The sequence below is a fragment of the Corvus moneduloides genome, chromosome 2 (genome assembly GCF_009650955.1).
Source record: "Corvus moneduloides isolate bCorMon1 chromosome 2, bCorMon1.pri, whole genome shotgun sequence".
In the NCBI taxonomy this organism is placed as follows: Eukaryota; Metazoa; Chordata; class Aves; order Passeriformes; family Corvidae; genus Corvus; species Corvus moneduloides.
The window spans coordinates 77154761-77226849 of NC_045477.1; positions in this window are offsets into that span (position 1 = coordinate 77154761).

Here is a 72089-nt window from a genome sequence, read left to right on the forward strand (position 1 = left end):
TACTGCCACTCTGTGTCTCAGCTTGTTTACCAGTATGGAAATCAATTATTATGTGACCACATCAGAGAACAGGCTCAAGGCACTTTTAATTTAATGGAGCAGGAATAACTCATGCAACTCTCTTCCTCTTCAGGCTCCTCCAGGCAGAATCTTCACACTCATTTCATTTTAAAAATGATGCTGTAGCACACAGGAAATAGATGCAATATTTCATAGAATCATATGAAGCCAAAAGTTATCTTTACCTCCACCATTTCTAATACAATTGATAATAAAATTTCCTTCCACAACAACAGATGCTTAGTGAGAATTATGTATCAATTCATGTTCTTTTCCACTGAAATAAGTCAAATTTAATGGGATTTACCTCATCTACCTTAAATTTTTATAATGCAGACATATACATCTCAGATTGTCAGACAGAGGTTTTATTCCTTGAATAAAAGAGGCAGTTCTATAATGTGTTTTATCTCATTGTAGTATAGATACCTAAAAGGGTTAGAAGAACTTTGTTTTGGAAGTAATATATATCCCCTTGAATTATATAGTGAATCTGGTTGCTGAATCAAGATGAAGATACGTACATAGATGAAGCTGGGAAGGCCTCAGAAACAACTTAATGCTACATAAAAACTTTCTGACAGAATCCTTACCTCAGGTCTCTTATTTGAGTCTTCACATTTAATTGATCTCATTTTAATTTTGCTTTTTCAAAAATAAATAGGAAGCCCCAGCATAGCATACAGTCTTTAGCAGAGGCATATTAGGACTAAATGCAGCAACTTTCCAATTATGTGATCAATTTATAAGAACTTCTTTTGATTCAGAATGCTGAATCAGCAGAATAATAACTAATGGAAAATAAAGTTAATATTTATATTGTATGTGTCTTGAATATAAAAGATTCTTCTACGAATCAAAATTTAAATGTACTTAATGTAATTTTTTTTCCCCAGTAATTTTCTTTATTGCATCATGCATATGTCAATTTGAAAAAGCTTCTTTTTTTAATTGATAAGGGTTCTTTTAATCCATACACCTTACAGTGTCTTCTCATACCTGGATGACACAAATTTTTGAAAAACTGTCTGGAAAGAAAGGACCAGATAGATGCTCATGCATACATGTAAATCACTGTTATGTCTGCCAAAAAAAAAATAAAAAAAGGCCCATTATTGTTTCTCCATATTCTTGCATCATCTTGACCTGATTTGCCTTTCTGCTAGTGCTCATCAGAATCCTCTGCTTTGTGTTAAACAGGATTTCAATTGCATAGGAAAAGAGAGTTGGCATTTAAAATGAGAGTCAGGCCCTTTCTATCCATGCCATTGTGACAAATTTTTATAGGAACATTATAGATACACAACCAGTGATTAGCTCCATTGCTATGCGCTCCTGTATCTCTGCAACAGAGAGCGATCATCAAATTCACATTATCTGGGAACTTGGGAGTTAGCAGAAGCTGACCATGCCAGCTGGAAGAGGCTTAAAACATGTGTTATGCTATTAAGTGGTATTACAATGTACCAATAATGGATTACAAAAATCTCTTACAGACCTTGTTACTCGAAGTATAGATGTACTGTGCACATTGCACAGCCATGGCAATGCAGCTTGCTGAAAGAAAAATGATGAATTGGTTTAGCATACAATTATGCAGAGGTGAAACTGGATGGAATCAATTTACTCAACAAAAATAAATGCATAAAAATTATAATAAGGACAAGACTGTTAACACTATAGTTTTAGAATGTGTTTTGGAGGGGTTTTCTCATGTTTTATCTAAAATGTATTTTCACTTCTGGCATTGATATGGGTCCCACAAATCACTGTTGCATTGTGGCTGCACTTAACACAATTTATTTAAGGACACCTCGGTGTGTAATGGGCAATATGAAAGAAATCATCATCAAAAACCATAATAAAGTACTCCAACTTAACTTAGGAAACAGGGATGAAAATTATTGACCCTAGAAATTTTGAGATCTTTCATCCCCCAATTGTTTTAAACTGGTTTTTGTTGGCATTCTAGTTTCATACCACTATGGATAACTACATTTCTAAATAGACAGAAAAATTCTCAGGTTAGCATCCATCCAACACTGTTATACTGGTAGAAATAACAAGGCTCATTGCAGTGTAGTTAAATAAATTATAGTTTATAAATGTCATATTTATCTGTCCGTCTACAGCCCTGATACACCTGTCATTTTAGTTTTCAATTTTCACAGGTAGCTAATGGCAATAATGAATTTTTCTTCAAGAAAAGCAAGTATCTGTGCTGTAATTTGTGCCATTCTACATATTCATAAATGAACTAGATGCTAGCAGCCAGTGCAAAAAAAAAATTGCTGACATGGAGTCATTCTAGATAATGAGGACATACAGCCAGACCATGCAGAACTGCAGAAAGACCAAAAATAGAGTTTATGATATAAAGAAAGTTGCAGCAGCATGAAGAATTAATTTTAATGGAGACAAGTATGAAGTGGTTGGGAAAAAAGCAAACATATAACATATGCACCCTGCACTGGCCATTATCTTCAAGGTAAAACCTTGTAGTAAAGAAAAACTGGCACCTGTTCAGTTGTGGTCAAAAAATAAAGGCAAATGTGTAAACTCCTGTTTCAAACACATCTTGAAAATGGTTATGAAGAAAGATGTCTGAAGTTACAAAACAATTCTCACTTGAGGTATGAGTGCTAAAAGTTCCCTGATTGGAAAGAGACAAGTGAGGAGAATAACAAATCTACAATTATAAGTCTGATGAAAAGACAATGCAGATAAGTCAACAGTTCATTCTAATATATTAAATAAGGAACATCAAATTAAGCTGATAGCATCTAAGTGGAGAAATGAAAACTGAATCTTCCCAGAAAACAGGACTCAGTGCCAAAGACTCACTGTAAAATGCTTAAAGCTTGTATCCACTCAAGGTTTAACAACAAGAAATGGAATCCAGGTGGGATAACTGGATTCATAAATAAATCCTTTGAAGGCAACAAAGGTGAAAATAACTCTGACCTAGAAGAGTAATTAAGAAAATCATTGTGTTTGTATGTCATGTTATTGGTTCTTTGTGTGGGTCCTTTCACAACAAGCTTACACAAAGCTGGATTGCAAGTCTAATACAATATAGGTGCCCTCATACTTATCTGCATTCAGTTCTTGAATAAATTCATAGAGGAAAAAATATTCTACCAATATGAAATCACCACCTCTGAATCACTGAATGTCTGAAGCATGATCTACAACACCTTGAGAGAATGCTGTTCAGTACTGTTCCTCATCTGCTCTGTCCTGGTGATCTTTCCAGCACTTTGTGCTGCTCACCCTCCTAGACAGAATTCTGGTCATTGTGGATCTTTCATCTGAAAGTTCAATATATATTTTTTCTAATGTTTGTAAAAAATGAAAGAGATGTGAGATAATGGAATAAAAAATGGAAGAATAAATCACATTTTATATAGGTACACAAATTCAAGAGTTTAGAAGACTGATCACTGCTCCTGGAAGAGAGGAAGTTATTGCAGCCAATGAGAAATTTTATGTCCTCTGTGTTTTGAACAGTTTGCATTTTGGACAATCTTATGTAATGAGTAGTCATTGTGATAATCTTGCACTTCCAGACAGTCAATGCAAATCTTCCCCAAAAAATTCTATTTAAAAACAGGAAGGATTCTAAAGACTTCTTTATTAATTTCATTTTGTCTTCCAAAATTGCTGCAGGAGATACAAATATCAGTTTATTGAAGCCCTGCAATTTTGAGGACTAAAAATGCAGAGAACAGTTATAATTTTAAGATGGGAAAAGTGTTGTCATTGGTTACATTGCCACATTTATCCTGTGGCAATGACAATTTAAAATTGCACACACACACACATATTTATAAAAGAAAAATGGAAATAAGAAATAAAGGAAGTAAATAGAATGTGTCATTAATGACTACATTTTTTATAGAATCACAGAATGATAAGGTTGAAAAGGACCTTAAAGATCATCTAGATCCAATCCCCTTGCTATGGGCTGGGAACCTTCCAGCAGATCCAGTTACTAAGAGGCCCATCCAGCCTGGTCTCAAATATTTCCAGAAGTGGGGGATCCACAAACTCTCTGGGCAACAGTGCCTCATGACTGTCACAGTGAAAAAATTTTTCATAATATATAAGTTAAGCCTACCCTGCTTTAGGTTGCAGCTGTTCCTCCTTGTCTTATCACTAACTGCCCTTGTAAAAAGTCCATCTCTCTTATAAGTTCCCTTTAGGTACTGGAAGGCTGCTATAAGATCTCCCCAAAGCCTTCTCTTTTCCAATCTGATTTTTGTTCATGATAAGTATCTGAGAAGTTTCTATTGGCAGATTTTCAAACTTATCTTTTAGAGACATTTATTCCTTAGTAATATCTGACTTTATGCAGTTTAATGTAAAAAAAATATTTAGGCAACAATACTATATACATGTTCTCATTTTAATCAGTAAGACAGGTTCCTTCAGAAAGTGGGTCTGAGATGAGGCACGTGAAGTAAGTGTCAAAATAATTTTGAATGGTCTCTACTGGCAATGAAGAAAGTTCTGGTAACTACTGTGTGGAAGAGATGCTCAGTGTGTAGACAGATAAAGTTAAGTACACTTAAAAATCTTTGGGGAAGGCCAGACAAAAAGTTCTTTCTCCATTAGTGCTACTTTAAAATCAGAATCATATGAATCTTTGTGACATAAACTATTAGCTTTCTATTCAATTATGAATATGCTTCATTTTCCAAACATCAGCCTGAGAATAGTTCCCTTTATTGTTTAGTCCTGTCTCTTTCTATTGCAGACAATAACCTCATGAAATAGCTTTCATAAAACCATTATGTTTTTTCTAAAAACTGTTAGTATTCTCTTAAGCCCACTGTTTCCTTTGGGTTGCTGCTCCAGAATTTCACTTGTGTCATTGTTAAATAATTGCTTTTAAGTTGCAGTGTATTTGAGACGATGCATAGTTTGTGCCCACTGTGTTCTAGAATTAAATGTATCTTTTCATTTTCATAATGCTTGTTACCTGGTGCATTTCTAGACAGCAAATATATTAACTCTGACTCTGTCTGTATTGTTAAATACATCCATTTCAGGGCATCAACTTGTTACTTGTGGCCAGAAAGAATACAAACAGGTATGTCCACCAACTTTACAGCAAGAGTACTGTACAGCATTAGGTTTGATGTTCTGCTGCTGCGACTCTAGAAAACTATGTAGTTTTGCTACATAGGCTGTTTCAGGGGATTTTTATTTAAAATTTATTCAGAGAGTTTTAGACCATAGTACAGCCTTAATAAAAAAGGCTACACTATAAAAACTTGATGCATAAAACTGAGTATAAATATTGTTAGTGTTGTGTTGCAAAGCCTTCAGATAGATTTTCTGACAAAAAGTGAGGAAGGTCAAATGGTACCTGATTCCGTGGCAACCATACTGACGTTTAAAAGTAGTTAAAGGAATGAACTATCTCCAGAAAAATGGCAAGGCTTTGTTGGAAAAAATTAGTTGGAGAATTCCAAATTAGAGTCAAGGAGCTAAGCTGGTCCAGGATCAGCTGCTGGAGTTTTCCCCTAGTGAGTTGTACTTGAGAGAATCAAAGAGTATTCTGAGTTGGAAGGGAACCACTAGGATCACCAAAGTCCAACTCCTGGCCCTGGACAGCCATGTGCCTGAGACCATTGTCCAAAAGCTTCTTGAAACCTCCCCGACACAACTTCAGGGTATTCCCTCAGGTCCTGTCACTGGTCATGAGAGTGTAGAGATCAGTGTTTGCCCGTCCTCTTTGCCTCATGAGGAGGTTGTAGACTGCAATGAGGTCTCCCCTCAGTCTTCTCCCCTCTTCTCCACATTGAAGAAGCCAACTGACTTCAACTGCTCTTCATATGGCTTCTCCTCAAGGTTCTTCACCATCTTACATGCTCTTGTTTGGATACTCTCTAATAGCTTTATAACTTTTTTATATTGTGGCATCCAAACCAACACACAGGGCTCAAAGTGAGGCTGCCCCAGTGCAGAGGAGAGCGGGACAATCCTTGCCCAGCTGGTGATGCCGTGGTTGATGCACCCTAGAACACAGCTGGCTCTTCTGGCTGCCAGGGAACTGCTGACTCATATTCAATTTGCCATCAACCAGTACCCCCAGGTCCCTTTTCTTAGTGCTGCTCTCCAGCATGTCATTTCCCAGTGTGTACATACATCCAGGGTTGCCCCATCCCAGGTGTAGAATCCAGCACTTGCCCTTGTTAAACTTGATATGGTTGGTGATTGCCCATCTCTCTGATTTATTGAGGTCTATCTGCAGGGCCTCCCTACCCTCAAGGGAGTCAGCAGCTCCTCCCAGTTTTTATTGTCTGTGAACTTTCTCAGTATCCCTTCCAGTCCTGTGTCCAAGACATTTATGAAGATGTTGAGGAGCACAGGGCTGAGGATGGAGCCCTGAGGAACCCCACTAATGACAGTCTGATGTCACCCCATTCACTGTAACCCTTTGTACCCAACCCAAGAGCCAGTTGCTCACCCAGCATATGATGTGTTTATTTGGCCGCTTGCTGGATATTTTGTCCAGAAGGATCCTGTGACAGATAGCATTGAAAGCTTTACTGAAATTTGAAAAGATTACGTCAACTGACTTCCCTTGATCAACTAGGTGGGTTCCTTTGTCATAAAAGGAAATCAGGTTCAAGAAGCAGGACTTCTGAATGAAGCCATGCTGGCTGTGATCTATGATTACAGTGTCCTCCAGGTGTTTTTCAATGGCTCCCAGAATAATTTTCTCCATAATTTTACCATCACTGAAGTGAGACTGGCAGACCTGTATCCAACGCTATCCTTCCTGCCTCTCTTGACAATTGGGGCAACAATTACCTACCTTCCAGTCAACCAGGACCTCTCCAGATTTCATTCAAAAATCACTGAGAAATGCCTCATTAGGACATTAGCCAGCTCTATGTATTTTCAGGTGAATCCTATCAGGACTCAGATTTATAGGGATCCATCTGGAGCAGCAGATCCACACAAGCTCAAGGTCAACTGGGAGTTTATCATTCTCACCAGTCATGGTCCTCCAGTTCAGGGCACTGAGACCCCCTTAGTCTGTCATGTGTGGTGAAGATGGAGATGAAGAATACGCTGAATATCTCCACCTTGTCCCTGCCCTGTTTGTGAGGTGACCATCCTCATTCTATAACAGGCCAATGTAATTTCGGCTAGGTTGCTAAGCCACTATGCATCATCTTTGGAAAATCATGGCAGTCAGAAAAGAAGTCTGAGTGAATCTTCATTTGACAAGTACATTGCGATAAGCTAGTTTCTTGTTCAAATTAAAATTTATATTTATTTAATTAATTGCTTAATTCTACATAGTAGCCCATGATTCTTTCTCACTTTGGGTAATTATATCTGTCCACTGACTCTAATTGAGGTCTCACTGATGCCTTGCACAAAGGTACTACTATTTCTACCTAGCTGGAATTATTTTGGTTACTGATTTGGAGGACCATAGTTGCTGGTTTTACAGTTTTATTCCATTATTGATTTACTATCATCCTTATAAACAGATATATACCTGGGCTTTTTAAAATTAATTTCTTGTTTCCAGCTGAGAAAACTCCAGCTTGTTTGCAGGCCCAAGACTGTCCTACAGATTCTTTTTCTGAGTGTCTAAATGAATGGATTTTCACTTTGTTCTCATAAATTTCCCCACGCCCTATTACTTCACTCTCTAAGGCTATTCATTTATTTATGTGTTATATTTCACTGCTCCCCTCTATTCAAAATGACTGCCAACTTTGTGATATCATCCAATTTCATTACCTCACTTTAACCTTTGAGTCAAGGTCAGAATCCAAGATTGAGATAAATTGACTGTTCCCAATCCTCAATAAATTCCAAATATGACTTCTCCACAGTCTAGTATTTTCTCTTTAATACAACAAAACCTCTATTGTCATGTGATACTGTATGCTCTATGTAAGCTCACATTATGTGTATTTGATTCCTCAAGGCTTTAATAATTCTTCCTTAAATATTTGTTCTAAAAACTTATATGATTTAAGGACAAGCAAATTCAGGGGGATAAATATATATATATATATTTCAATTTTTGTTCTCTTTATACATATCAATGTTTATCAAATCACTTTTCAGATTTATTCATACAGTGTGATGCATTGGTTCTCCAGAGTTCTCTAAGGAAGATTATCGTGCTATTCTGTCATAGATGCGGGTTTTTTTAGATTCATTGTTTTCAATTTGCATATCATTGCTGTATATCACCAGTCCAGGTCACAATCCTGTCTGGTTTCCTTGTCAAATATGACAAAAATATTAAGAAATCATTATATACATAGTTTTGAGCAGTAGTCAAAGTACAGTTAGTCATTATTTTACTCACAAAATACAGTTCTTGTTCTTCTGTGTCCCTGTGTTTCAAAAAAACTTCAACAGATTATTCTGTAAATTTATACCTTGTGCATCACTGTTTAGCCTTTAGCAAACTTTTATGACCAACTTAGAAACTCCAGTTATTTATAATTGAAATCACAACTCAAGTTGTATATCAGTTTATGATTGCACCATCTTAATTTAAGTCTATGTTTTCTCACAATGCTGTAACTATTTGTCCCTAAGGGGAAGGGGTTATGGTTCTCAAACACCTCCTCCACACAGAGTAACTGAATGGTGATGCTTTCTCCGCCTGAAGTTAGCACTGTGTTACATTTTAACTTCTAGTATCTGAAAGAAATTGAGTCTTTTGATGTAGTCCCAAGTTGCTTACTCAGACGCAAAACCAAAGCCCCTCAGGTCTCAATAGAAATGCTGAAAACCCAATAACTTAGCAAGAATTATGAGGAGATATCGAGTGAAGGATCTATTTTTAATATGACCATGCAAATAACTCAAATTTCTTCCAAATCCTAGTTTCAAAATCCTGGATAAGATTTTTGCCTTTATATCTTGGGCAGCTTCTAATAGAGAATACAACACTGAAATTTCAGGATGCTAAATTTTCAGTACCATGTGGTGATCAGATAAAATCATGGTACTAGAATCACAACTTTTTTTGCCTATCACTCCCTAATAAGGATGTTTGTGTTTGACAAAAGATACTCTCTTTTCCATGCTCTGTATAAGAAGATAAAGCTCTTTATTTTCCATTTTTATTATATACTGGAATTTTTCTTTTCATTCCTTAAAAAAAATGTGCTGCACTCTATTATATAAGACCTAATAATAATATATGCATACTAATGTAAAAATGACTGTGATAATGCTGATGGTGAACGTCATAAGAAAATATTAAAACTAGTAAAATATACTAAACCAAACTAAGCAAAATGTTCATAAGCATAGCAAATTCAGTGATTAATAGTCAGCAGGATTCTAGCTTTCTATGTCACCACTTGGATTTTATGTGGTGTTACTAAGCAACAAAGGTTACTCTTCAGCAATGCTTAGATGCAGTATTTGCAGCTTTAATCAAATCAGCTGCTAAGTGAACAGTATATTTGTGTAATATGTTTGCCGGTGATAGATAAGCAGTACAAGCAAATCAAATATATGCTAATTTATCTTATACAGTGTAATTATAACAAGTCTCCTTTTAGTTGGTCAATGGGCTTTTCTAATGTACATCTCTTTATATATAATTTATCTTATTGTGAAGGTTCTTGGTAACAGGAATAATTCAGGCAACATTTTAGTTTTTCTTCCAAGCTCCAAATAGTATTTACTGAAATGTACTAAAAATGGCTATTAAAGCTGTTATATTGACATAAAGATAAGAATAGCCCACATAAAAATATGGGAGTCAGAACTATTTTTTATTGCTTTTACGTAATAATTATTTTAAAAAATAGAATCCCATAAGACATTGTACATCACTTTTTAATTTTATCTTCTACTTCTCCCTGCAGTATTAACAGAGAATACTAGACAAAGTAACATGACAGGTTGTTGAAAGATCCGTCAGTACTGCTGCTTTTGATATTCTAGTTGTTTTAAAAGTGAAAAGAGCTACCCAAAGAAAGCTTCTTTATTCCAGGCAATGTAGACTGTAAAACAACAATTTGTATCAGCTACTTGCTAATAGAGCAAAGTTTGCTTCAGATAAAGCATGATTTCTTTAAAGTTGAAAGGTCATAGAGGTGAACATTTTCTATTAATCTGTATGCCACCATATGGATGGTTTTGCTCTCATATTATAATGATTCTGGAGAGTTAATTGTGGAATTCCCTTTAAAAAAACCCTCCCTGTATATAAAGTTTAAAACTATATCAATTTAAATTCTATTCTATGATAGATTCTATGAAATGCCTAATAGCTGAAAAAACTTGGACAAGAACAAGAAGACATGAGGAATAAAAAAGTTCTATGTGCCATGCTTGTATGTAAAACATGGAAAATTAACTTAGTCTGCTTTTGGAAGTTAAGTTTTTTCATAGATAGTATAGGAACGATAGCAATTGTATCGCCAATTTTTTAGAGAATTTCTCATTAAAAAATTCCTTTTAGTCTTTTTCTTCCTAATACCATTCAAATAATTTCCATTGTTTTAGGGAAAGAGGGAAAAGGGAAGGAATGCAGAAGAATACAGTTCTACTGTATTTACATACAGATTTAATTTGAAATACATGTGCATCCATGAAGCTCAAAATCCAAGCCTTTAAAATATTGTCCCATGAGAATCCTGTTGTAGCCCTTCAAGTACTGTAGACAGCAGGATTGTACTTGAACATGTTAGTGAATATAATCTATTTCCTACTTAAAGGTTATGTTGCTGGTTTGTATTTTTATGGCAGTACTTAGGGATGTCATTTGTGTCCTTCTTGCTCCTGAGGCTGTGTGATGCAATTTATTGCAGAAGAGAGAGACTCTTGCAGAGATATAGCAAACCAACAAGCTAAAATAAAAAAAAATTGAGGAGGGAAATACTAAGAACCACAAATATTTAGATTACAAAGGCACTCTAAATTAGGCATCAGGAAACTGTGTAAATGACCAAACCTTTAGGGGCAAGGTAGCTTATGTGTAGTTTTGGCAGAGAGTGAGCTTGATGGCTTCTTTCCTTGCACAGGCCTATCTCATTTTATTGAGAGGCAGAGCCTCTAATCACATTATAAAAACTACAAATAGTTTAATGCAATTTTCTAAGTGCTGTGGAAATAAGGTTGGAATGATTTTATTGGAATAAAAAGGTTTTCAAGCTCATATTCTGAAACCCGTATTCTGAAATATGGACCCCTTTCACATAACTTGTGTATGCACTACCTGTTAATTTAACGCATGCAGGAAATTAGTGACAAAGGATCTAATCTCAGTCCCAGTGGATCTGATGAAATTTTTGTTGCTATGAGCATTCTCAGTCTCCAAAAAATATCTTGGGCTTTAAATATTGCATTAACATTACCATTTGGATGCTTACATTTTTGCAGTCCCGGAAATATTTGTCAAGTTGTGGTCAATTAACACAAAGAAATCCTAATAATGTTTTTTTCCTCCAGCAAGTAATAAATCATATTTAGAAAAATATTTTTCTAGTATTATATCTCCCTCTACTGGTAAAATATTATTTTCCTTATGATTAATTTTGAAAGCAGACCATAATTAAAAAGGAATGCAACATGGTAGCTCCTTTCAAAAATTTGGTGACTATTTTAAAGAGAAAAACAAGAGTTAGGTCTAAATATTGTTTCAAAATTGGGTAAAGCAGGAAGTTCAGAAAAGGGTTACTGATTTATTCAAGGGAGATTGATCTACAGGGAAAATAGAATGATATTTTCTGTGCAGGGGTCAACTGGAGTTTTCACAGTAATTTCTCATTAAAAAAGAACAGAAAATATTTAAATATGTTAGTACCCTAAAAAGGTTAATAGTCTCTTACAATAAAGGAAAATACCAGGAAGCACAGGTTATCCCTTGGTGCCCCCTAAAAATGTGAAACAATTTAAGCTTGTGAAATAATATTAGAAGTAATGATTATTAAAAAGAAATTATGGCTGTAAAAATAGATAACATTCACCCCTCTGTCAAAACGATTAGAAAACCTCTAAACCAGTGCATTATGGATAATAAGTATAGTAAATATGTATTCAGTAAAAACACCCTCAACATTCTGAAACAGATTTAAATGAAGCAGATCAAGAATACCTTGTCCATTATTGACTAATAACATTGGACTCAGGAAGGAGTTTTCACTTTCCCTAGGTTTTTGCTACAGTTCCCCAAACACACACAAGGGAAAGACTGTAGTGCAGGCCTCTTTTGCTTCTTTAGAACAAAGATGAACCCATTTTCTGTATAAATTTTCCAGCTAAATCACTGGAAACTAAGTACCTGAAATCCTGGCTAAGGTTTTCTTAGGATTTTCAGCATAGAGACTGCTACAGGCAACACATTTTGCCCTTGTTTTAAAGCACAGCTAGAGGAGTTGGTTGGGTCATCATCTAGCTTAAATATAATATCTTCAGGATGACAGAACTCACTCTGAAGCCAGTAAGTTTCATTTCTTCAATACAAATAAATATTTCTCCTTCCCAGGAGAGTGCTGTAAAAAGCAGAAACCACTCAGAAGGATGATCCAAGTTACATTTTAGGTGAATGTGTGATTTTGCAATTTTGAGTAAAGTATTTTGGTCATCACAGTGCATGAACTAAACATTTTGTTACAGAATGCTCTCATTCTTCAGAATCTCCCTCTTTCATGGTAGTGAAGATGTTATGAAGATGATGGCATTGATGAGGAATACATTTTCACTGTGTGTTTTTTCCAGACGGTTATCAAAATAAAAAAAACCTTTAATAATTACCCAAAGACAGTGAAATTATGCTGAAAAAAATTTTTAAATCCCCAGAAATTCCAAGTAAGCAAGAGAGAGAAAGACTGAGAATAAAAGAAAGTAAGGAAGAGGGGTGGAAGGGAGAGAAAGAGAGGGACAGAGGCAACAGGGCCAAACAAAACCACAGAATGTTCCATTTGAACATCAGAAAACTCCATTTTTTCAATGAGCGTGACCAAGCACTGGCACAAGTTGTCTGGGAGGTTTTGGAGTCCCCATCCTTGGAGATCTTCAAAAGCTGTCTACACAAGGTCCTGAGCAAATACGCCTAGGTGACCCTGCTTTGAGCTTGTGATTGATCAAGAAGATTCTGGAGGTCTCTCACAACCTCAACTATTCTGTGTTTCTGTGAAAAGAAAAGGAAGAGGAAGGAAGGAAGGAAGGCAGGAAGGAAGGCAGGAAGGAAGGAAGGAAGGAAGGAAGGAAGGAAGGAAGGAAGGAAGGAAGGAAGGAATATCGTTTTCACATAAAAAAAAGAGAAACAAAAAACGCTGTGCTGCCCCACCTTTGCATGTATATAACATGATATTTAACCATGTGATCAGATGAATGTGCTTTCTATACTATCAGTGTCAAGGTAAATTGATTCATTGCTCATGGTGTGCACTGTCAGCGTCTATTGTTATCTTTTATTTTCTTGCTTGTCACTTAGATTAATAACATTAGTGGTGCTATATGCTAGCAGCTTTCTTTCCCACGTCAGTCACAGAGGAAATTTCTCTGCACAGGAGAAATTCTCTTCTGTGGATTTCTTTGTAGTACTTCTTTCATTAGTTTAAATTGGCAGTAAGAGCACATTGTATCTCCTTCTGACTACTTGCATGAGTTCAATATTTCTAAAAGCATGATGATGCAGTCACTGAATACATGTAATTGCTTTCATTTTCACTGTTTTTCTGTTTGTGTGCTTTTTTTCACTCGAATTTGAAGGAATGTAGCTGGCAGCTAATTGAAAACCCCAGAAAAAGAAAGTGTTTGTATGTACAACACTGAATGAATCTTTCTTTTACTTCAATATTAAATTGTAATTAACCAAACAAAATTTGAGGAAATAAAACTGACTGCTACCGCAAATAAAGCCTACATATTATGAATTGTGATATCCTATTAAAAGTAGAGCCAGAAGAGATGACAACTGATTTTGATGCAATGGGAATCAGGTTGGGGACACTGATAGTAGAGTAGTACTCCAGTTATTAATATTTTAATTCATTACACTGAAATCCAGAACCTGCTAACAAAATGTCAGATGATGTAAATCTTTGAGATATTGTTAAAACAGAAGAGGACTGGAATCCTATGGGGGATGAACTGTATGAAGAGTGTATAAGGCATATGGGAGAAACACCATATAGAAAGTGCAAGATCATGAATTTAGGGACTAAGAAACAGAATTTCTCCTATCAGCTAGGAGCTCAGCAGCTGCAGATATCATTGAAGCAGAAACCTGTATGTGTGAGCTTATTCATAAAGGGGAAGAATAATGTGACCTCAGATAACAAGAGAGAAAAATATTAAAGCCTTACTACAAAGGACCACTGAGCATTTCTCAGTGATACTCTGTGAAGTACTGTTTAATTCTAGTAGTACAAGTTTAAAGAAAATACGAACTAGAAAATATCAGGCAGTGATGCAGAGGAAATTATTTGTAATCTGTCTGTAAAAACAAACATTTTGGGTTTGTTTACCATTTTTTAACCCAGTGAAACTAGTCAGTTAAATTGCCAGTCAGAGGAAAGGGTGCAGTTGATGAATTATCCAGATCAGTATCTGGATTTGTGGTTGGTTTCATCACGAGGGCTTACAATTGCTGGACATTTCTTGATGCATGCAGCCTCGTTGGGAGAGATGGGATCCACATACCTAGAAAAGGCAGGTGCATCTTCACTAGTAAACTGGCCAACATAGTTCTCTTGCCTTTGTAAAAGTTTAAAGAACAATTTACTAAGTCCAGCCACCTCAAATGCATACATATAACCCCAATGCAGTTATTCTGGACTACAAATAGGAGGAAGTGGAACACTATGCCCTTTCTGCATGTTATGATGTCGTAGGAATCAGAGAAATCTGTTAGGAAAATTCACATTACTGGAAGACCACAACAGATGGCTACAAACCGTTTCAGAAGGATAGGAAAGGAAGAGGAGAAGGTGGAATTGCACTTTATGTAAAAGAGAAAATTGAGTGTATGAGGTTGAGCTATGGAGACCATAGAAGTTCTATTGAATTCCTGTCACAATCAATAGAACATGGTCCTCATTGATGGAGAACTTTTATTACTTTTACTTGTTGGGAAAACAACACAGTGTCGCACAACTTGCCCATCAGGTTTCTGCAAGTCACTGAGGACTGCTTCCTGCTGCAGATGCAGGACATGCCAGCTAGGATGTGCACATTACTAGGTTCACTATTCACAAACTGAGACAACTTACTTGACCACATAACATTGTGGAGTTTAAGATCCTGAGATACTGAGCACACTCAACATCAGGAGTAGGACAAAGGCTCTGAATATAGGAAGAGCTAAATTCAATATGTTCAAAGCCCAGCCACAAGGAATTCCTAAGGAAACAACAATGTAGGGCAAATCAGTTTGTGAGTGCTGGGAGTTTGTAAAAAACAACATCGTAAATGGCTGAAGAGGGGCAAGAACTATCCATCCCCCAAAAACAGAAAAGAAGAAAGCAGAACAAAATACTACCCAGGCTTAACTATGAGCTTTTAGATGTGCTTAAAAGCAAAAAAGAAGCGTGCTAGCTATGGAAAGGAAGCTAAATAGGCAAAAAGGACTAAAAAGGGCCTTGATAGAACATGTAGAGGTGCAGTCAGGAGGAAGGCTAAGGTTCAGCTAGAACTGAAACTGGACAAGAGAGACATCAGGAATAAAGGGTTCCTCAGACACATGAGCAATTAGCAGAAGCACTGGGAAGATGTAGAGCCCACTGTTACACAGGGCAGGGAAACTATTTATTAATGCTGATGAATCAGAATCAGAAGTTCTCTATACTTTATTTGCCTCTGTCTTTACCATCACAGGGTCAAGTAGCTATGACAATATGTGTTGACCCACCAGTAGTGGAGGAAAGGCTGATCTTCAGCCTCTTGCAAGGTCTCAGCCCACATAAATCTATGGGCCTGGCTGTACTCCACTCCAAGGCATTAAGGGAAATATCTGACAGTGCTGCAAAGCCACTGTCTATAATATTTGAAAAGTGGTGGAGGAGAGGGTATGTCCCTTATGACTGGAAGAGGTAAAATGTCACACTCAGATTTAAGCACGGCCCAGAAGAGGACCCAGGAAACTACTGGACCACTAGTCTTACTGCAGTCCCTGGTAAAGTAATGGGATGAGTCCTCCTAGAAATTAGTACAAATCAAATGAAGCAGGTGGCTGGGAAAAAACAGCACAGATTTACTGTGGCAATCTGTTCACCCATTGCTTTTCCTATTGCTCTTCCACTTTCCCTTGCTCCTAGTCCTGGCCGCTCCCTCAGGCTCTCCCTATTGGTTCCTGTATCCCAACCCCGCCCATGTACCAGCCCGGAGCCCCTGACAAAATCTCCGCGCACCCGTATCACGAGGTTTCTCTGCCTCTGGGGATTGCGGGGACAAGATGTGATTAAAGTCTTCTCAAATCCCTATGGGAGACCATTCTCGCCTCCTTTGCCATCACTGGTTGTAGCGCTGATGGCTGCCAGAGCAAGATCGCTGGGCCGTCCGAAATGGACTGCGGGAGGGCGACCAGGATTGCACTGCCCTAAGCATCCCAGCTGAGCTCTCAGGAAGCTACAGCCTGCTAAGCTAAATCTAGCATTACAACAATTTATAAAAGGGCAAATCATGGCAGAGAAATCAGATCCCTGTCTAAAACAAAATGACATTTTCTGTCTAGATGGAGATGGTTTACCTGTTCTTCAGCAAAGCATTTGACACCATTACCCACAGTCTTCTCCTAAACGAAATGGCAAGGTGCAGGTTGGATGGGTGGTCTGCCAGATGGGTAGGAAATTAGCTAGCAGGCAGCACTCAGAGGGTGGTTTTTACTCAGACTGGCAGCCTGTCACAAACGCAGTCCCACAGAAATTGATACTGGGCCTCATGGTGTTCAAAATGGTTGGGATGATAGAATTGAAAGCATCCTCTACAGCTTTGCTGGCAACACTAAACTGAGTGATGATGTGGACAAGTTTGAAGGGTTTCAGAGCGACCTGGACAGGCTGGAAGAGCGGACTAGCTAGAGTTGTATGAAGTTTAATGAAGACAAATCCCTGCACTTGAAGGCTAGGTTCCATGTAGCTGGGAAGCAGCTATATGAAAAGAACCTGGGGGGTCCTGGAGGACAGCAAACTTCATCCAATTGCACAGGATGCTAGATCTTCTCATCTAACCTCCCTTTGCCATGAAAGTTTGGATTAGGTGTTGTTTTGAGGTCCCTTCCAACCTGTTCTATGATTCTTTATCTGTCAGGTAGGTCTACAGTAACACAGATGAGAAATAACTTCTGAGAGATTTAGAATTACTTGGGATTTAGGTAACAAATTGATCTAAATGATGTTGCTGGAAAACCCAGAAGAGACTGCTTAAAAACGACTACTTTTCAAATTAATATAGATCAGTGAAATAAATATGAGGCACTGCACATGCACATTTGTTGTGTGGAATTAATTTTTCAGAAATGTTTACAGTATGGATACATTAATCTGATTCAATTTCCCTAGGATTTCTTTGTAGTTAATGAGAAACAGGAAAAAAACAAGGAAACAAATAAAAAACATTACAAGGATAGAATTCATCTGCATATTATACATTTCTATTTTAAGACAAGATTCTAGAAGTGACTATTTCTCTTCCATGACAATGAAGATCACTTAAAGTGGCAAGCTTAGGTAATATGTCTACACTGGAGAAAATCAGTTTTGGTTAAGTGAATAATCATTATGTCTTTGCTTGGTTGTGCCACACACATATCTTTCTCAAGAGGAATCAATGCAGTGAGATAAATAGTGGCCTTTCAGATTTCAATTTGACATAAACAGAGTAACTAATGCATAGGGTTTTTTCCTGATCTCAGTCCTTTCCACAAGACTTATCATGCTGGTTGATTTGGAAAGCTGTATACAAATATTTGAATTTCCTCTGGCAATATCTTGGGTTTTCTTAAGTAGGGTTTCCAAGAAAATATTTCATTTCATGGCACATCCATCCCAAAGAAGTGTTGTCCTTGCACTGTCCTACCGGGCCATCCCAGGCAAGTGTTAAGCTGACAACAGAAGGCTCTAGAGTATCTTTTGATAGAACAATATTTTTGCAGGATCTGCATATCCTAATTTTAGAGATAGTAGTGCAGGCAGAAAGGAGAGAAAAAGTATTTTTAAATGGCTAGTAGGAATCAAGAAAGACCTTGTGGAAGTGACAGAAGAATTGGGAATGGTTGAGTCCAAAGGGTATTGATAAAATGTTTTAAAAATACCTCTGCAGTCTGGCAACCTGCTACATGCATGTAAAATAACTTAAAATAAACTAAAAAGACTGGTGTGATTCTGTAGTGAGAATCAATACAAATAAAATAAGACTAATAAATATTTAGTTACATTATCTGCCAAATTCTGTTGCCTACTACAAGGCTCAAATACCTTACAAGTTAGTCATTATCTTGTTTACACTGAAATCAGTGAGTAAAGTGCCACACAAAAAAGTGGGACGTATGCCATTGATGATAACTTCCTCTATTTGAAATGAAAAAGCCACTACAGCATCTTTGAGCTATAAATTTGGTGTAGACTAGACTGAACTTCAAGAAAATACATTGCAAATTAAATTTGGCTATATAGTCAGTGTGGTCTGCTTTCAGTGAAAATAGTAATCAAAAACATTAACAATAATGAAGATCTGGCTAACTATGTTAAAATTAGAACTTAACTTGTAATATAATATCTCGTTCTCCCCAGAGGAAACGATGTAAAATTTTGGTGGTTTTTAGCAGGTGTGGCATGGTAAAAATAAAATTTGATATATGAAGCTATCACTATCTGATATTGATAGACTTTTTTTTCTCCTTATTATCGCACTGTATGTGGGTTCGTGAAGGGTAGCTGTGTTTCCCTAAAACGTCCCTGGCAAGGAATCGTTCTGGTGGGTGCAGTATAGCACTCCATCAAGCGTACTCCTTTCACCTGCACAGCTGTTAGGCTCGGACTCTTCACACACACACACTCAAGCCAGATAGCTCATGTGTTACCAGAAGCAAAGTCAGGAGGGCTCTCCCGTATGGCATTTCCACAGACAAGGTTTATTGCATCCTGCTGTGAAGGGAGACCAGAGACGAAAGAGAGCGGACCTCCCATGGTCCAGGGTTTATGTACTGGAGCTGAGGGAGCATCAGGGACCAGTGATCTGAGGGCACGGGGGTGGTACAAAGGCAGGACTAGGGAAAGGGAACCAATAGGAAAACCTTGGGGGAGTGGTGAGAGGCAGCAAATCAATCAGCCAGAGCAAGTCCGCTTGGCACCACAAAGTCTGAGGGGAGAGGCTTTTCCTTTCTCTCCATGAGGTCAGGGAATGTTCTTAAACCTCAGAATTAGTCCACCAGCAGGCCTCTGGTATTTTGGGGCTCCTTGGCCCCTCAGCCATCATAGCTGCTGGCTCAGCAGCTACAACACCTTATGAAAGGAATATGTAAGCTGAAATAGTCTTAAATAATAAGTATAGTGAGTAATTTCTTTTCACATCCTCCTTTGTCAGTTTCTAGACACTTCTGCCACAGATATAAATTCTTTCATATTTCAAAGCCATAATTTGATTTAAATTAAAGCAGTGAAAGAAAGGAGCAAAACAAAAGTATGGACATCTGTTGGGTCACGCTGACATCCATGTTCTCTAGCAATACACACTTGTGTGTTTGTACATGCTTAAATACACATATTTATACATACATATTTGCATATGTTATATGTATACACATATACATATAAATTTACAGTTAGACAGAAATCTTTATTAGCATGCTGCTGATTCTCAGACTTTTTCATTATTTCAAGAAGCATTCTATCAGAATCCTAGAAATCTACATACATTGATGCTTTATACTGAATAATGTTTAATGGAGATTATTTCATGTGAAGGATGCTTATCTCTTAACTTTTATTTTCTCAGAAAGGAGCACAATGGACCACCATTGACATAGCTGCATTCAAGATCAGAGCTGTTGTCAAGCACTGCTTTTCACAGTAAGGCATTTACTGAAACCTTTATTGCAACTCATCTATTTAAAATGTGTCTTATCTGAAAAAAGAACTATAATATTAACCTTTTCAAGGTTGCTAACTGCTTTCTCACAGCTGTGTTGAAACTAATTGAAATGAACCACTGTTCAAGGCAATATTTCAATTAAATATTTCAGGTTCTGATTAGGTGCATTTTTTGGGCGTGTGTTCATCCATGTTGGAATGTGTGTGTGAAAAAACATGCAAAACTAGACTGAGATTAGCACTGCACCATTAATTCAAATCAGGCCTAGATATAAGCAGAATATATACAGAAATAAATTTGCTTAATGCTATGTTCAGCATTATATTGGTTTCTGTCAAATCACAGAAATTATAGAAAACTGAACAACTAGGAGGCCTGTCAAAATAAAGTATAGCTTATTCCAGTTAGTAACAGCTAATCTATTACAGTTCTGCAAATACTTCTGTGAGGGAGACAGCACTCTAAATTAACCTAATTTATCCAGCTTTTTGCAATATATTTACAAAGAGCTATTAAATAGAATATGATGAAAAAGCATAAAAGATATAAACCAAGGATTATGAAAGGATGCAAATGAAAGTGAAAGGATATAAATGAAAAAAATCCACCAAATCACCAAGTAAATAAAGCCCAACCTAAAGCCAAGGAAAAAAACCCCAAACAAATAAACAAACCCAAACCAACCACACAAACAAACAAAAAAAAAAAAACAACAAAACCCCCCCCTAAAAAAAAAACCCAAAGAAAACCGACAAAGAACTCAAACAAATCCCCTAAAACTATCACTTCATTTTCCTTGCAGCAAAATCCCAAAACACAGGAGTGATACAAAGTTCCCTAATTGCACTGATTCTTCATCTTAAATTTTAAAGAGATCTAGTGAAGAAGTTGGACAGATAAATGTCAAAAGCTGAAGGTGACAAAATTACATATTTTTTGAAATCCAGGAATTAAGAGGTGCTAGAGGGGTATTTTGAACTAAATGACAAATAGGGTTTGATCAGTCATCCTCATTCAAAGAAATAATCTGTTCTCACTTGAATAATTGCAACAGCTTTATAGGACTTCAAAAGAGAATTTTATTTTTACAATTTATTTAGATCAACTTGAAGATTTGTAATTGCTTTCAAAAATTATGATTTTATACCAATTATAGTGGTACATGTTTGAACTAGCTGTTTTCAGAATTACAGTTACTTAAAATAAAGCTTCACCAGCTCAAGCAGAATGAGAACTATGCTGAAAAATATAGTTATAATAAAAGTTAGTAAACATGTGTAATCAAATTTTTATACAATATATTAAAGTAAATAAAAGAGAAAGACAGTATAAGGTGCACTGTTTTCTTGGACCCATTACTATGATCATCTCCTTTTCAGTGTAACAGTTTTGAAAAGCAGTTCAAGACAGAGACCTATGAGACTCCTTAACTAATATCACTCTTGCACTGACTGCCAAACCCAGTAATGAAACACTCAGAAAACCACCACAGATTCCTTAATTGCTGCAAAAATGAGCATCAAAGGTTATGGAACTAATCCTAAAACATTCAATATGAAAATAAAAAAATACACAACTTGATATTCTTATTTCACACTCACTGGAAATATGCAATAACATTTAAATTTTTTATTACTATACTATGATATCAGATTGCAATTCTATGATATTATTATGTATATTATTAAATTCAATGCTGTAACACTATTATTATAATAAAAAAGCCCATAGGCTTGTCACTTAGGACTTAAAAAAATATGTACTGATGCAGTTAGAAAACTAAGCAAGCGCCACGCCATAAAATAAACATTAATTCTTTATTACACACCTTAACTCTACGTGCAGAGTATAGGCAAAGTTGGGCCCTACAGAATGGCATCATACCAAAGCTAAAAAAAGATCTAGCAAAAGTAAACCAGCAAGAAAATTTTGAGATAAGGAGGAAAATATTTATCTCAGGCTTACTTGAATTTGCAATAAATACTCTTGAACATTCTATGATGAAGTAATTTGTGTAGAACAGTTTCACCCCATCAGTATGTGTTCAGCCTAGCTGATCAAGCTGCTCAAGGGATTGGATGAAACTTAAAATCATCATTGGGCTTAACAATCTGTTGATAATTGAATTTCTCAATGCTTCCAAATGTAATGTTAGTGTACACGTGTGTACATAAAAAATTTAAGACATTTTAAAGTCACATAATTTAATGTCTCACAATTTAGGTGATGATGATTTATTTATATTAAAAATTCATATTTATATATGAAAATAAATAATAGCAACATTAATTCACTGTTTCATTCCTTCTTACTTTGATCAGGAGGAATGACACAATCAATTGATACTCTGCAGTGAGGATAATATTAGACACACAATGTATAAGAAAGAAAGGCAAGTAATACATTTTATAAATTTGAGCCTACATAAAAAAATATTGCCGTGAATCCCAAACTTTGTGTAATTCCACTTTTATTAATTTGTACATTAAGAAGTACTTCAAGTAGTGGTGTTGGTGTTTTGATGATTGCACTGAAATATATTCCTCAAGCTAGAGGAAAGAAGATGATTTTTTTTGTTAGAAATTAAATCAATGTCATAAAACTCTTGTGGTGTCAAGGAATATGTTGACTTTTAATGAGCAATCACCAAAGGTCTTGTACTGGTTTTGATTCCTTCTTAAATTATTAAATCTGCATAAGTATTTGCTAATTAAAGACGTCTGGTTATTTTCTGAGGTTAGTGGGAGTCAGTCTGGATTCAGATCTCACAGAACAACACAGTTCTTTAATTTAGCTCAGCTAGAGAAGGACTGCTCAGTGCTAGGGATAGCAACTGCTCACTGACTTTACTTCCAGATAATGCATTTAACATAAATAAAATGTCTGTATAGCAGTATAACCACAAACTAAACCACAAACTACAAAAGTAGCTGGTGAATACCAGCTACTAGAAAAATGTGCCCATGAGTTATTTATTATAATTTAGGGGTTTTCCAACATTTTAAGAAAGACAAAGGTGTAAATGAAGATAAAGTTTGCTCATTCTTGCTCAGAATATTCTGTACCTCATTCTGAATTATTACAGAGATTTTTATTCCTTATAATTGCAGAATGCCTCAAGATTAAATTCTGAATTTCTTCCAATGACATGCACATTTGATAGCATTAGGAGTGTTACATTTAATGGTCTTGGGAAGCTTAAATATTATTAAACTTTTATTAACTAAGGATTTTCTCAGTCTAATTGAATAACTGAAAACACTTGAGGCTTTGCTGAATTAACAGAGATTAAAACCATGCAATAAATTGAAAAATAGATCTTAGATTTCACTTTAGAATATTTTAACTTGAAATAAAGCAAAACCAGTATTGACAGGTCATATTTACTTGTCCAACAGTATATTCTTCCCATCTTCAGCTCAGTTTTTTCTGCACAGGTATTTATAGAAGATATTAGGCTTAGCCCAGAGAGTTTTTATTCTTTATGTTATGGCTTTATTTCCAGTGTCCATGAGCCAGCACTTTTTCGATGAGGAACAGACCTCTAAATCATACAAATTGATGTGCAAGTAGTATCCTAATATCACTAAGTTTTTCAAATATTTTCCTACCTGTTATGATAAAAATATGAAAGTGGATTCTCTCAGAAAGTTAGAGAAGATCTACTTTTAAGGCTTTCTTTTTCCTGAGAAAGCATTGTGGTTTAACCCCAGTCAGTAACTAAGCACCACACAGTTACTTGCTCACTCTCCTCTGGTGAGATGGGAGAGAGAATGGGAAGGGTAGAAGTTAGAAAAATCATGGGTTAAGATAAAGAAAGTGTAATAGGCAAATCAAAAGCCATATGTGGAAGCAAAGCGGAACATGGAGTTCATTCAGCATATCCCATGGGCAGGCAGGTGTTCAGCCATCTCCAGAATAGCCAGGCTACATCACATGTAACAGTGACTCAGCTGGAAAAACGCCATCACTTCAAATGTCCCCCTTCCTTCTTCTTTCTCCAGCTTTATATGCTGAGCATGATCCAAGATGTTGTGGAATATTCCTTTGGTCAGTCAGGGTTAGCTGTCCTCTCTGTGTCCCTTCCCAAATTCTTCTGGACCTCCAGACTATTCACTAGTGGAGTTTACAAATATTATATCATACAAATTTTGCAGCTTGTGAAAAGGCTAAATTATTTGCTTTTGTGTTTATGTCTAATTCAATATCAGTTTAAAACAAAGACTACATCTTCCTAATCATCTCTCTGCCATTCAGTGCAATGTGTTATTTACCAATAACATATGTGAAAGATCATTTCAGACTCTGGAAATAAGTATGTTTCTTTTCAGCTGGTACATGCATAAGAATACAAGTGTACACAATTAACAAAGAAACACTCTATACAGTCTGAAAATCATGGACAGTTCCAATTTTCTTTATTTTTGTTTTACCAGATCCACCAAGAGGATACACACTAACAATTTGTAGCACGTGTGAGTATCACAGTTTAGAAAATGTAAAAAATAGTTTTCTGTGATGAGATTCCTCAAAAGTAAGGAAAGAACGAAATACTTAATTTGAAAAATATATATTTAATTTTTTCCACTCTTTATAACAGTTTCTATTGGTTTGTGGCAGTTTTTATGGTGAGCACCAGAAGTTTTGAAGTAGGTTTTTGCTCTGGACTGCAGAAACCTCCCACTGAAACCTTTGAAAAACAGACTAGTACTGAAGTAATTTATTCTCAGTTGAAATGGGCAGATTTCAGATTCTTCCCTTTTTTCTACTTTACTTTATAATTCACCCATCAGAGTGTCCATGCGGAATCTCAGAAAACTTCATACTGAAAATAAGTTCAAAATCAACATGTACGTACTTCTTCTTGTATTGCCAGAGCAGAAATGTTTCAGCAGGAAAAAGCTTAGAAAGAAATGGTTTGATCCACTCTGGTTCCTCCATATCACAGTAATTAACTTCAAATGATATGGCTATAAAAGATTTATAGACTTTAAACTTGTGACTATTGGCCCATCATGAAAAAGGTAATTGTTACGATAAGTCACAAAGCTGACTAAGGGTGCACTGACCTGCCATAGAGTGTTTTTCTGGGCTTAGTAAATGGACATCTGAAATGCATGAAACACTCCAAAACCAGAATATCAGCCTGAGAATGCCTGGTTTCTTTCCAGGGAATTTCAAGAGTAATGTCCCTGTTTTTATAAGGACAAATTACAGATGTAGTTGTTGAAATTGCCTCAAAACCATGTTACCACCAGGAATCACAAATAGAACATTGAAGTTCCACTTTTCTCAGAGATGTAGAATTTTTTGTCAACTGGGAAGGAAAAAAAAAGGAAAAAAGGTATTAGGCATAGAAACATAATTGAATAGATATTGATCAAAAGTTGCTGAAAAAATTTGAATATATGCACCAGTATGCACATATGTATATCATTATTTTTTGAGTGAACTATTCATAGACCTTAGGACATTAATGTATTTTTGACTATTCAGTCAGTCTAAATTAGCAAGATGCATGACTATGTTGATGTAGTTAAACATTAAACTGTGCTATCAAAAGTCCACAACTTAAAGGCTACTAAATAAATCCAAAAAAACAAACCAATCCAAACTTAAACTAAAACCAAGAAAAAAACACAAAACCGCAGCCAACCTGAAAACAATGTCACCTGCTCTTGGAAAACCTTGCAATTTTAGTAGCAAGGATTGCATCCTTCTTATATCTGAGCTCCTGGCAAATTAGTGTCTGGTTGACAGGTATATACTGTGAATACATCGTGAGTTTCAGAGTTTCAAAATGTCTGCAAAATGGACTATAAGACTAACTATAAATCATATTGGAAACAGACCCCAATACAAATCAGTCTAGTCAATATTTATGAAACAAGGCGTTTGGTTTATAAGTAGCAGATTTATTTGATAAGAAACTTAGAAAACATAGTAAAAGTAATAACTTAACTGTAAAACACCAACCAATTTATATTCATAGTTTAATGAATCTTCTTTCAATCAATCATCACATTGCTACAATTCTGATTTGTGTACACACACACACACACATATATTTGCCTTCTTTTGTATTAATGTGCAGTATTTAGCAATAACACAAACACTGCAATAGGTTTTAAAAAAAGAGGAGAGGTCGAAATTATGGTTGAAAACAACCAGCTGAATAGAAAAAAAATTAAATTTATTGTATTGCATAAGTGTTCCTCTGCTTTTCTCTTTCTGCTTTTATCAATTGCCTCTGCAAGCTGTTCCAGCAGTGCAACTGCTGGCAAGTTGTTTGTCATATTACCTAACCTAGAAATTGAGGCACTTTATAATACCAGAAAAACCCCAACAGGAGCCACCTTATAAATATTTTGTAAAGCCTGAACAATTTTTATTACCATAAATGCCACAGCGGAGTCACTAAGAAACCCTGGTGATGAGCACAGGATGAAAGAAAAGCTGTTTTTACAGCTTGCTTGTAGGAATTGGAACACAACTGAATTGTAAGTTCCCTTGGGTTATGAATAAATCTCTTCAGCAATTTTAGTGAAGATCATAGTTATTTCCTTACAACATGTTTTTTTAATGAAAAAGAGAATTTAGGCAAAAATAATAATAATAATAATTCTGATTATAATTTTAAAATCACTTTTTGTGTAAATGAAAGGCCAAAATACTCAAATGCTAACTTCACAAGGAAATATGAGAACCAAGTAAATAATGGACTGAATTGCTTGCAAACGTCAAAAAGTAATATTTAGCTATTTAAGTATTCCCAAAGTTACATTATGAAGTTTCAGATACCACTAAAACTTTCAGCATTTGAAAATACTACCTCATTTTTACAATTTTCAAAATATCAGAAGTTTTCCAACCTGAAAAAGGAATTCAGTTTTTAGTGCACTCTGATAGCACAATATGTATCTCTTAATAAGGTATGTACTGCCTTCAGAAATATGGTCTGATTTACTGAAACTTTTGTCTCTCATGAAGGTAGTTGAGTAGTATCACTGTAGTTTTCAGTCAGCAACAGCACTGTAATTCATTTAAAGTTAAATGCTTCTACTGTGTATCTTTGTCAAACAAGTACTTGCTTTAACATCATCATTAGTTTACAAATTTCTGTTGAATCAAACATATGTAAAATTAGCATTTGACATTCTGAAGCCAAAAGCTTGTCTGTTTCCATCAAATATCTCTGTGAGAAGTATACTGTCATTTAATTTTTTTGTTCCCAATTGTCATAGGTCAGCAAGATGAGGCATCATGGGCCCATCGAGCTAGGAACAACTCTCCCTTGTGTTTCCAGTCCAAGTCTACCTGTGACATTTCTATCTCTGCAGCCTGATCTACCTGCTTGTTGTTTTGGTGTTCCTCATTAGCCCTACTCTTGGGGACATGCGCATCTACATGGCGGACTTTCACAACCAGCTTTCTTAGTCGGGCAGCGATGTCTTTCCACTCTTCAGCAGCCCAGATTGGTTTTCCCCTACGCTGCCAATTAGCTTTTTCCCACTTTTCCAGCCATCCCCACAGAGCATTGGCTACCATCCAAGAATCAGTGTAGAGGTAGAGCTTTGGCCACTTCTGTTTCAGCAATGTCCTGGGCTAGTTGAACAGCCTTGAGTTCAGCGAGTTGGCTTGATCCACCTTCTCCTTCAGTAGCTTCTGCATCCTGTCATGTGGAATTCCATACGGCTGCTTTCCACTTTCGTTTCATCCCTACGATGCGACAAGAACCGTCAGTGAAAAGAGCATAGTGTGTGTCTTCTGATGGCAGTTGGTTGTACGGTGGAGCTTCTTCTGCAGGTGTCACTTGTTTTTGTTCCTCTCCATCAGTGAGACCAAAGTTTTCACCTTCAGGCCAATTTGTGATTATTTCCAAAATCCCAGGGCGATTCAGTTTTCCGATACGGGCACACTGTGTGGTCAGAAATACTCATTACTGCTAATACATTTTTCTCCATTCCTCTGGCAGCAGAGTGCAGGCCTCAGTTTGCCTTCACCTGGAGGTGTGTGCAGTACACCTGGAACCGACTGCCCCAGGGGTGGAAGCACAGTCCCACCATCTGCCATGGACTGATCCAGACTGCGCTAGAAAAGGGTGAGGCTCCAGAACATTTGCAGTAATGAGTATTTTGGACCAAACCACTACAACAATTTACATGAAGATCAAGTGTACTGTGTTTGAATGAACTGCTTAGGAGGATGCTTGCCATATCCAATCTGTGACAAACTAAATTTTCTGGAAATGTTTAAAAGGATGATATCTTCTCTTCGTTTGAACAACTGTACCTGTTCAGCAGGAAGAAATTCATGGAATGTCAGGACTGAGATGGAGCAAGCAGGAAATTGGCAGTGTGCACAGACTTTTGGAGGTGCCTGCAGAATGACAGCTCTGCCTTTGGTAAGTTCTGAAGTCAAGACTCAATAGTGACAGTGGGGCTGTGCTGAAATCCAGATAAACACTGAACTTGCTGAAAAAGAAACTAGGCTAGACTGAGGACTGTATCAGTTACTGGAAAGGAAAGCCTTTTTTTAATATCTTTCAGTGTAAGCTGTATTACAAAGCTCTGAGATTTCCTTACATAAGTGTGTAAGGCATTTTATAATGAAATGCATTACATATACCTATTCTGCTCAGGTTACCCAGCCATCATCTTCAAACTTCCAGGGAGACATGGGAGGGCAGATACTTTTAGTTCTCTGAATATCTCTGAGCAGCTTTTAGCTGAACTTCCTTGAACTCTCCACAGATCTGTGCTTTGCTGTTGAGGGCAGGAAGACTGAGATCTTTATGAGATATATGGCTGTTGCTGTTGTACCGAGGATGGCGAGAAGAACGACAGAGAATTCAAGTCCAGGACAAAATGGGAATGCTTAATTAATTACAAACTCGCTTATATAACTTGGTTTGCAATAGAGGAATGATATGATTGGCCCATTGATCAACCACCTACCAGAGTGATTGGCTGAATGGTATAACACCCATTTCCAAAATATTTTTCCCAGTATACCAAAACATTTCTGCACCTGCGAGATAGTTTACAAAATCTCAAACCATTTCCCAGCTAGTCTGCGTGAGAAAGGAGACTTTCACAGGTAGCTATAGAAAGCTAGAAAATTTCTCTGCTAGCTTTTTAGTATCCACATATGGCATCAGGTTGCCACATGCTTTAGCTCACACAGAATCTCTTCCTAACTGTTCTTCTCTGCCTCTCCTCCCTCTTCACACTTTTCCCATGCTCCAGCATGGATCTTCTCCATGTCCTTCAGGAACAGTCTGTTCCAGCATAGATGCTCCATCGTCCACAGTTCTACTAGAAAAGCTGCTCCTGTATGGTTTTCTCTCCATGGTTCACAGTTCCTGACACGAATCTGCTCCAGCATGGGCTGGAACACGCACTGCAGTGTGGATATCAGTTCCATTGTGAGTTCTCCAAAAGCTGCAGGGGAATCCCTGTCTCAATGCCTGGAGCAATTTTTTTTTTTCTTTTACATGCACTGGTGTCTTATGATTTTACTATGATCTTGGTTACCCAGGAATTATGGGGTCGTTGGCAAGAGACACACACTTTGTGTGAGGAGGACACACAGACCCTTCTTTAAAAGCTGAAAACTTCCAGTTAAGTATACAATTTATTGGGGTTAAACTTAATTGTGTAAATCAGTTAAATAACGTACCAAATGGACTGCTGGAATATGGGGAGCAGAAAAGTATGTCTGCAACAGGAATGGTAATGAATCCATTAGCCTTCATAGAGAAAGGGAAAGGAAGATGAATATCACCTTTTGAAAACTGAGTGGTTCCCTGGGGCAAGATATGGAGAAAATTATCTGTAGTAAAATTAGTACCTCTGCTGAGCCTATATATACTACCATCCTCCTAATATTGTAGAACTTTTTTTTAAATATGTAGGCACTGGTAAAAAGAAAGAGAGAGAGCGCTTTCCTAGCTCCCATATTAAACAAAGTGGTGCTGATGCTGATACTTAAAGCATATTAAAATAAAGTGGCATAGAATACTCGATTTCTTTTAACAATGAATATTTGTACTTTTCGTTCCCTCAAATCCTCTTTGCTCTAATCTCTAATAATCCAAATTTCATTGTTCCATTCTTTTCAGACACTTTAGTGTAAGAAGCAGACTTGTCAGCAGTAAATGCAGTTTCTATGTATGATAAGTGAATGTCTGTATAGTGAGCTACAACATACAATAATGTACAAAAATCAATAAATATGTAGTGCTCCAAGATATCTGTCTGTCTATTAATTGCCAACAGAGTGACAGCTTGATGCTTGTTAAAATATATTCAATTCATCCTGTAAGATAACAAAGAGTGCTGAGTAGAGAAAATGCCAACTGGAAACACTCAAGTCAGCATAAAAGATTATCAGTAAGTTTTCAAAAAGATAGAAATGCAAGTCGGCAGAATAAAAACTATATTTCTGTATGATTTTGATCTTTTTAAACTAAGAATATTCCAGTGTGATGTAATAGGACACTGTATAAAATATCATCTCACAGTTAACCTGCCTACCAATTGTACAGTTTAAGCCCTGCAAACTCACACTTAAGTAGTAAAAGCAGGTACCAGCCCCCCTGTGCCAGGTCTCACTAGAGGAGCAGAAGAGAATGGGGCAGTGCTTATGGTCTCTGCGGAGGGGGCCAAGTATAACTGGGTTGCTGTCTGCTCTACTCACCCACAGGTTTAGGCTGCTGTTTTAATGCTAGGTTTCCCTGAGAGCTCAGCGGGACTGCTTAGGGCAGTGAGACCATTGTCACCCTCCTATAGTCCATTTGACAGCTTGGCAGTTTTGCTCTGGCAGCTCTCAGCTCTACAACACAGGGATGGCGAAGGAGGCGAGAAGGGTCTCTCCATAAGGGTTTAAGACGATCTTTAATCGCACATCCCGTCCCCGTGATCCCCAGAGGCAGAGACACCCCGTAGAGCGGGCGCAGGGGCTTTTTCTCAGGGGCTCAGGGGCGGTACCTGGGCGGAGTTGGGGTACAGGAACCAATAGGGAGAGCCCAAGGGAGTGGCCAGGGCTAGGAGCAAGGGAAAGTGGGGGGGAGAGGGAAAGTGGGGGCGAGAGGGAAAGTGGGGGGGAGAGGGGGGTGGGAAATACAGGATCAGAAAGGCAGTGCGTAAACAGATCAGCACAAGGTGCAAAACTAGTGGTTGCCCCAGCTAGGAAGTGGCCATGCAAAACTACCTGGAAGCTTGAGCCATCCAGGGAGTTAGAAGTATATCATCTTTCAAGAGAATTACCATTTTTTAAAAGTACGAGGTGACTGTGTCCTGCTGAAAGAAAAGCTGTGCTGATTTCTCCACCCAAACTGACCTCCAAGGGACTGAAATAGCTGTCCTGACCTCAGGTTGAATAGAGTTCCAGCATCAGGAAGCTCCTCTAACATCTAAACACAGTGGTGGATGTAAAGTGTGCTCAGCTAGAAGTACTTTTCAAACAAGTGGCTATGTTACAAGAGATGCACCACAGGCAGCACAGTATCTAGGAATGTGAGTAATAGGTCAATACTATTGACTGTGTGTTGTCCCAGGCTGAGCAGTGGCCCGGCCTGAAGGCCATGCAAGGAAGGTTAAGATAAGCCTGAACTCAGCCTTGAGCTGGCTGACACAAGTAATCTGCGAGATGAGTTACTACTCGGGGCAGAAGGAAGAACCTTCCACTAAGGAATCCCTACATAAGAGATACAATGCTCTGAGGGTGAAGAATGAAGGCAATATGAGTAACAGAGGAGGATTTGGGAGAAGCTGACCATGGGAAGTTGATCCAATTACCCACCTACATTAAAACCAGTGCCACCAGAAAAGTATTTAAAGTAATCAGAGATTCCTTATTGAGACCCACAGATGCACCCCTCACCATCCAGGCAGTATCTCTAGAGAATTTTTTCATTCATACCAGTCCATGTAGGGTCCAATGATACTGTGATTGGGAAATTTAGTGTCAGAAATATTGATTAATATTTTCAGTTTGAGCTGATGAAGTCAAATTCAATCATGCTTTAGCTTGTTAGCCATTTCAAAAACAGTTGCACTAATAATAATAATAATTATATATATATCTCACTGGAATATTACAAGCTTTCCAAACACATATGCATACACGCTTTTTACCTAGGAGACCTTCCATCCATATAATCATAAATTGAAAATTTTATGTGTTTTGGATTATTGTATTTTTGATACCTGTGGAAATAATGATAAAATCATAGAATGGTTTGGGTTGAAAGGGACATTAAAGATCATTTTGTTGCAGACCCCCTGCCTGGGGAAGGTACACATTCCACTAGACCATGCTGCTCAGATCCCCATCCAAACTGGCCTTAAAATTGATTAAACTTCTTAATTTTAAAATTATTCTACCTTCAAATATAGTGGGACACCTCCTCTTTGTTAAGAGACACAACGTTCTTTATTCTTTATTATTGCTGTTACTACTAAAAGTGCGAGTCTGCACATAAAATAACTACTTATGAGGGAAACACTTGAAAACATTTGAATAAAATAGTGATAGTTTCAGAATAGTTTTAAAGAAATGTGGTAGCACGTGTTATTTTAAAATGTTATAGTCAATGGTTTAGCTCCCACTTCCTCGTTTATGGTATATGCCCAAATATTCCTTTATTTTTTTGACATGATTATATTGGCTTTTCACATAATTAATTTAAAAAACATTCTGCTTTTGATATTGTATTATATGAAAGTGAATGAATAAATAAGAAATGGCAACTAAAACTTAGTGATATCTATATTACATCTTTATGGAATACATGTTTCCTTTGTGATGGACCAGACTAATGTATCACCAGAGTGGCAGCTCTTATCACAGCTACTCTGATGATGTATTAATGTAGCATATCATCATAGTGCTGTCACTGTGATAATTTAGTAGTGTGCTACATGATCAAATTGATGATGAAAAAAAACTGTGCCCAAGACAGAAATCACTGAGAAGTTTTGTTGAATTCTCCCAGGCTCTGTTTGTGTGTACACCTGAATTTGTCTACAGTGACAAAAGTCTTATAATAGTTTAATGCTCCCCTACTCTACCTGCTGTCTATTTCTATCTTCTGTTTATTCTCCTTCCTTTCCATTCAATTTATCCTTCCAGATTATCTTTCCTTTTGCAGTTTTCAGCTCCTATTGATTCCATCTACTGCACTTTCCCTCTTTATCCTGATATTTGGTAACACAGGTCCAGGGTAGGCTATAGTCTTCCTTGCTATCCACCTGTTTCCTGTCCTTTCCTGTTCTGCTTTTCCACCATTATTTATATTATTTCTGTATTTATTGCTCTGGCTCTCATCCTTTGTCATGGTAGTCCCTAGGTAATCCCTGTGGCACCTATTCTACCTTTCTAAAAATGGGAACCTCTGGCTTAAAAATGTATATTTCATTTGGATTCTGTAATGGCCATAATGTGGATTTTAGTGTCGTTTACTTCATTATCTCCTACATATTTTCAAATGAGGTGAGACGAGGCAGGGTGAGGTGAGGCAAAGTGGGAAAGGAAGGGAAGGGAAGGGAAGGGAAGGGAAGGGAAGGGAAGGGAAGGGAAGGGAAGGGAAGGGAAGGGAAGGGAAGGGAAGGGAAGGGAAGGGAAGGGAAGGGAAGGGAAGGGAAGGGAAGGGAAGGGAAGGGAAGGGAAGGGAAGGGAAGGGAAGGGAAGGGAAGACAAAACACCTAGAGGTTCTTACATTTGGTCACTAATTGAAATAGGATATGATCTGAGAAAACTATGCTCTGTAGAATGACAGCTTGTCCCCCTGTATTTTCTTTTGATTTGTCTTGTCAATGAATGGCAATTTAACTGCCACTCTTATTAAGAGCTCACAGTTCTCTAAACAGAAAGATACAGGTCTGGAATAAGAAGTTGAAATATTGTCTCATACCTTGGATGCCATGTTATAGCCACAGATCAAGAAATTTAAAAAAAGAATTTTTGTTGTTGTTTGTTTATTTAAAATGTTTCATATTGATCTCTTACACATTAAGTATTTCTTCAACTTTTAATTTGTTTTGTAAATGCAAAATCATCTACCTCCATGATAAAATCTTGATGTTAACAACTGTCAACATAGATTTTTGTCATATTATTAGCCATGTCTTTCACCCTAGGAGAAAAATCAGTATGTTCCACATATGCTTTAGGAGGCATCTCAACACTCCTGTGTTGAACAAATAATGTTCTCAAGCACACATCTTACACAGGATGTCCAGGGGCAAGTAGTGTAGTAGATATAAAATGGAATTATGACTTCGTAATATGACTTCCTTCCAGTTTTTGGTCATTTCTGTAAACTCTTCATTGGAAGATTTCAAGTGATCTGGTGGTGACTGTATTTCCTGGGTGGTTTGGGTTTTATGGGTTTTTATCCCTCTGTGTTCAGTATGTACTTTTGTAAGATTTTCTACATTTCATTGCTCATGGGAAAATAAATTTCCCTATATTATTAATATGCTGGTTTTGGCTGGGATCATTTTCGTCATAGTACCTTGTATAGGGATAAGTTTTGAATTTGTGCTGACAACAGAGTTGATGATGCAGGGATATTTTAGTTGTTGCTGAGCAGTGCTTACACGGTGTCAAGACCTTTTCAGCTCCTCAGCTCATCCCACCAGTGAGGAGCCTGGAGATGCTCAAAGCTTTGGGATGGGACACAGCCAGGACAGCTGACCCCAACTGACCAAATGGATATTCCATAACATATGGCATCATGAGCATCAATAAAAGCTGGTGGAAGAAATTTCAAGATGACTCCTTCTTTCAAACCAGTCTACTAGCTCTTTCCTGCAGATGATTGCCTGGAGAGGTCCTGGACCACCCCAGGAACTGATGACAAAAGCACAGCACATGCACAGAGGCATAGTCCTGGTGTGCAGATACACCACAGTCACAACAAAATGAAAAGTGTCACTTTCATGACTGTCAGTCATGCATAAAATAAGTTCCATACTTCTTGCCAGTCTCCTGGACTGAAGAAAACATGGAATCTGTTCCTTCAAATAAGACTGGAGTAAGTCATTTGTGCCTCACTCTCCCACTTATTTCAAAGAAATAGTAATTGTAGCAGGGAAATACAGAATATCCAGACAAAACAGTATGATGCCAAAAGACTTTGAAATAAATTTCATTATTAGTAATAACTTTACCAAAACTGCCACACAAAACTAGAAGAAAATGTCTCTTTTTTCCATTCTTAAAATATGTATTTTAAGAAACATGGCATACCAACAGAAGTCCTTTTCATAAGATCTGTTTTAAGGTGTGTAAAAATGTAAAATTTGGTCATGATCTCATGTCAATGCTTCTTTTTGAAGAACAATAGTTTCATTTTTAGAGAGAATGCTATTTCAAAGTTTTAAAAATTTTATTTTTTTATAGATATTCAGTGTCAATCACAGTGATCAAACATAAAAAATATGCAAATGTCCTTCTTTTCTCTAAGACATCTGCTGATCCTAAACTAAAGGCAAAATTTTCTATTTCTTATATTTCTCTCCTCTTTTCTCTGTCTCTTTTAGTGATATGGCAAGTTATTTTCAATGCAAAGTCAAACCAGTAGAATAAGTTTACACAGATGTTGAAATACAGCACAAATCATAGAATTGAGGAACAAACTCTGTTCTGCTTGATTATCTTTTAATCCAGATTTGCCATGAAGAGTAAGAAGGTACAAAATAAAATCAGGCATTCAGTTGAGTTAGGCAGAAATGTCTTTTGGTTATGCTACTATTTCTTAACTATTTACTTACAGCCTGAACTGAAACTTGCTGAAGCCAGTGAATATTTCTAGTGGGCTTTCAGTAAGACCATAGGATGGCAAAGGAATGTTTTCCTGTTTTCCTAACCAGTTGTGGTATTTTTCAGTCTTTCTCTTTGACAAATACTCTTAAATCTGGTCCAGCTATATTTTCATTTGTGTTTCAAATGTAAGAGGGGAGAAACAGCAGCACATAAAACGTAATTTCAACAACAAAAGCAAAAACTATGTGAGAAAAAAAGCACATAAAACCTACATGCAGTCTGTGGGGCATTGATAAGGTATGAACCTTTCACTGATATTGAGGAATTTAATGAAAGCTGTAAATAACAATGTAGCACAATTTGATGGCTTGCTCTAATGTTTTTACTAGCACTCACTCTGTGCATTCTATACCCAAACTGACGGGTAGGGGAAGTTAAAACCTGAAAACATACACTCAGGTGGTAATGGGTCAAGTCACAGCAAATGTTCCCTCTTGTTTTCTTTCAAAAGTTCCAATCAAATGGAGTAATAATTTTTAGAAGATTTTAAGCTTGTTGGTTCTGCACCAGACATTTTTAAGAACATGAAGTCAACAAGATTTTTCTTTGCCTTGAAGTACTGCTCCTAAAGATAGAAAAATGTTTTCTGCATTGCCAGAAATTCAAAACTTGAATACATTCTTTACATCCTTTCATTTTCTAAGGAGACTTTGCTGAAATGATTCTCCTGAATATTTCTGAGCTGTTGTTTGCCCTTTGATTATCACCTGGCATATTACCCAGTATTAGCTAGTGAGCTCAGAAATGGTCAGAAGTGCAAATGCGGTTCAATCTTCAAGGCATGAAAGTGCAAAACTGTTTTTGAATGGTAGTGTTTAGGCACAAACTTATTACACTTGTCCCTAGAAATGAAAATGTGCAAGAGTTAAGGTATCATATTATCTATTATGCTTATATGCCTATAGTTTATTTTGATCTTCTTTCCTTTTCCTTTGATAATGTGAGCAGATTTACAGAGATTGTAGAAGCCTAAGTGAAGTAATTCTATTGTTTCTTCTCACTGCACTAAAGGAAGTCCTAATAACAGTCTATTATCTTTTACATTATTCCCATTATTCTTTTAGAAAATACCGTGCTATTCTAGGAAATGGATTTTTATTTTTTTATTTCAATCATAAACTTAGATTTATAACCCTTTTTTATTTCAGTATGCAGAAACATATTAGTCATAAACAGTCAACAGGAAGACTTCAGAAAATCTTATATTAGTACATTCAAAATTAAACATAGGCTCTTTATAGGGGGAAAATCAGTAAATACTAAAGTTTATAGTTCTAGAAAAAAAAGCAGAAAGAAACTTACATTAGATTATGCTTCCATTTGAAATGGTATAAATGAAAATGAAAGTCACTGTACAGAATATACAAACAGGACCAAATTCTGGCTGTGGTACTTTTCCTGATAGTCCTTTATCCAACAGCATTGATGTGAAACACCAGGGGGCACATCTTAACAGAAAATATAGCATATCCTGAGATGATACAGCCTTAATACATGTAGTTAAGAAACAATTAGGGAATTCAGTGTAATTAAACTACTTCCACTGTGGAGCTGGGAATACAGACAGGAAGACTTGGACTAACTGCATTTTACATTGTAGGATTTTGGAATCCCAAGTGGCAGTTCAGAGCAGTCAACCTGGTGAACCTTTCAGTGGTCAGTCAGCAAATTTCGTATATAGCTGAATGAAGAAGCTAATTAAAAAGTGCTGAGGAAAAGGACAAGATGCAAATTATGCTTCTTGAGCACTATATCTAGAAATGCAGAGAGGTGTTTCTTTTTGGTTTTAAGTTACAAGTCTAAAAGTAGATTTGTATTTTCTTAGAATTTAATTTTACAGATATCTTAATTGGGTATACACAGAAACATACTATTAAAGCAGTGAGAAAAGGATTGTAGATAAGCAATTATTTTAGAGAATTTAAAAATCCTCTTTAAGACTGGTTAAAAAAAAAAAAAAAGAAAACAAAACAATTCTTGTGGAGATCAGGACAACAATAAAAATCCCTATTTTCAGTGAGATGGGTTCTTCCAGTTTTAGTTTGCTTGCTCCTAGAATAAGTTAAGCTTTTTTCTGGTTGCTGTCCTGAATGTGTATTTTAATGCACAGAAGTCATGCTTCTAGGGAATGGCTCAATGTATTAGGAAGAACATCTTTACTGTGCTGGTGATGGAGCACTGGAACAGATTGCCCAGAGAGGTAGTGGAGTATCACTCGCTGAAGATACTCATGAACCATCTGGTTGCAATCCTGTGCAATGTACTCTGGGAAGACCCTGTGAGCAGGGACGTTGGATAAGATGACCCACTGTAGTCCCTCCCAACCTGATCCAGCCTGTGGTTCTGTGATTCTGTGATTCTGCATGGTTGCCCATAACTACTGTCCAGAGGGGGTGGAAAAATAAACCTTGGTCTTGAGAAGAACCAGGGAATCCATTTTTTTACTCAGGGGTGGTAGACACGCATCTGTGACATGAAGGTTTGCAGTACTGCTGCTTCCTCTAAACATCTGTCTGCTGAAAGATGTAAATCTCGCCAAGATGAGGTTTATATGATTGGGTGAGTTCTTCATTCAGATAAGCATCAATTTTTAAAAGAAGCATATCTGGTTTGATGGCAGACATTTAAGATGGGGGATTCTTCTCAACTAATTTACATGTCAAAGGGCGGTATATATTATTAAAGGATAAATGGGTTCCTGCAGAACATTACTAATTTCCTCCTTTTTTATACTTCTGGTTTGGGTCTGGCTGGGAAGGAGTTAACTTTCTCTATAGCCTCCCTCATAGTGCTGTGCTTTGTGTTTGTAGCTTAAACAGTGTTGATAAAACACCAGAGTTTTGGCTACGGCTGCGCAGTGCTGCACAGCATCAAGGCTGTGTCTCCCGAGTTGCTAGCACCACCAAAGGCCAGCAGAGCAGGGGTGGGCAGGAAGATTGAAGGGGTGGCTGTGGTGGAGGTCTGGTAGGAAGGTCAGTCTGGGACAGCTGACCCAGACTGACCAAAGGGATATTCCATGGCATATGATGTCATACCCAGAAATTAAAGTTAAGAGAAAGGAGGAGTAGGGAGGCAGTTATTATTGAGGTGTTTGTCTTGCAAAGCAGCTGCCATGTGTACTGTGGCCCTTCTTCCCAGGAAGTGGCTAGACATCACCGTCTGATGGGAAGCAGAGAATAAATTTCATTTCTTTACTTTCCCTCTTCATGCAGCCTTTCTTTCTCTTCATTAAACTTCTTTTATCTACACTGAAGACTTTTTGATCTTATTTTCTCCACCTGTCCTGCTGAAATCAAGGTCAATCCACTACAGTGTCTTATGGTGAGCTGAAACTCTTATATTGTATTTCTCTCCACTAGCTATGAGAGGGAGCTGGAATGATGTAGTCAGCTATAATATACATATATATATTATAATTCACCAGATTATTACTTTCACTTTTTTCTTTATACCTAAAAATATTTTTTTTAAATGACCAAAACTTGAGCCTTCTTGCTTTCTTTTTTCAACAAATAATAAGGGAACAAATAATAAGGAAACAAATAATAAGGAAAAAACACCCAAACAAGAAGAACCAATTTGAACATGAAATTGAAGTTATTGTGGTAATTATTTTTAAATTCTAGATCTTACATCAAGCAATATTGATTCTTGCTATTTTCATTAGGACAGATCAACTTATGTATCTCATAGGGACTGATACTGTTTTTCAGTAACTGAGGCTGTTGCTATGTATACAGTAACAAAATCCTCTTAGGAAAGACTTAAGGGGTAGGTGTTCCAAATATATTTTCTCTATCCATCGTTATGTAAGGCTTTTCTCAAAAAAGTTATCATCTACAGAAAACTCATTGAAATTGTCCATGTTTTTCCAAGTCATTTCTGCATGGCAGGACTTTACTCACGTTTACGTTTGCATGGCTATTTTTTTTCTCATGCAAGATGTTTTCAAACCAGAACAGCACCTATCACATTTGATTTCATGAAATAATAAAATGGCTTGGAAGAAAAATGAAGAAAATGTTTTTATTTATTCCTCAAAAATATTACATGTTATATTACAAGTTGGGGGAGGTTGTTTATTTTTTGAAGTAATACCGTGCCTCAAATATAGTAGAATATGTGCTACAAGAGTAAGTATTAAGGGGATGGAATGATAATGATGTACATCCTTGATGGTTCTTGAGTATCTTCAGTGAGTGATACTCCACAACCACTCTGGACAATGTTCCAGTGCTCATCACCTGCACAGTAAAGATGTTCTTCCTAATACCTTGACCCATTCCTCTTTCACTTTATATGTTTTACATATTTGTACCTAAACTCCCAAAGCTGTCAATGTAGCTATAAGACTCTTCATTTTATATTCATCTGAATTCATTGGCCTTAACTTGCATGATTTTAAGCCATTTAAGATTTCCTAGCATATAAAGTACCTCTTTCTGAGTTGCCAAATAAAGCACCTATAGAATACTCATGCCTTCCTCTAGCAATAGGTAGACGTCAGACATGAAAAACCTGACCATTTCAAATTGAACCAAGACATCAAGGTTTAACCACCCAAATTTCACCACTAGATTATATTCAGACATTAAAATTACAAAAGTTTGAAATTAATTTCGACAATTAGTATTTAGTTTCTTTTTCTGGAAAATAGTATTTAGGTGGTAATGCAGCGTTTGGTGCTCGAGGCACGAGCTCTGGCGTGCCCCAGCTCAGAGACAGTCCAGCTGTGCTACTTCTGCGGGTCGCTGAAGCGACTTCGGCATCAGGAAAAGAGCTGCTGGCTGGGCTGGCTAGCTGGCTTCTTTGCAGAGGGAACACAGCAGGAGCCGATGGCATCGGCTCATGTTAGCTCGGAGACAAAGGAAGAGAGAGGCTGTTCTGGTCTGACTCCTAACAGGTTTATTGTTAGAAGTTTCGCAACCCGAACAAGCTGGAATCCAATGGGATGGGATGGGATAGGATGGAATACGATTGATGGGATGGGATCCTCGGAGCCTTGTCCTCAGTTTTATAGGGAATTTGAAAACCCCGGTGAAAGGGGAAAACAACCAATGAGTTACAAGCCAGGGAGAGGATACAATGTAACAAGAACCACTGGGGGGAAACTGAGAGGTGGGAGTTATAACAGAGAACCAACGAACAACCCAGTAACTGGGAATTTTCCCGAACCGGGGGAGGTGGCTTGGACTCGGGCACCGCCCAGGGTGTGCAGCTTAGGCTTCTGAGCTGCCCCTCGACCCACCCTCTGAGTCTGCCTCTTCGGGAAACTCGATCCAGGGGATGGGCTGGGATTGATTGACATCACGCTGCCCCAGCCCACAGTGGGCTGGGTCACACCAACAAGGTGGTTCTTCCCACTGTTATATCCTAGCAATAATTTGAATTGAAGAATAAATACATATGCATGAAAATATTCACCCTCGAGATCCTCAGAATTCAGCAATGAATAAATATTCATAGCATTGCTCTCTCTTTTCTAAAGATGACACCAGAAACTAAAACACATTTATTTTTAATGGAATACATGCTCTAAATGACTCTAGTTCAAGAAATGGAACTTTCATGAGTGCAGTTGTTATCCTTTAAGCTTCTAATTGCTCAAGGTTATGATGTGATAGCAATTATTTAGTAATTATCTTTTTTCCAGTATTCTAGGCACTGCCATTGAAAAACTGCTTGTTTTCCTTGTTTTCAGGAATGCAATACTTGTTCAGATGGAGGTATATGTGAATCATTTTAATTGAAAATAAATTGTAATTAGAATATATTTACTTAGAAATAGGAAGTCACATAGATCTGTTAATGCTTTGTTGTTTAATGTATGTAATAAATGAGTGATAGCTCTCACATGCAAAAATAAATGGAAATAATTTTGATGTAAATCCATGCTTATTTCTCATGATAATGTGAAAATATAATTTGATACATCTCTTCATTGTTGAAAGTTTTCAGACCATCTGTGTTTTAGAAACATTATTTTGTAGCACTTGGCCTTCTAAAGGTAATTTCAAAATGACTTTATTATTTGCACTTTGGAAAAAATATGTATTTTCCAGGTGTGATTTTTGAAAGTTTAACTTTGTTGTCTCACATTCCTGCTTATGTACTGAAAAGTACTGAAAAGTTGCTCATTACATACAAAACATTCAAAGACATAATTAAAGCCAATTCTTCTTTTTTAAATTTGAAGTACTTTAATGTTTTATAAACTAAATTTTCATCAGAAGAATAATGTACAAGCTCTTGTTTCTTAACTAAATTGTTGTGAATTCTGACCATTTCACAGATTTAAGAACATACAGATTGTTCACTTTTGCTCTTTTTTAGAATGCTTTGCGTTTCTCTCCATGGATAAGATAATAATTGTAAGTCTTAAATGATGGCTCTGCAAAGTGCTTATGTTACATGGAAGTAGAAATTTATTACAAGTAAATTGGTTGCTAAGTTATGATTCTCAAATGCTTTTCAAGACGCATTAAGACTCCCATCTTTTATTGAAAGACGTAACATCAATGCTACTATCAAATTCTGTAAAAATAACAATGACACTTCCAAGCACTTTGAGGACAGCTGTGAAAGAACTACTATGCCAAGCAAAAGCAACCTGCATTTATCCCTTTTCAAAAGTTTACAGGATTCTGTGTTACATCTCTAATAAAAAGACTTACCAGAACTGTAAAAAAAAGGTTTTACTACTTGTTCAAACAAGTGGAAATGCATTTTGCAAATAGTGTAAGTCGGTTAGCACTGGTATGATGGCAGAACCTGTCTGAGACTAGAGCTCTGCTGTATTTTTGTATGTTTCTTGAATTTAGATTGTTTGTGGCTTCACTTCTCTTAGAACAGTTTTCTTTTAAAAAATGTCTATGTACTTTTACATAATTGCTTTAGCATAGCACTTTCTCAAAGAAATTTAAACCTCTTGTCTTCTCTCAGCAGATAACTTAAATGGATGCAAGCTCAAGTTCCTCTCTTTCATATTACATAACATAAATGTATTAACCCTTTGTTTATCATACTTTTCATATAAATTCCAGATTAAACCTGAAAAAACTGAGTTGAGAATAATTTTCTAAATATTTTTGCTTACATTAAAATGTGCTTAAAATTATTAAAAATCAGTTGTAGCATAACCACTACAGATTGAAATAGTAGCAAGGAACAAAATAGCATTAAGAGGATGAAGGCAATTAATATTGTTTTGTGAAAAGTATTTCAGGGAATCCTTTTTTCTACCTTTTAATTTTTAAAATGTCTTTTGGAATTACTTTTATCTTAATATCATTATATAGTATTTTACAAAAATCAAATATTGCTATTAGATTCTGTATTTTTTTATTTGTTTCTGTCAAAGTATTACAAAGTGCTTTCACATTACATTTCTTTTAGTCTATTTATTAAAACATTTTGAGTAACCAGTAGTCAGTGATTCTATCAAAGTAGAAGGTTAAAACTTTAAACTACATCAATCTGAATGTCTAGAATACAATAATAAAATAAAATGTCAGTAGTAGGACAGATTAAATATTTCTTACAGATGATAAAATTGAGAAAAATAATATACTGTATTGAAAATGACAAAAAAAATCCCAAGTTAGAATATTGCTTTGAAATCAAATTTTTATTACGTAATATTGTTAGAGGAAAATACACCACTCAGGATTTGACAGCCCAAGAGGGATGAGGCTCCATAGCCCCAGGTCCCAGCCACAGAGAGATTGAAAATGTCCAGCAGACACAAGTACACAAATCACACACACACACACACACATATATATATATATATATATATATATATATATACATACATGCATACATGGGCAACAGCCCCAGTTCTCACACAGCCATACGGGTCACTGGCATGAAATCAAACAGCACCAATGAGCTCAGCCATTCAACCTGACCTTCACTTCCAGTCAAAGACTCTCTGGCTGGCCTGCCCTCCCTCCAGCTGCTGGCAACCCAGGCTCCCATAAATGCACATATATATGAGAGGCCCTTACCGGAAAACAGCAGAAAGTAGAGATCAGCTCACACCCTCATATACACAGGACCAAGACTCCTCACCCAGGTTGGAATTAGAAAGGAATTTAATGGGAAGGCTTGACAGATGTCTCTGATCAGGCACAGGGTATAGCCAGACAAGCACATGGACCAGCTTCTCCCTTTTATTCCCTTATCCTTCTATTTCCCAAAACTGTTAGTCCCCAAATCATCCAACCCTCTTCCTTTTCCTGCCATTGGTACCTCCTCTAAATATCCCAAAATGAGTCCTGTGCAATCCCAAAATGCTGTTCCACTGTACCTTATAATGGTCCCCAGCCCCCGGGCAGTGACCCCCATCAGTCTGAAAAGTGTTCTGGAGAACCTTTCCCCTTGCCTCCTGCTGATGAGTTTCACACTTGGACACTTAGGCTGAGGCTACTCTGTTAGGTTTCCCTCTTGCCATTGTGGTTTCCTGTTCTTCTTTGGACTTGTGAAGATGGACCTTTGTTGGGCTGATAACCCCCATGACAGGCCAGGGAATAGCCAGGCAGAGTATATTTGGGGGTCCTCATCTGCCGTAGTCTCTCTGTGTTCCTTCGTGAGTGTGAAGACAAGATTTTTTAACCACAAAATCTACCAAATATCTTTCTAGAAAATTTAATTTCCGATTTTACTTTAAATAAATAAAATAATAAAAAAGCATGAAAGTCTTTTGACCAGATCTTTATATTAATGGTTATTTCAGAATATTATACAGAAGCTGCATTTATTCTGATGATTCCTTTGGGCACTAAAGTGAATGACAGCAGAGACAGTAATTAGTAGACAGTATACCACCACTTCTGACAGTCTGAAGCATGACTCAAACATTGCTACAAGCCTCTAGGACTGGGAGAAATAAATCACATCAAGTAAAAGAAAAGCCAGTGTAGATAGTAGCTGTGGAAAAAATATATATTAAGGCTTATTTCAATTAGAGTCACACAGATGAAAGTGAGAAAGGTTGGATTGATTGCAATTCAAAGAGATAGGAGCTTAAACAACTTCAGTCTCCAGTGAAGCATTAAAAGATAACAAAAGCACATTTTTAAGAGAAACATCTGTGGTAGAAACACCATGGTTCAATTTCAGCACTTCAGCCTATATTTCTAAAGTGGTAAAATGAATATAACCTTAAACAAATAAACTGAGTTTAAAAACTGAACAGGAAATATGTAGATTGACACAGATTGGTCTGATAGGTGAAGGATGCCTATAGTTCTGGCTTGGTGTGCTCTTTGGGAGATAATTGCATCAGAAGTGGATCCCAAACAGCAGCTTTTTTTTTGATGTATTTTGCAGACCTATAACATCAGTAATATTTTATTTTATCAAGCCACATTTGAGAAAGTAATGATGTCAATAGAAAAAATGAGTTAGAAAAATAGCTGGGGTCAAAATGTTAGCACCAGTCAAGGACATTTTATGATCATGAACAGAAAGCACTATTTTTTTAGCATTTGATTAATTAGACACTTATATGCTAGAAGTCATGATAATGAAGAGTTGAACTTACACCCTGTTCTGCTGTGTTTATAAAATAAATACACATGAAACAAATCCCATTGAGTGCTATGCCTCTAGGAACCCAAGGCTTGCTTCTTCCTATGGCATCACTACTTACCATAGTACCTAGCTACTTATTGAAGGAAGCCTTAAAAACCTGAGAGTTTCTTTTCCTTTAGGGAAGAAAAGAAAAAAAAGTCAAAGAAAGAACAAAGACATCGTTCCAAAGGCATCACAAATGCAAAACATATTGAGTAGGCCTGTGGATATGTATAAATTTACATGAGACATGTTGAAGAGAAATGACAGCATAAAATTTTTGTGAGACAATATTACATTTTCATCACTACCCAATCTGATCTGGCATTTTAAAAAAAATGTGTATATATATTTTTAGGTAATTCTTCTTAAAAAGGGATTAAACATGTAGATAATGCCATTAACCCAAAAGGAAATAGATCTTACTTACAGTCACCTTAGTCCAATATTGATGTCACACATCAGGTCTGACACCCTGAGCATGCACAGAACACATTGGCCAGCATGGGTAAATTATAGATATGGAGCAGCAGAGATCCCATGTGCAAAGATACTGTGGGACTGACTGTACCATTGCTGGTCTTTATCTGTTAGGGGTGTGTTTAGAAAGCTTTTCTAAAGAATGCTGTCTAGGAGTCAAATCAGAAAGTTTCTGGTCTGCATTTCCAGTCATACTTTTCAGCTGAGACTGATGACTGGTCATGTTAGTACTTCAGTCTATTTCAAATAAAATCAGATCCATTTAAACTACCGTAGAAATGACTTGCAACTCTACTTGAGAGACAAAATTGTATATGCATATGTCGAGTATGCCAAGCATCAGATAGGATAAGATATTAAAGGAAAATATTCTCCTTTAATATTCCACTTATCCTAATTTATTTTTCCAGTGCTTAAGGTGCTTACCAGAGAGAAAGGTAATCTTTGGCATGTGTATTGCACTCAATATCTGTCAAGAATAAAAAATTAACAAACGAGCCAAAAATTGGTAGAAGAATTCTTGTTTTTTTAAGAATAGTCCAGGAAAACAGACTTCTTTGTCCAAGTGAATATCCTGAACATGAGGTTGAAGATTTTCACTCTCACTTTCTTTCCAAGGACTATTTTTAAATCTTTGCCACAAGTGTGAATCTTAATCACTTGGACCGGAGAAAGTGAGGTTCTTTGTCCCGTCTCATTTAACTAGAGTGAGCTGTGGACTAATATTTAAAGTATGGTGCTAAAGGGAGCCTGGAGATATGAAAATATTTAGCAGATTTTTTTTTTTAATTAATTCTCTAACCTCCGAGGCATTTCATGAAAGAAAGAAATATTACTGGTTCTTTGTTTAGTTTGTTTGTTGAAAAGAACGAGAAGTGCTTCCTTTGGAAAAAGGAACTTATGAAGAAAATTTTAAATGAGGATAAAGTACAAACAGGCCAGATTTATGAGTTTCTAACTAGATTTAGCAGGAGGTGGAGGTGGTGGATGGAGTTTTGAGTAACAAAGGCCCAAGCCCTCCTGATATTCTAGGAATTAACAGGGAAAAACTATTGTGCAATGGCTCAAAGGAATTAGGACATGTTCCTCTAACAAGTTGGCAGATGATAGCCCAACTCTATATCAATGCATGGGTAACAACCAGGAGTTGGTAGCCACTGTCCATCTAGAAATATGATCTATCTGCTATCAATAAAAAAGTTCTGGAATTAATTGAATTACTGAAACACTGCAATGAGCAGCTATAAATTCAGAAGAGACAGAGAAGGAAGGAGAAGAAGTGGGATTTTCCTCTTTGTAGAAAAATGTACTGATTGCACAGAGTAGTCTTTCAAAAACAGTGATGAACAGGGTTAGAGCTTATGGGTGAAAAGTAGGGATCAAGACAACAAAGGAAACCTCACGTTTGGTGTTTGCTTCAGGCCACCCAACAAAAGGGGTCTGATAGATGAAGAGGTTCTTACTTCAGTTACTTAGAACAAAACAATTACATTATCTTCATGTATTTTTTTGTTATCAAAAAACCCATTGTCAATAGCTGTCAATAGAATATCAAACATATGGTCTTCAAGACAAATGAAAGCTATTCATCCAAGTGCTAAATACCTAGTGTAGAAAACACCAGCAAGTGTTCCTAGATCTGCCATTCATTCTAAGTATACAGAGAGTTTTGGTAGAAACACAGAAAACTTGGAAGATTGAAAAAAGTGGTTTAGATATAAGTAAATTATGCACAGGACATTACAATTCTCTGTGTTTTGGAAAAAAAGTGAAATTTTAATGGGAAGGAATGAATGAGTTCTTATCCTTTTCTTTAAATGTACCTGCCCATATTTTTTTTTCAGAACTGACAATAGTTTAATTAATAATGTAATGGCAAATCAGAACAACTATATCTGACAGACAGCAGTAGATCTTCTACCTAGAATCTAGTTCTGTTGCTTGAAATAGCAAAATGGAAAAAAAAATCCTAAACATTTAATTTGGACAATGACCCAAATTTGCAAGGGACATACGAAGCAGATTAACTGTTACCATCCTCTGTATGTATTAACTAGATAGAGGTTTTACAGTATGAGACTGGAAAGTGGCCTTAAGGGGTTTTGCAGGACCAGACGCAAAGATAGATGATAGCAAAATGACATGATAAAAAGTTACAGCTTTTGCTAATGTCATGTCTACTGATTCATTCTTTAACACTAAGGGAAATTAATCACCACAGTGCATGGTATTTCTGATTCCCTACTAGGCAACAGCAGTATCTCAGGAGGAGATAAAACAGTAAAAATGGGGGTTAGATAGATAGCAGAGAGCTACTTTATGGTGATCTATATAAAGCTGCTATTTATTCACACTTTTTCCTTCCTTTTATATAGTACTGACAATAAATATACTTCATAGTTTAATGACATTTTAGGGTTGTGGGTTTGGTTTTTTTTTTTTTTTTTTTTTTTGTTTTTTTTTTAATCTGTTCTTCTGAGCATTAGCTGGACTTCATTCTGTGTGGCTCAGAAACAGAAAAAATCAGGCAATGCATGGTACAGTGCAGTGTCATGCAGCAGTACAAAAAACAGAATCATGTAAAATATTTAATATAACTTATGGGACTTTCAGCCCAATTCATCATGAGTACCAGCACTCCTATAATACTTTTTACACTCCTTAGCTGACAAAAAAAGTCATTTGTCATTTAAGAATCTTAAGGATGGAAGTCACAGATGACTGAGAATTCCAATTTACATCACTATATACTAAGTTATTTTGGTAAATGTAGTAATGATGGAAAACATTTTAAAAAAACCCTTGGAACACTGTAAGTGGTATATAAAAGAGAACTCACAAGCAGGAAAATATCTTGCTACAACTTGAATTACAACACTAGTCTATTCGGGGATAATTGAATACATGCTTATCACAAGTGCCTTTTTAAAATTTTCTTTGAGAGAAAAAATACGTCTGAACTTACACTGTGTGACTGCCAGCAATTTTAAGAAGATATATTCATTCAGTTGTAATATTCACATCAACATCTGCAGAACAATCCCTTCTGTTCATTTCCATGGAATAAGCAGTGTAGGCATAAATACCAGCATCAAGTGTTGGATGTTGAGTTAATATCTCTAGCCAACCTCTACACCTATAAATGAATACGAAGGTTTTTGCTGACAAAAAAATAGCCTGCCCTTATCAGCATCATTCAACTAATTCAGCAAGAACATTAGTAATTTTTCATTTGATTGCTTTGTGTGCTATTTTCTCTCCATCTATTTCTGTATTATGTGTTCTGATGTGGGTCTGTGCATTCAAGATATTTTAATTATCCATATGTTTGGTACCCTAAATATCTGTTCTGTGACAAATTTGCATTATTTCTTCATGAATTTCAAGCTGAGAAATTTTTCTTTGTATTCAGCTGAATGCCTGTTGACTGGTGAAATGGACATTGGACTTGTTTGACATGTTCGATTCCTCCAGGCTAAAACATTCATTTTTTTCACTTGTAAATGATACCCTTGCTGTAGTAAGGACCCTTACTATATTATTCTTTTTATCCTTACTTCTATGTGAGTAAGAAGAAAGCATACAGCCATACAGTCTGTGAACCACAGTGCCATGAGATTCTTCTGTAAGGGCAAGTACTGCATTCCTCATAGAATTCCATTCCATTTCATAGCAATAGATAATGGGTAGATTCACAAAATGTGTATGCAGGAGAAAAAAATATCAGTTCTTAAACTTTTACAGTTTTGCAAGGTTGAGTCAGAATTTAAATGTTGCATTAATATAATGCACTCGATAGTTGATTATACACTACCAACACCCAAATATATTCTACATGTTTTGTTGCTGCCATAATCCTACATACTCCGAATATAATTCTAAGCAAGTTAAATGCAAGTGTGAACCATGTTTTATTAGTTTTTTTTACATTTACACGTTATTAGCCTAGGTTTTCTTCAAGAAATTACCAACAACAAATCTCAGACAATGATTGTTTTATAGTTCTCGCTGTGTACATGCATAGATCCAAAGTCGTAACTCTGTACACTCATCCTGCATAATACTATTTATATAAGTACTGCCTCTTCAGAAGTTATTTTTGTAGCCTAATTATTGCAATTTCTCACAGGAAAAGTTCATCTGCCAATGCAGTTGCTCAAACTGACTTTCAAATCAGAGGTTGTCATACATGCAAAATCTCCTTTCCACACTTAATTTGGAATTCTTAAGTCTATACTTTTATGGTTTGCAGAAAAATGGCTTCTGCTGTCGTCTTCTATTTCCCAGGACAAGTCTGCATGTATATTTCATGATGTTTTATCATGCTATAAATAAGAGTTCTACCTCTGTTTCAAAATACCAGCTGTGAAAAATGAGTGCTTTTGTAATCAATTGTAGACACAACAAACTTACTGAAAATGTTTTTTTTAAATTTTCTTATTCCATTTTTAATTACAATTAATACTATTTTAATACAAATTCTATGATTTCTCAGCATGACTAATAAGGAGAGAAAAATTCTGTCAGAAAATAGAATAATTTATACCATTACCAGAAATGTTTAAAGCATTAATTATCTTTCCTTTATTAATGTTCGAAAACCTTCCTTAATGTTGTCATCTTTAGACCTGAGCTTCTCAGATATTGAAATGTTTTCAAAGTTTTTCAGCTTCTGTGTCCGGTTTGATTTTTTTTTTTTTTTTTTTTTTTTTTTTTTTTTTTTTTTGAGGGTCTTTGAAATTGCTTAGATTTGAAAATACTTGTTCTGTCTCCTCAGTTAGCTGAGTCTTCTTATGTGCTAGGGATAACTCACAGAAGGCAATATATTTTAGTAGCCAGAATAAATCTTAGATATTGACTTATAGCCTGAAGAAATCATTACATGTTCCTTCAGATTTTGAAAATAAATTCAGCTAAAAACTTGTTATACCCAAGGGAACAAACAAACCAAACCAAAACAAACACAACCCATATAAAACCCAGACACAGATTTACTAATCCTAAAAGGTTGGTGGAGGAGAAATCTTTCATATGTCTGGACTCTGGAGAGGAATTGGTCTAAAGGTCTGTAATGTAGACATGTCTTTTTAAGGTCAGTATCTAGTCTTTATTTAGAGACAGAAGAGAACAAATAAGTATTTTTAGCTACATTTAATCTTTTCTTTTAAAGCAGACTTTAAAATAAGTCAAATGACTCATGGTCTAAAGTGTCTATTTTTTCATGTTGACTAGAGGGAAAGGTTTTTTCAGAACATTCATTTGACATCTCCACTTCTTATTATTGCCCTGTTATGACACACTTTTTGTCTGTTTGTGTGTGTGGTCTAAGTTATTTTTAATAATAAAATATTTAATGTAATTTAGTTTTATATAATACTCAAGTGTTTGTCTTGGTCAGTTGCTTTGGACTGATTGCATGATGAATTCCTCCTGGTTATAAATGTACCAGGATATTTATCAAGTTTATGTCCTGATTCTGGCCAGGACATGGCTAATTTTGCAGTATCTAGGAGGGGGCATGGCTAGGGCATGGAGGCTATTCTATACCAACTAATGTCTTTGCTGGAGGTGGGGGAAACAGAGTCTCTTTCCTGGAGAAGGAATTCTGGTTGTAAGTGTGGCAGAGGAAGCGATCAGGGTAACCCTGGTTCTAAGCATTTTTCATGTGAATCACTCACCTCTCTCTTGTACACTTTTGTTATTAATATTGTTGTTGTTACTGTTCATTTTCTGATCTCATTGCTGTTACTGTAAATTGTTGTTATCTCAAGCCGAGATCTTTACCTTTTGTACCTCTAATTATCTGCTGCATCTCACCACAGGTGGCAGAGGGAGGGCAGGAGTGAAAAAGTGGCAGTGTGGTTTGGAGAGTACCCTTCTTACACCATGAAAGCTTTTTTAAATACAGGACACCGACTTGATGATTTATTTAAAAAAATATATATATACAAATTATTTTAATAAAAAAGATGTACTGAAATGTTGGAACCCTGGGTTCTGAGAATTTCAGCCTGTCATTGCTGAGAGGCAGTGATCCTCAGAAGTACACTGTATTCGATCCAAAACCCTGGGAAAAGCTTCCTAAATCATGTGATATAACTTATATCACTGGGTGAAATATGTAGAGATGTAGAAAATTAGATTTAGGGGATATAGGTAATAATAGGTCACAATATGGAGGATTTTGGGTGTGGATCTTCTTCCTTTCTTCTTTTTCCATCTTCTTCACAAATCTAGGGGTTATGCCATTGGGTCAAAAAACCCGCACTCCAGGTCATGAATAGATAGTAATTGGATTGTAAGTAAAAGCATATTACTTGGTATTTCATAATTGGTTAGTTTAGAGTTTAAAAAGCCTTGGAAGTTAGAACTCATGGCCATTTTCACTGAAATGAAAAGAAACATTCCGATATACATAGTAATGGGGTTATTTTTCATCAGCAGTCAAAATGCTTCAATATTAAGAACAGTTTTATGATGAAATGAAGAAAAGCCTCAAAATTATCAACCTTTTAGGCTTTAGGTGAGCTCTCAGAAAAATCAACAGCTGTCTTGGATATGCTACAGTAGCTTTGCTTTTTATATGACATGAAATCATGCCACGTGCCCCACTAGAGAAGTGTGTGGAAGGGACATTTAAATACTGTGAGATCTTTCTTCATAAAAGACATAAATGTTTAACTGACTTTTCTCCCATTTGGCAATCCTGAGGCTTAAATTTATGAGATAACATGTATTTATACCTTTATTACTAGTTTTAATATTTTATGTAGGACATCTCTATTAGTATTCACTGCCATTGCAGATGTAAAAGTCCAGAACAAGTACGCATTGTGATCATATAACCTATCACAAAAAAAGGAAAGTATGTACCTAGATACTACTGATTCCAAGTTGGAGTTATGAGTCAAAAAGTAAGATCACTTTTAGATGCTACATGTGTGTCTCAGATGTTATTTTAAATGTGAACCAAAGTATAGAAACAAAAAAAAAGTAGGGCTCTGAAATACATCTAGGTAAATCAATATTGAGGTAAACAACTAGTTTTTCTCATGTAATTAGACTATATGTCAAAATAAAGGAACTTGGAAGCACTTAGTATCAATTACTATTTGAATACATTTTAACGCCTCAATGTGAAGTGAGTGATACATTCTTTAAACGTGTTAAAAGATAAAATAAAGTATGGGCATTATATTGTTTTAAGTTGCATGCTTTCACAGTCATTACTCTTTTCCTATATATTTACCTTAAAACAAATACACAATGCCAAAATTTAAGGACTTAGAACCAAATGCACATCCCCCCCAAAATAGAATATTCACAAGAATATTCTAAAAAAGAGTTCTTTGATCTCCTAAATTGTTGATCTATAACTAGACTGGATAATGTAATGCAGCCGTACAAGTGTTTCTAGTAGTCCCAATCAAAAAAGCACTCGAACACCATAAAATGTCACTTATTAGCACTAACATGAGAGATAAAATATCCCAAACCAGAATGAAATAGAGTGCAGATGACATTACATTCCTTCCATAATCTTCCATGTATTGCTGAATTCGAAGGACCTCCAGTTTGGGGAAAGCACATGACAGAGATCACACCCATTTAGAGTTTCCCTGGCTTTTTAGTCTTTACAGTTTTGATAGCATGCTGCCAGAAGAAAACAACTCTATTCATCATTTCCATGTTGAAGCACAAGGATGTTGACATGAGAACACCCTGCTTTACCTTAACAAAGAGACAAGGAACTGCAGGTGGTGTAACATTATTGCCATGTGGGAGATGCCTGCTAGTCCATCTGTCACAATCAGTTGGCTACCTTTAGCCAGGGGCAAGGAGGATGTTTGGCACACACAGGCCTGAAGGCAAAGAGCTGTTCACAGCATCTCACAGACCTGCATGTATTCATGTCGACTGTCGGGTGGATCAGCAACTCTCTCATGCAGTAGTCTTCCAGTCAGAATCACTACCAATGATTTGTGATTCTGAAAGTGCAGGTAAGTCTTTAAAAGAAAATTAAGGCATAAACTCAATACTTTTGGAACTAAATCTCTAACAGAAAAAAATAATAGTTAATTTCCTAAATATTTCTTATATTGAGATTTCTTTGATTTCTTTGCAAATTTATTGATTTCTCTGAAATCAGTACCCAAGTAGGGTGTTCTTTCCTTTTCTTTCTTTCTCTGAAGGGTGTCTTTGGACGTCTTCTGTGGAAAGTCTGTTAAAAGATTTACAAAATGGAAAAATATTTTTGCAGAAACAGTTCAAGTGACACCTTTTTAATATTTACTTTTACATATTTCTTCCTGAATCTGTGCAAGAGATCCATGTTTTCAAGGAAAAATAAACCACAGGAAGTAACAAAATCCTCTGCAGGATGAAGGGGAAAATCTTTCCAAATGTAGCTGTTCTCCCTGTGAAGCTGTTTGCATTTAGCCTGGAAATCAAAGTCAGCATAGACTAACAATATTCATAAGTTTCCATTTGCTCTCGCTCATATGCTTGGTTTGATAAAAAACAGTGTCTTGCTAGCTTAGGTTTACAACAAGCTTTAAGTTAAGTTAAGCAGTTATTAAATCAGCTTTGTTAATAGGGTTTAATAAAGTGTTGATTGCAGTATATTTTAAAACACAGTCTAGAGTCACTCGTATTACTCTTGCTTTTATATCAACATATCTCTCGGAAACCAGTGAAGTACCTTGGGCATGAGTCATTGCTTCATTATTCACCCTAAAAAAACACAATAAAAAAGCTGCTGATTTTGCATCCTTCTGGTAACAAATCAGATTTATTTAACCAAACTGAGGAGATTTCTTTATGCAGTCACTGATATGGGTAGTTTTTTCCAAAAGCATACAAATTCTTTTCCCTAGAAAATTCATGAATTTACAGCATTGTTTCCATCTGGAAATATCTAACTTGTGGCAGTAAACATTGTAACACAGCTGTTGCAGCTCAGAGCCAATGATACTATGCATCTATATACACTTACCTTCACATTTTACTTCGGCTTCTGTGCAACATGAACTATGTTAAACGTCCCTTGCTTTTATAGCAATAGAAAGAAACTGTAACTATACAACATGCCACTATTTCAAATATCAAACTGAATTCCTCTGGTAGTAAATTTCAGGCGAGAAAAGAGATTACTCACCAAATAAATCTTCACTGAAATCACTTTAATATAACCATGTTCTCATGCTCCACAGATTCAGGGTGGCTTTGTGTGAACATTTCCGTTAGCTGTGAATGCCACAAACCAAGGAAGATCATTATATCATGTTGTGAGGACAAAAGACAATACATAGGGATAAAGTAGTACACTGACTTGGATTTGTATTTCCAAGATGGACTTGTAAAGTTCTCCATAATGTGTATTTTGCAGGAGCATACTAGCATTGCTGCTGATGAAAAACATCTAACATCCCATTGAAATACAAACAATTAAACTTATTGTAAGACAATTTAGATCTCCAGATTCCATCAACCATATTGAATAGGGGTGAAACCTAACTGTGTAAAAGCATTTCTAGTGGTTAGGTATCTGAAGCACTCTCATAAGCCTGAAGAGTCCGATACAGGTCTAAAAGAGTTTTTCTGTATCACTAGCATACAGCCACTATTACTTACTCTAATGAGCCTCAAGTGGCATGAGACCCCTATGATGAAACCAATGAATTGTGGTTTTGTTTTTCTTTGCATATCTTAAAAATGTAAACTTATAACCAACTGGCACCACATCTAGACACTTCAGTATAGGAGTATATGACCTGGAATTGAATTCCATCCTGATTTCTGTAAACTTACTTTGTTTTTTCCAAATATTAACCACTCTTGTGTGTTCAGAAGTCTTTATGCTATTCATGTGCTTGTATCCAATGTAGCCTCCAGGGGACTTTCTAATTAAGTTTTCTAATGCCATAGAGTTTGCACAATTAGGTGTATGACCAAGTCTAAAGATTAATGTAGTGTTTCAGGAGAGCACTTCTGAGAATGGCTGATAGTCATCTTCATCTTAGCCTGACTCTCTGTGCCAACCTGACCTGTTGACACCTAGGTGGCATTTAGAAGTAATAATCACATCCACCAAGTAAATTGCACCCACAAAGTAATTCGAGTTCTTCTATTTCTGTAACATAAGTAGAATTACCAACTGAAGCAAAAAATATGTTACTTTCCTACAAACAAGCTTTTCAAAAACAGTTTCATCTAAATGCTTTGATAAAATACCTTTCCCCAGGACTTGCAGACCCTGATCTATCATGATTAAGCATTTCCTTGAGATTTTTAATGAAGTCTAATAAGCTTTCATCCCTTTGATGCTAAAGACATTTCATGGACATGAAGGAAAATAATGTAGTTTAAAATACGTCAAGACTGAATATTCAGTCCTTGTTTGTTTTATTGAGATGGCAAACAATATAATCAAATGTGCTATGCCTTGCTGGCACTTGAACACACTCTTTTTATCTGGAAGTGCACCTGTGATTTAAAGTTAACCATAAACAATATTCATCCCTTTCTTCTCTAAGTGCCAATTTATTAGTTAAAAGCCTGCTGCCAAATGGTGAAGCAGTACTGACTGACAAAGAAGAAAAAGAAGGAAAAAAGCAATTAAAGTAAGCTACTAAGGAAAGATATTTCAGAAGAAAAGTTTATGTGATATTAAGTAACAAATACTGGCATCCAATTTTGGTATTTAATTAAAAAAAAAAAAAAATGTTATAGTGCATGGAAAAAAGATTAATAGGCAAAAAACCCCAAGGAATAATTATACACTTTTCATGGTGTCCCATTCTCACAGCTTGCAATATACTGAGAAAGCTTTTCCCCCATAAATTGAATGCCAGAAACATTGTATTTGAATGAGGCAAAACAGCTGGCTGGACTAGTCTGCCCAGCTTGATCAAACCATTATGGTAACTTTCAAATTTCAGATTAATTTCTACTTAGGTGTCATGGTTTAAATTGAAGATGCTTGCAGCTGTGTTCTGAAAGAATTAATAATTGAAACTTATTTTACTTGATTGGAGTTGTAATTTTATTGATTAATTAGCTTACTTGCACCTGTACAGAGATTATTCAGGATACCTACCTCTTTAACCTAAATTAAGTGCAAAATCTAGAATTGAATTGCACAGGTCAGTGTGACCACTCGCACTGAGTGGCCTCAAGTTACACACTCAAGTTATCAACTTTGATTCAAAGCCACTATCTGTCTTACAGTGTTAGTAACATATGCTACAGTGCTTCTCAGCTTGAAAATACCTCACTAGGGTGTCTATTTAAAAATAAATAGTTGGACAGCAACACACTTGCCCAATAGGCACAATGTTGTCATCTGGTGAATTGGGCAAACAACTAATGTAAGTTGGCCAAAAATATCAAAAATCAGGAGGAAGTCAGTTTCTTCTCTTGTCAAAAGTCACAGATACTCAATTTGGAGAAAAATAATTTGTTTCTATAGAAATTATTAAGTTGAGAGTCACCAGCTTCTGTATTGGTTTGTATATATTTTATTTACTTATTTTTGTTAAGTTGCATGGGTCTTAGTATGCTTAACTCTAAGCATACTAAAGTTGATAAAACATTTTAAAAACACTCTATTGAGCTGCTTTCTTACATTTCCTCCAAATAATCATAGAAATCTTAGAAATCATAGGCTTAAGATGGAAGGGACCTTAAAGATCATCTAGTTTCAACCCCACTGTCTTGGGAAGGGATGTTCTCCACTAGATCAGGTTGCAGTCCTTCTTTCATGAGAGCACAATTCTCTGGCATATCACCTACTCCTCTTAGTTTGGTGTCATCTGCCAACTTGTGGGGGATACAGTCTGTCCAACCACCGAGATCATTAATGAAGATGATGAATAGGGCTGTACCCAGTCTGGGGTACAGTGCCAGTTACTGGGCTTCAGCTATACCTTATCACCATCCTCTGGTTGCTGATCACCATCCTCTGGGCCCAGCCATTCAGCCAGTTTTCAATCTGCCTCACTGTCTGCTCACCCAGCCCATATACCAACATCTCGTCGATGAGAATCCTGTGAGACATGGAGTCAAAGGCCTCAATGAAGTCTGGGTAGACATTATTCACTCTCTTCTATCATCTATCAGGACAGCTATTTCATTATGTAAGTTTATCAAGTCAAGCTTGATTTCCCCTTGGTGAATACATGCTAACTATTCCTGATGATTTTCTTGGTATTCATGTGCCTGGAAATTATTTCCAGGGTTAGCTGCTCCATCAGCTTTCCAGGGACCGATGTGTGACTGACAGATCTGTATTTCTGCAGTTCTTCTTCACTTTCTTGAAGGTAAGAGTTAAACTTCCTTTCCTTCAGTCCTCAGGCACTTCTCCTGGTTGCCAAGATTGATCAAAGATTATTGAGGTTGACCTTGCAATATCATCAACCACTTTCCTCAGCACTCATGTGTGCTTCTCATAAGGGTCTATGGATTTATGCATGTCCAGTTCGCTTAGGTTAACAAATATTCCATTTTAAATATGAATCCACCCTAATTTTTCATTCTCTGTGCTCAGAAGAAATCTGAAAGGATTGATGCAGAAGTAATACTTAATTTTTATTAAACCTTAAGAGTTTCTTCTCTCAGAGAGGAGAATTTAGAAAACATTTTTTTAAAAAAGGATTAACTTGCTAGGCAACCTGTAAATCTTCCAGTGATACCTGATTATCTTTCCTTGCTAATGAGAATATGCATAAATTATAAAATAATATTATCTAAATTGTGATATTATAAAGGGGAGCAAAGAAGCATAGAAGTTGGTCTTTGGATCAAGAAGCTTCTTTTAAATTCCTGTGGCTCTATGCATTAAGAGAAAATTAGAAAGTTCAGAAGAGAGGGATAAAAGAAGTATCTCAGATTCTCTCTGATCTGAATGAAATGAAGGCAATACAGGGTTGAAAGAGGAAAGTATTTATCAGCTGTGGATGTGTCATCCAGGATGTGTCCTGGATCTCTACACAATCAGTGGAAAGAAACAAATATTTTAAGGTTGTAAGTGATCTAACCTACTTTTAGATACATCCCTTGAGATAAATCATGACCTTAGAGTACTTTTTTCTCTCAATTGGTTATAAAAAGATCCAAGGATGACTAGCTTAGGTCTGGAGACATTTTTCTCATACTTTTAAAGTTAGATAACTAATCCCATCTGGTTTTTTACTTCCAGTGAGAAAACTCCTGAGCTGAGATAAAGCTTAATAACTGGAGCAAAAACCTTGCATGCAAGCAAAGCAAAAAAAGGAATTAATCCATTGCTTCCCATTTGTAAGCAGGTGTTCAGCCACCTCCAGAAAAACATGGAAAAAGAATGCTCTGGAGGGACCTCATTGCAGCCTTCCACTACTTAGTGGGGGCTTATAAAAAAGGGACAGTAACATTTTACATGGGCAGATAGTGACAGGACAAGGGGGAACAGTTTTAAACAAAAAAGAAGGTAGATTTAGATTAGAGGTTAGGAAGAAATTCTTTACTTAGAGGTTAGTGAGGCACTGGAACAGGTTATCCAGAGAAGTTTTGCATGCCTCATCCCTGAAAGTGTTCAAGGCCAAGCTGGATGGGGCCCTGAGCAACCTGATCTCGTGCGTGGCATCCTTGCCCATGGCAAGTGGCTTGGAACTAAATGATCTCTGAGCATCACTGCACTGATTTTAGCTTAAGCCATTAATGGAAAACATTGCACTGGGAGACAGGTTTAAATATGATAATCTCTCTGGTCTAGTTCCATACATCATAGCTGCAGATAAGCACTGCTATGAACCTGAGATTCATTATTCCAGACTTTGTTTCATAAGCAGTGAAACTAGACTGTTGCTGACCCACTGCATATTTTATTTTGATTTCATTCTTGCTTCCAAAATGCTTAAGCAGTCTGATTAAAAAAAAAAAGAAAGAAAGAAAGAAAACAAATAAACAACTCTTCCTTTAAATTTAAATTTCTTTGTGCAAGCAAAAAAAATCAAGAATAGCATCTCATTTGTAAAACAAAAAAGAAAATGTTTAGATTTAACTCAAATAGGGATATTCATTTTCAGAAATCTGATTTTAGGGTTATGCAGTATGGGAATCTCAGTCTTCCTTCAAATAAAAAAAGGTGTGCTTTTTCAGATGGACCATCGCTCTTGTTTTGAGATAGAATTAAATGTTTTATCTTTTTATGAACTGAAGAAGAATCAAACCATTATTTTAGACCATAAATGTGACCTTCAGGCAACTGAACTCATATAAAATGAACCTAACTGGAAGTACCTAAGGAATTTTCACTACAGAATTTAGTTTTTTTGTTTTAAACTCATGCTGAACCCTTGATTTTCTATCCTATTTATCTGTCATTTCAGTCGCTGTTTGCGTTCCTTACCACATGAATTACTTTTTTCTGTGACAGAGTCACTACAAAGGGAGAAGTTCTACCCAATTTAGATAAAAGCCATTCAGTGTCACTTGGCATCAGTTTACAAGCTGGTGCTTTATCAGCATTTATATATGGATATGGATGATTCATGTTCCCAAATACTTTAAGATAGGACTTTTTAACATTGATGTCTTGACTTTATGTATTCATTTCACCAAATTGCCTTTAATGCAATGGAATATTGCTTTATGTTTAGTGTGGCTTGTCTACAATAAGGCCTTTTCTACATCTAGACCTCAAGGTCTTTTCAATAGATTGGAAAATAGATAGGATGGGGATATCAGAAGAGGTAAAATAAGGTGTGCTAAGCCTCTGGTTAGCATCCTAACATTTGGTGCTTTCTTTTCTTGCTGTGTGTTCTTTTTCTTATTTAAGTGATCTTATTTTGGCCAACTAATTCTTTATAATGATGGACAAATTGCATTTCTTTATCCTTGCATGGAGTTATTTCACTTCACAAAAATATATACAATGTGTGTGTACAATCAGCTGATCCATTAGATTTATAGCGAAATTTTTACATGTGTGTGTGTTACACTTATACATTTATTTCAGCTAAGTCATTAAGTTTCTCCTCAAGGAAAAAACTGAAGATTAATTACTTTCACCTGAAATAACACAGTCATATAACACCTGAAATAACACAGTCACAGTGATAAGTATATGAGGAAAGCAAAAAATGTCTTGTAACGAAGAAGGCAAGAACAGAGAGTTTTCGTAATTTAAATGTACTCAATGATCAAATATGTAACAAACTGCCCTTTAGTAGTCTTTTGTTTTGCTTTGTTTTTCTATTTGTTTTGTTTCCTTGAATAATCTTTTGCTTCCATAAAAGAAGAACAATGGACAGATTTTATCTCTGGGCTAGTAAATTTTCATGACTTTTCATCTTCCTGCCTTATACAGTCTGCCAAGAAAAAATGCAGAAATCTAAATCCCACATGCCGCCATATGCTATCCATCAGTCCCCTCAACCAGAGACTAATCTCACTTTTTTTACAAGGGACAGCTAGCCACTAAAGGGTGAAAATTCTCTGCTGTTCTCCTTGTTATATGAAACAAAGTGGGATTATCAGGGATTGTGAAAACAAACTATACTTCTAAATAACAAAGGGTCAATCTGAATACAACTCCTTCACCATCTTTATTTTGTCTGAATAGTTTTTAGTGTTCTTCCTCAAAATCATCCCTACAGTTCTGTTTTCACAGAATCATATAATCTGTTGAGTTGGAAGGGACACACAAGGGTCATCAAGTCCAACTCCTGGCCCTGCACAGCACCCTCCCCAAGAGTCGCACCATGTGCCTGAGGGTGTTGTCCAAATGCTTCTTGAACTCTTGTCAGGCTGGTGCTGTGACCACTTCCCCAGGGAGCCTGTTCCAGTGCCCAACCACTCTCTGGGTGAAAAACCTTTTTCTAATATCCAACCTAAACCTCTCCTGACACAACTTCAGGCCATTCCCTCAGGTCCTGTCACTGGTCACCACTGTGAAGAGATCAGTGTCTGCCCCTTCCCTTCCCCTCATGAGGAAGTTGTGGTCTGCAATGAGGTCTCCCCTCAGTCTCCTCTTTCCCAGGCTGAACAGAACAAGTGACCTCAGCCACCCCTCATACAGCTTCCCCTCAAGGCCCTTTGCCATCTCAGTTGCCCCATTTTGGACACTCTAACAGCTTTATACCTTTCTGGTACCGTGAGTCTCAGAACTGCCCCAGCACCAGAGGTGAGGCTGCCCCAGTTCACCCTCCCTTGCCTGGCTGGCGATGCTGTGCCTGATGCCCCCCAGGACAGGGCTGGGCTTCCTGGCTGCCAGGGCCCTGCTGACTCACACTCAACTTGCCACCAACCGGGACCTCCAGGTCCCTTTACATGGCACTTCTTTCCAGCCTCTCCAGTGTGTACATCCAGGGTTGCCCCATCCCAGATACAGAATCTGGCACTTTTCCTTGTTGTACTTCATATGATTGGTTTGACTGAAGAGATATTTGATTATCAGTACTACTTAACATGGTAACATTTTTTTTCTCTTGGCTGGACCTATATATTTGAAGCAACCTGTCAGATAAAATCCATAAAATATAGAAAAGCTTACTGACAGAAATTACAATAAATGGCAATAAAGTAAGGGTATATTGACCACTCAATTACAGTTACAGGATCTGAGTATTTGTTTCTCCATTACATTTAGATGATAAAAATGAATTCTTATCTTTAGCAAATATGTTATAATTACCAGAACAGCAGGTCATCAAAAGTTACAAAAATTATTTTCAGACTATTGGAAATATTTTACTAATTTTTTTTTATATACTTTCTACTTATAACCCATAAGATTGTTTGATAATGTAGCATTTTGAAAACATAACTTTACCAAACGTAGCGAAAAAATGTAGATGAGGCTATTAGATCACATGGGAGTAACAACAGAAATGCAAATATACAGGCCAATAATTTTTTTAAATGGTCTATGAAACTATTTTCTAAACCTGCAAGGGAAAAATAAATTCTTATTCACAATTCATGTGTATATCTCAGCTTCCACTGCTGAATGAAAGCTACTGATTATGTTGTATTTTTGTAAGTCAGGGTCTTATAAAAATATTTTCCTGTGAAATTAAAATCCTGACAGCTGGCTTTCTCCAGTTTGACAGTTTTTCTTGCAGGTGCAGGAATTTCTAAAAGCCTTATTTAGGGAATAGAATTTGAGGAAAAAATCTGTGAAAGTTTTGAAATTATGCATTTGTTACTTATTATAAATATTAATAAAATATTCATATGCGCTGAAATGTAAAAAAAATTACCATTTTGTCAGTGTCTTCTATTGCTCCCAAAAGAAACCTTTAGAGAGACGTTTATAAGTGAGTTTAAAAATATATTTATTTCCCTCACATTTGCAGTGAAATACACTAAGCTGATACTGTAACTCAACTCTCTGGAAGCAATATGTAAATCTGAATTTCTAGAACACATTCACAATTCCTTTTTTTCTTAAATAGACAGAAGACCAGAGATTTGTACTTAAAAAGATGAAGTGGGAAACAGGCTTGACGGCAATATAACAGTTAAAAATAAATTAGTGCTCCCAATAAAGTGAAAAGATGTAGACACATGGAGAACTGGTCATGAAGAGTACACACCTGTTGCTGATTGATTCATATTTCAAATGGTAATGGGTGTGATATGCCATATATTAATGAGGATGAATACAGAGCACATGCAAAACTGTGAGAAGAAATGTATCAGGTGGTATTTTCCTTCACAGTCTGAAGAAGTTTGAACCAATGCTTGAATGAGAATTCCCATACATATAAAGAAAGAGTCCTTTGTAATATTCTTCAAGCTTATTTCTGATATTTTTGGGCAGAAAGAACAATTTTATGGAAATAATACTTCTTTTTTTGACTACAGAGGGCTCCTAAGCTCCTAAGCTTTACAGCCAGATGAATATGAGTCCCAGAAGTTTGGAAAATTCTTGTTTATTCTTTTTGAAGTCCACTAGGCTGCTGAACTGAGTGGCAGCATAAAAAATGACAGTGCCTTGAAAGTAAACTATTGGCAATTTTGCCTTTACTGTAAAAAATATGGAAATCCATCATTGCATTTGACGGATTTAAAATTTGAGGAAAAAGCTGCTGAGTAAAGATCAAGAGATAACTTCATTTTTACATCAATGAACTAACCACTTTTATTTTGATATTTCTGAAATCAGCCTTGGTAAAACTAAAACCAGGAAAAACATCTTCCCATCATTTTATGACTGATCTTGAGCAATTAACTTGGGGAATTGCTGTTAAAAAATGCAAGTTCTAAGTTATTTCTAGATAGTTAACAAAAATTAAGATTATTACTGAAAAAGCTTTTTCTCTGTGATGTTAATGGTATGAGTGTATTTTTTTTTAATTAAAATGGAAGATAAGCCAAGAAATAAATAGAGTCATTTTACCTGACAAATGCACTTTCAATTTCTGTGAAATGAAGACATCTTTTCACAAGTCAGTAGCTATCAAGGTTTAGACAAAAGGTTTTCGATTGTTCCTTACAGGAGATTTGTGTCTACCATACATCAATCTCCATTATCTTTATTATATTGGCTAAATTACACTTTTCTGTATTATCTTGGTAATTTTTGAATGAATGAGATCTTTATACACCATATGTGCTCTTTGTGCTATCTATCATCACACATCAAACACCTTTTACAGTAAGTTAATGAACAAAGCATTTTGCTTTGTTGCTATAGCAATATATTGCAAAACTATTCAGTTATATGTTCACATATATTAGTAAAGTGAATTTTCCTTAACATTTTATAATGTTTTTCACTTTATATTAATAAAAGTAGTTTCAAAATACCATAAACAATTTCCAAGATATCTCAGCTTCAGACATGAACAGAGTAATTATAAACTCAATTTTTATCCAAAAAAATCCGAGAGAGTTTTCAAAATTATTTCAATTTTGCAAAAGTTCAGTAGTACATGGCAAGAGAGCATTTTAATTGACTGCTTCATTAAAAAGTAACAAACAAAACCAAGAAAAAAGCATCTGAAACCATCTGAAAAGACTCAATATTTTGTGTTCATTCTATTGAACAAATTTTCCTTCCTAGACAACAGTAAATCTGATTTGAAACTTTTTTAATCTTCTACTGCAATGTCACATACATGGATAATATATTAGTAAGGATTTGGGTTAGTGCTTTTTAAGCTGTGCTACATGGACAGCTGATGGTGCAGACAGCCATGATACAAGGTCTGCATATTTCTTAAAACACTTGAGTTTACAATTTTATGATTAATGGGGAGGGTTCTGTAAAAGAATTGTTGGGATTTAACAGTGATCTGGATAGCCATTATATTTAAGAACAAGTAGTTCAACCAAACAGAATCTGTTTATAATATATTTTATGAAATCAAACTTGATTAAAGACTGTCTTTACAATATTTTTACTATACTAATAGAAATTAAAGTTATCTTTACTATATTTCAATAGAAGAAAATGTTGCAGACCAATAAAACCTTTCCATATATTTTCCATGGCATTGCTAGGCGATCTTTTTTCCTTTCTCTTTTTATTTTGTAAAAATCTTTGGCTCTTTTTTTCTCACCATATTTCCAGTTATTTCACTTCAGCTATATATTCAAGTAAGCCATAAAAACAAGTCTATAGGTTTCTGTAACCTTATGTCTCATCAGTTGGGGCAGAAGATAATCTCCTCTTGCCCCAGTGAGTCTAAGAGTCATTGTCCAACACCTATCAGTATTTCTCAAGGATACTCAGAGTCCCTGAGAAGCCAAACCTAGTTTGATCACTTAAAGATTTTGGTCTGTGTTTACAAAGTACGGTGTTCTTTTTATTTCTGCTAATTTGATCTGATTATTGAACATCCACATATAGCTGTGAGTATTGAACTTGGTTCCTTGCAGTGTAGGCTCTTGTGCACTGGCAAGATAAATTTGAATAATATGTAAACAAGGAGAAGAGATATCTGGTAAATGCCAAATGATCCTGCAGAGAAGACTTGAAGAGTGTCTAGTGAAACAAATTACTTTTGCAAAATAAGCAAAACCAGAAAAAGTTTTGGTCCTCAAAAGAAGATATGAATAGCAAATGGGATCTCCTGTTTTTGTTTTGGGTACTGGCAGTGAAAAAATGAAAACAGCAGGAGAGAGGAAGGAAGGAAAGGAAGGAAAGGAAGAAAAGGAAGGAAGGAAAGGAAGGAAGGAAAGGAAAGAAAGGAAGGAAAGGAAGGAAAGGAAGGAAAGGAAGGAAAGGAAGGAAAGGAAGGAAAGGAAGGAAAGGAAGGAAGGAAGCCCTCTTTACTTTTTCATCTTTGTTGCCAAGCTGTCAAGCCTGACAACCTTAACACCTGGGACTAGGAACCAGCAAGGATCACAGCCATCAGTGCTAAGCCAACATCAGTTCCATACTGATACTCATAGTAAAAGTAAGTATATGTTTCATACAGAATAATTGTTTGCATATAGAATAATAATGTTTAATAATGATTAAGAACTAAGCACTGCCAATGTGTATTGAAAATTTGGAAAAACTTGGTTTTCTGTCTTTAACATGGTCACATCAAATCTCCAATTTCCTAAGAATAGATATAGCTATACATTCATTAGCAACATAGATCAAGTTCTGCAAGTGTTCTGCAAGGTAGATAACACAATTCAAAATCAATCTTAAAATAAACCATACAGCCGAAAAAAAAAGAGAACTGGACATAAGTTTCAGAAGGTCTTTTCTGTCAGGAGGATTTAAACTACATTAATTTTTGTCAGAGTTACATGAGTATAGAATGGTTAATTCATAACAGTGGATGTCTACTGCATTTCACATTATTAACGATTTAGTAGTTCTAAGTGACAGAAGGCTAACAATAATGAAACACAAATTTGCAAGTGGGAGAAGTTAGATGAAGATGCAATTCAAGGAAAAAAAATCAAATCAGAAAGAAAAGTAAAATTCCCCCAACAAAAGAAAAAGTTTTAAATGGTCTTAAGGTGGTTTATGTTAAATTTTTTAGACATTATCAGGGACTGCTTGTTTGAAATGGCAGGAGATATCATGGTTACTTTCTCTTTGTTACTGAAATATATATGTAACTTGTACAGACATAACTTGGATGTGCCATCTTCTTTATTGACAAAACCACCAGTGTTTAAAGCACAGAATGTACCTCATATCAAATAACCATTCATTGTAGCATGTTGTCATGTCTCAGTAAAAAAATGTGATGTCCTATATCCATCCATTTTAAAGTCAAACATTTAATGTGCTTCAAATATATTTCTGTGCATGGGTTTTTTTCAATAAGAAAAAAACATGTCATAGGACTCACCCTTTTATGTTAAAATCATTCTTCATGATAATTTTCTTCTTACACATTTCTAAAGCAGATGGCAGATTACAACACCGAGGTTGTTCTTGCATCATAATTTCCTTCTGTAGAACTTTGATAATATAAAACTATTTGTTCACAATTGTAAGCATTGCAGAACTCATTGTCACTGTATACTAAATCATTTTTGGAGATTACGTTGTAACCATTAAATTATGACATACTACTTAAGAAAGAAGAATGGAACATATTTCTAGTGTAGATACTGAAATTTAAATTAACAGCTTTGCTTAAAATACAAAATGGTTGAGAGAGGGAAATTTCTAGGGGAATTACATATTTTCTAACAGTTTATGATAAATTCTATTGATTTTCAACTTGAAGATTTGGTTTTCTAGATTTTTCGTATATCTGTTAGTACTGTAGTGTTATTCTGGAAAAACTATAAAATTAAAAACTGATTCTTTGCATAACTATTTCTGAAAGAGATAATAGCCTTTTCAGTACTTTTCCTTCATTTATTTATTTGATTGACATGTTTTAGAATAGTTAAGATATTCTTTTAATGTATCAATATATTGTTGTTTTCTATTAAATATTAAGTACCAACAGTTGTATTTATCACCTGTACTGTTGCAGTCAAAATTACGCATAGAGAAAATGGAACTCATTCTAGAACAAGGTAAGTATTGTTTGCCTAATTAAATTCTGAGTTACCAAATTGAAATGGACCAAAGAGTGACCATCAATCCAGTTACAATAACACTTAAACTTTGAATCAATACAGGAAAAACTCTTATAATAATACACTAAAAAGTGTTAAACAAAAGTCCTTACTGCACCTGCCCCTCTGCCATAGGGTTGTGCTCATTCTCTGTGATGGTCCCTGGGTCTTCAGGTTGACAGTGATGATTTCCACTGAGCAAAGGGTGCTGGAGCCCCACCATCAATCACCTCCATCCTTTCCTCTTTGCTGGGAAGTAGTCAACAATGTGGATAGAGCACAACAATCATTTCAAAATCCCACAGTCTCTTCGGGACTATTTTTCAATCTTTTCTTGTTGCAGTCTGTTTTGTCCTTCTCTGGTTTTCTCAAGGTCTAGAATTCACTGGCCAGGTCTGCTTATCTTGAACATCTGTCATGATTTAGCTGCAAAAGAACCACACAGATACTCACTCCCACCCTTACTCCCCTACCCCCAACTCCCAGCCTTAGTGTGGAAGAGAATCAAGGAAAAAAAAATAAGCCTCATGGGTTGAGACAAAAACAGTTATATAATTGAAACAAACTATAATATAATAATACTAATGAAAATGAGAGAGACAACCAGCACCCAAGAGAAGTGATGCACAATACAATTGCTCACCACCAGCTGACTGATGCCACACCTGCTCCAAAGCAGCAAAGTGTCTCCTGGCCAAGTTCCCCCAGTTTATGTGCTAAGCATGACATTCCATGGTATAGAATATCCCTTTGTCCAGTTTGGGTCAGTTGTCCTGGCTGTGCTCCCTCCTGGCTTCTTATGTACATCATCACTGGCAGAGCATGAGAAACTGAAGTCCTTGATATAGGGTAAATACTACTCAAACCCGACTAAAACAGTGTGTTTTATCCTCATCCTAAATCCAAAATGGAATACTGTGCCAGCTACTAAAAAGGAATTTACCTCTATCGCAGCCAAAACCAGGACACCATCACTGTAGAGGGTTTGTCTGCCCTCAAATCCCCACTTCAAAGTCCCTGGACCTGCCCCAGCTCCCTCACAGCCACATCTCTGCCCCTATTTTCTTTGCTGGACTAACTTTCTAACTGGCCTCATGCTCATGGCCCTCTCCAGCCATTCTGGGGCTGTGTGACCGTGGTTCCCCTCACCAGGACTGATACCAACAACCTCCCCCAGGCTAATGCCCTGTCCTGACCTCAGAGGCGCCTGTTGCCCTGTCTCCATCCCAACAGAGACGCCTGATGATGTCCTGGGCTGTGGTACCCTGTATCAACAGGCCGCTGTTTGTTAAATAGTGACAGCTGTGGTGTGTCATTAACCTTATTCATAGATGTGAAGTCAGAACATGCTAAATCATAATCATCACATAATTAAAAAAACACACTAAAGCTGGTTCAGATTAAAAAAAAAATCCCTATATTTACAATATCTAGTATTTACTCTTATTTGAAACTGGATTATTTAAATAAATAAACACATTTTCTCTGTTAGAGAAATATGGCTATGATACCATTGTAATGGGTTTATATTTTATATATTCATGATTCTTATATACACTATAGCTTTTTGATTTCTTTGCAATTGAATCTCTAATAATTTTAATCAGAAATAAAAGCCTACAATCTTTCTTCATCCAGAACATCTTGCCCATTTCAGTACAAGTCACTAATTCTCATTATTTCATTACTTCCCTTTAGTGAGCATAATACGCCTATATTAGCTAAGTTGCCTTGAACTTAAGGTTCAAGTCTATTTTATTCAGATTGTTCTAAAAGACTGCATTTAAAGATACCCTTTTCTCTTTCCCAGGCTCTACCTTCTTGCCCTTCAGCAATGCAGGGAGACAGAATGGGGGTTACGGCGATGTTTTTTCTCCTGCTGCTCAGGAAAAGGAGTCCTTCCCCTGCTCCAGCATGAGGTCCCTCACACAGGAGACAGTTCTCCACAAACTGCTGCAACATGGGTCACTCTTCCATGAGGTGCAGTCCTTCAGGCACAGCCTGCTCCAACGTGGGTCTCCCAGAGAATCGCAAGTGCTACCAGGAAACCTGCTCCAGCGTGGGCTCCTGTCTCCATGGGTCCACAGGTCCCTGCAAGGAGCCTGCTCCACCACAGCTTTCTCTTGGGTTCACAGCCCCCTTTTGAGCACCCACCTGCTCCAGCGGTGGATCTCTTCATCCCTATGGATCTCCATGGGCTTCAGGGGCACAGCTGCTTCACCATGGTCTGCATCATTGGTTGCAGAGGAAACTCAGCTCAGGTGCTTGGAGCATCTTCCCCTCCTTCTTCACTGGCCTTGGTGTCTGCAGAGTTGTTCCTCTCACATATTCTCACCTTGTTCTTCTCTGGCCATAATTACATCTGCACAATAATTTTCTTTCTTTCTTTCTTTCTTTCTTTCTTGAATATGTTATCATAGAGGCTTTACCACCATTTCTGATTGGCCCAGCCTTGGCCAGCAGTGGGTCTGTCTTGGAGGCATCTGGCATTGGCTCTGTTGGACATAGAGAAGCTTCTGGCAGCTTGTCACAGAAGCCACCTCTGTAGACCCTCCCACTACCAAAACCTGGCCATGCATACCCAATATACTCATCTGTTTCAGCAAGGGGAGCCAGTAGATGTGGTGGGTTTGGATTGTAGCAAAAATTTGGCTCTTCACATGAGATTAGTATGAGAGGGTGCTTAAGGGTTCATTTAATTTAACTTCTGCTGCAAAGTTAAAGGTGTGTTGTGATAAAATAAAATATATATATGTAACAGATTTTATTTTAAGAGTCTGAGACAGATGTTGTCCCATGGCTAACAAGTCAATGCTAATCAAACTAACCATCTGGCAATCAAGTCAGGAAAGAGAGAGTACAGATCAATCATCACCCAGAAGAGTTAAAGGAATATGTCCTAATATAAACAAACACAACAATCATTTGATCTTGTATTTAATGAAATAGTTTTTTCATTTTTTTGACAATTTAAAATCTTTAAAAAATTCTATGTATAATTAATCTCTACATAAAATACGTATAACCATATACATAACACTATATATTTAATTGTGCAATGAAACCGTATGTTGAAATGTAGCTTGTATAGCAATACTCATGCTTAGTGCTGAAAAAAACTAAAATGATATAAACAAACTGCCATGGACAAGAATATCTAAATGGGTGACATCTTCTCTCTAGAGCACTTCAAGACATTCTGTAATCCCCAAAGAGATTTGCAAGTCTCCCCAAACTTTTGTGCTTTTCTGGTAATATTAGGGGAAAGGTTTTAATGATGTCAAGTGGTAATAGAGAGATTATGATAGGTAGCTCAGAATACATTTCCATACATTCTTGAAAATAAATGAAATCTCCCTTTACCTAGATTCAAAGCAAACTTCAAGATGTTTAACTAGATATACCTGGGTCTGACTGGGATGGAGTTAATTTTCTTCCCAACAGCCCAGAAAGAGCTGTTTGAGATTTAGATTTTTGACTAAAATGACTGATTTTTGACTGACGATAACACATCAATATTGTGGCTATTGCTCAACTTTGCTTGCATGGCATCAAGCTTTTCATTCTGCTTCAACTGTGAGCAGCAGTGAGGGTGTGAGCAAGAGGCTGGGAGTCAGCACAGTAGTGCAAGTAGACAAACAGTGGCAAAAAAATTATTTCATAGCATGGAACATGCTCTGACTCTCTGGGCATTCTCCTTGTGGGGCAAGGTGAGCAGCTACATTTAAATTGCTTGCTTTTGGGGAGTGTTGTTTTGTGTTTGTTTTAGCTTTGTTTTGTTTTGGATTTGGTCTCAGTTTTTTCCTCTTTTCCCTCACCTATTAAATGTTCTTTATCTCTACCCATGAAATTTCAGGTTTTGCTCTTCTGCTTCATTCACTCATCTTGCTGGCGAGGACAGCGAGCGAGTGCCTGTGTGAGTGCTCAGTTTTTGTCTGGGGTCAAGCCACCAAAGTCTTGTTTAGAAGCCAACATGGGTCTTGGGAATTTTTAGATAATTACAGATTTGATTGGAACAAGCTAGCCTGCATTCATAGTTATTGTAACAGTTTAGCAGGTAGTTGGCAGGTACTTACTTGCTG